The 72,089-nt window shown below is 36.8% G+C and overlaps 1 protein-coding gene across 2 annotated transcripts; it reads left to right on the top strand.

Annotated features, from left to right (window-relative positions):
- Positions 1 to 13,280: 13,280 nt before the first annotated feature.
- Positions 13,281 to 29,511, top strand: VCAM1 (vascular cell adhesion molecule 1). Of its 2 annotated transcripts, XM_039869583.1 has the most exons (9): positions 13,300 to 13,461; positions 13,997 to 14,272; positions 16,550 to 16,870; positions 17,991 to 18,257; positions 20,100 to 20,375; positions 22,278 to 22,598; positions 23,435 to 23,701; positions 24,813 to 25,079; positions 28,580 to 29,511. In XM_039869583.1, the coding sequence occupies exons 1-9, from the start codon at positions 13,398 to 13,400 to the stop codon at positions 28,738 to 28,740; spliced, it is 2,220 nt and encodes a 739-aa protein (XP_039725517.1). In that variant the 5' UTR covers positions 13,300 to 13,397; the 3' UTR covers positions 28,741 to 29,511. The 2 variants fall into 2 exon arrangements, with proteins under 2 accessions (XP_039725518.1, XP_039725517.1); XM_039869584.1 differs by lacking the exon at positions 23,435 to 23,701 and having other exon boundaries at positions 13,281 to 13,461.
- The last annotated feature ends 42,578 nt before the right edge of the window (positions 29,512 to 72,089 follow it).

The following is a 72,089-nucleotide window of genomic DNA, read 5'->3' on the forward strand; positions in this document are numbered from 1 at the left end:
GGGTGGGGGGGATCAAGAACATAAAATACTGTTTCCTTTCATCTTGAAACATTTTTTCCATGATTTAATCTTCTCTGGAGCAAAACTATTAACACATATAGAGGCTCTGTGCTAAGAGGCAGGTTAGACCACAAGAATGTGTTTCTGGCCCCTTTTGTTAGACAGCCTAGGAGAAAAAAGGGGATTTCCTTTGGAGAGCAGCGGTTTTCATACTTTAGCAGCATCAGAATCACACAGATTGCTTGGCTTCACCCTCAGAGTTGCTGATTCAGTAGATCTGGGGCGGGGTCTGAAAATGTGTATTTCTATTAAGTTTTCAGCTGGTGCTGATACTGCAAGTCTGAGGAGCGTGCTTGGAGAACCACTGTGACAGAACATTATCTGCCCAGTGTTGGGGCAGTAATCTGAATCTCTCCATGACAACCTCTCCCCCAGTTACAGTAATGTGATAAGCAGCCTTTGAGATGATGCCATGACCTTCTGTTTCGGATTCCAGAAGATTCTGTTTTCCAGTTATAATCAACACACACACACACACACACGCGCGCCGCTGCGCGCTGCGCCGACGCACACACCAGTAACACACCAGCAATACAGAAAATGGAGAATAGGGCAAACACATATAGTCACCCAATTTCCCTTCTTTTTTTCTGGCTTAAAACTGTAGACAGTCTACTCCATATAATTGACCTAAAATAATAAAAAATTGGCGTATTTTGGATGAAGCATCATCAGTTTTCAGCAGACTCCAATAAAGAAAGATCACAAATCAGACATGATCTTTCTTTCTCCATGGGTTAGCTGATATTTATTGAATATTTTCTGTTTACCATGTAATGTATTATTAACTCCATTTATATTACCTCACATAACCCTTGACACAATCCTATTAGATGAGTATTATTTTTATCTTCATTTAATAGTTAGGGAAACCAAGACCTAGAGAGGAAAAGTAACTTACCTGAGGATGTTAAAGAAAAAGTGGTGGAACTAGGATTTGCTGCACCATACTGCCTCCAACTGTATAATATTGCAAAACTCTTAATGTCCACCTTACTGTTTACATTCTGTAAAATGGCCCATGTACCAGGTATAATGTGGTAATGAATAAGATAGCAGATATTAAATGCCACAGAGAAAAAATGTATTGTGGCTACAAAATATTACTTTTTGAAATACTTTATATGTTCCTCTCTTTTTCTACAACAAATCAAATGCTGCATTGTATACATTAATTATCTGTTTTACTCTCTTTGCATATCTGATCCTTAAAGAATTATTTTTATGTTCTTTTCCTCAAAATGGTCATGCATTCCTTTTTACTGCTGATATTCAGTGGAACTACTCAAAAATTATTTATTTTTAATGTGTTCTGGTGTCACCAGTGATGAGTGGAAAAATGGCTCTCAGGATTGGAGTTCTGCCCCCAGTCCTGTGGCTGGTCACTGTGACCATGGTAGTCACTGAATCTTTATAAAATATTTTTAATCTCCATTAGGACAATGCAATAAGCAAGTTATAATTTCCTTTCCAAACGTTTTTATCAGTTAGTATTTACGTTATTTATCCTGGCACAAAGTCTTCTAGAACAGGATATTCTCCTTACGCCTTATTTTAGCTATAATGTGCCAAATCACAAGCAAGTTTTTCTAATTTTTTATATAGAAGTCTTGGAATTTCCACAGCTTATGTTCTGAGCCAATAAAAATATACAGAGATAGAAAGCAGGGAGTTTTTGAAATCAGTTGACTTACTTCACAACACACTTTTTACAAATATATTTGCTTGACAGGGTGGTAAATTTTAAGCGTGATTTGGAAAAAGAAAGTTAATTTTTGTGAAATCAAAAGGTAAAATGGTAAAAATAATTTGCCTCTGATGACATCACATCCTAGGAAAGGGTGATGCCTACGTTATCTCCAAGGCTTTCCTGGCAAGTTGCTGGTACAGGAAGACCAAAAGAGGCCTGGGTTTGAGCTGAATTAGGACTGTTTTGAAAGTAGGCAGTGTGCTAGAGCAGAAGGAACACCAAACATGGAACTGGGACATTTAACTTCTAGACCTAGTTTTCCTATTATCCAGCTGTGTAGCTGGTAGGTCAACCTCTCCGCCCCTAGCATAGCTTCCTCCGGCATCTGATGGAGATGACAATACTCACCCTGCATACTTCCTAGGAGTGTTAGAAGGCTCACACGAGATAAGATATCTTAAAGAATTTAAAAAATTATAAAGCATTTTAATGTGGTATACCTTTCTATCATGTTTTAACAATTCACTTAATCTTTTTAACTGGATGGGATGGCAAGATTACTTGGGACGTTTTAGTTGTTGAGGAAATGTTCTACGTATCATTAGTACTTGTTTATACCCTCAGAAGTCTATCTAAATATCTTTTTGGAGAAGGGTCAGCAAACATTAAAGATTCTACTGTAAGATTTAAGGGAAGCTGACTAAGCTCCTCTTATTTCTGTTAAGATCACCTTTCTCGATTCAGCTCTTCTTCCAAAATTCAAGAAGCTTTGGAAAGACTCCCCCTCCCTTGCCCATCATAGTCTTAACCACTAGAAATTGCCTATGAAGTGGCCCCAGAAGATGGTAATAATTAGGTCTGATTCTAGACCTTCATCCAAGAGACCATCCATGAAAATCCCACTTTTCCTTACACCTTTCTTGACAAGTTCAAATGTCTGAACTCATTTTCAATATCTCTCTGTACATTCCTTATTCTGAGCCAATTCTGGGTCTTTTAAGGCTTTCATTGTGCCCTCCAGAATTCAAGATCAGTCATCTGCAAAGTCTCTGATAGTATCTACCTTCATTAAGCCTTTCCTTCATCTTGTTACTCTAATGGAAGCCTGGGTTGGTTTGTTAACACCTTTCTACTGGAGCCCTGTCAAGTGGTGACGCCCAAATACCACTGAGCTGAAGATTAGATTATGGATCCTCTTTCTTCTCATTGCCAATTCCAAAGCATTTCTTTTCTCCACTACTGCCCAATGCTCATCTTCTTTAACCTCCTGATATCTTCTAGTGACCCTACATTATTCTTAATGATTTTGACACCTACTTCAATTTCCTTCCTCTCTATCACTCCTACCTTAATTCTTAGTAACTCGAATACCCTCATGGATGTGGCCTCTGAATTCCTTGACCTCCTTGTTTATAATAATCATTATCTCTACCCAACTTATTCATTTGTTCTCAGTCATTCTCTAAAACTTGTCATCACCCATGACTAAAATGTTTTTTTCCAAGCATAGTATATTCTTTAAATTTTTTTTTTTATTTTTCAATTATGGTTGATGTATATTGTATTAGTTTCAGGTGTATAGACTTACATAGACATTTATATAACTTATGAAGTGTTCACCCCAATAAATCCAGTACCCATCTGACACCATAGTTATTATACCACTAACTGTATTTCCCATGCTAATCTCTGTATCCCCGTGACTATTTTGTAACTACTAATTTGTACCTCTTAATTCTCTTCTCGCTTCACCCATTCTTTCACCTCCCAATGTGGCAACCATCAAAATGTTCTCTGTATCTATGAACTTGTTTCTGTTTGTTTGTTTGTTTGTTTGTTTGATGATTCTGTTCTTTTTTTTTCTATTTTACTTATAAGTACAATCACATGGCATTTGTCTTTCTCTGTCTGATTTACTCTGCTCAGCACAATACCCTCTAAGTCCATCCATGTTGTTGTAGATGGCAAGATTTCATTCATTTTTATGACTGAGTAATGTTCCACTGTATATGTACCATTTCTCTCTCTCTCTCTCTTTTTTTATCCATCTATCCAATGATAGAGATCCAGGTTGCTTCCATATCTTGGCTATTGTAAATAATGCTGCAATGAACATATGGATGCACGTGTTCCTTTGAAGTAGTGTTTTGGGTTCCTTCAGATAAATATCTAGAAGTGGGATTACTGGGTCTTCTTTGTCTCTTGTTACAATCTTTGTTTTAAAGTCTATTTTGCATGGTATAAATATGGCTACTTCAGATTTTTTTCATTTCCATTTTCATGAAATATCTTTTTCCAACCCTTTACTTTCTGTCTCTGTGTGTCTTTAGATCTTAAGTGAGTCTCTTTTAGGCAGCATATGTAAAGCTTTAAAAAAAAAAAACTCCATCAGTCACTCTTTGTCTTTTGATTGAAGCATTTAATCCATTTACATCGAATGTAATTGTTGATACATACTTATTACCATTTTATTACTCATATTTTTTATCTCCCCCTGCCCTTCTTCTTAAAGAAGTTTCTTTAATAGTTCTTGTAAAACTGGTAGTGAACTCATTAACCTTTTTCTAGTCTGGGAAGCTCTTTATCTTTCCTTAGATTCTAAAAATTAGCTTTGCTGGGTAGAGTAATCTTGGTTATAGATCCTTGCTTTTCATCACTTTGAATATTTTCTGCCAATCCCTTCTGGCTGGCAAAGTTTCTGTTGAGAAATCATTGGACAGTCTTGTGGGAGCTCCCTTGTAGGTAACTAACTGCTTTTCTCTCACCGCTTTTAAGATTCTCTCTGTCTTCGACCTTTCACATTCTAATTACATGTGTCTTGGTTTGGGTCTCTTTGGATTTATCTTGTTTGGGACTCTGAACTTCCTGGGCTTGTAATTCTATTTCCTTTGCCAGGTCAGGAAAATTTTTCATCATTACTTCTTCAAATAGGTTTTTAATTCCTTGCTCTCTCACTTCTTCTCTACCCCTATGATGTGAATGTTGGTACACTTAATGTTGTCCCAGAAGCCCCTTAAACTATTCTCATTTAAAAAAATTTTTGTTTTCTTGTTTCTGTTCTGAATGGTTGTTTTATGCTATCTTATCTTCCAAATCACTGATTTGATTCTTTGCTTCATCCAATCTACTGTCGGTTCCCTTTAATGCAGTCTTTATTTCAGTTATTGCATTCTTCATTTCTGACTTTTTAAAAACATTTTCTATGTCATGTTTCCTATCTCTTTGTTGAAGTTCTCACTGAGATAATTGAGTATTTTTATAACCAGTGTTTGGAACTCTGCATCTGGTAGATTGCTTGTCTCCATTTTGATTAGCTCTTTTTCTAGAGTTTTATTTTGTTCTTTCATTTGGGACATATTTCTTTGTCTCCCCATTTTGGCTGCCTCCTTGTGTTTGTTTCTATGTATTAGATAGAGCTGTTATTTTCCCGGTCTTAGTAGAGTGGCTTTACGTAGTAAGTGTTCTGAGAGGCCCAGTGGCACAGTCACCTGACCCAAGTGCTCCGGGTGTATCTCTTGTGTGGGTCGTGTGTGCTCTCCTGTTGTAGTTGAGCCTTGTTTGCTTTTTGCACATCAATGGGAGAGATTCACCCTCAGACTGATTGGTTGTAAGAACTGGCTGTGACTATAGTGGAGGTGCTGTTGTGTGAAGCTGACCCTACAGAGCAGAATTTGCTTTAGCAGGGCTCTGGTGCCTGCTGAATCTGCCCTTTGGGTATATCATTTGTAGAGGTGATTGGGTGATACTCTCGTGTGGTCTGAAGCTGACAATCAGGTGTATTGGTTCTGGAGCTTATTGGGAGGGGCTCTGTTGCAGGTCAAGTTCAGCCACTGACTTTGCCCTACCTGGGGCCTCTTGGTGTGTGCTACAAAGTGATCTGAAGATGGTTACCACTTGTGCTGGGCTTGAAAGGTCTGGGAGAGGCTAAGATGTGAACTGAGGCTGGCTGCCACTAGTGCTGGCCTTGGGGCTGCTTCACAAGAGGTATGAGGCACGCCGAGGCCAAATACTGCTTGTTTGGGGGGTTCTTCACCTTTGAGAGATTTTAAGAAAGTCCGCAGCATGAGCCAAAACAGGCTGTTTGTATGGAAAAGCCCCGTAACTGAAATCTTGATATCAAGATTCCTATTTTCTGACCAACACCTTCTTATTTTTTCAGTGCATTTCCTTGACTACAAGTCAAATTTGACAGTTCTTTGACAGCCTTATTGTTCCTATATACCATGTTCCCAACTCATCCTCACCTCCTGTGCCCCTCTTTTCCCTTTATTGTCCGCACCTGTCAAACTCATAGCCTTAGTTAATCCAACACCATTCAGAACCTGCACTGCTGTAGCTAAATCTAGCAGGAGAAAAACCAGTAAATTTTTTAGGTGTGTGACTTATTACAATATTTATTTCACACCATATTCTATATCTCAGGCCATTAACAATCTATTTTTAAAAAATAGACTGGAGAAAGGGTAACAGAGACTGGCAGCTTCTGAAAAAAAGCTCTGTTTAAACACTTTGTACTTCCACCTGGTGTTTGCTTTGCTTCTCTGTTCTTTTTGACTTCCCTTCACTCTGCTAGTCCATTTGATCTTTATGTTTCTTTGTTTAGTTTAGTTACATTTCACTAGAAGGTAAATTCCATGAAAACAGGGATATTATTTGCTTTGTCACCACTGTATTTCTGAGCACCTAGAACAGTGCTTGGCACATAGGAGGCGCTCAATAAATATTCTTTTTGTCACCAATCTTAACTCTGGAGAAGAAATAGATATGTCCATGTCCTGGAGCTCAAATAGAAACATTGGGACATACATAGTAAACCCAAGAGCCCTGAGTCTCAGCCAGCACCAGCGGAATGTTGTTCTAAAGCATAAACAAGCAATAGCAATGACCTAAAGATATGAAAAAGAATTTCCATGAACTTCAGCAGAGAAATATGTGTCTTGCAAGAAGATCTGTGTTGGCTTGCTTAGAGTTATAATGCCTGGAGAAGCAGACATTTGGCTGATTTGTCTATGGTTTTTTAACTACTCATTATTAGCCCAGATATCATAATGATGAAAGGGAAGGACCATCTATTCTATCCTTCTGTTTTGCAGGTGAAGAAACTGGGACTCTAGGTGTTAAGGCTCTTGCCCTAGATTACTCTTTTACTTACAGAATAAAGAACCCAGGTGTCCTTACTCCTGACTACTTTTTCTTCATAATATCCTGCAAATTTCAAAATGTCTTTTAAAACCATTTAACTGTGCAAAGCTGAGCTACACTTTTTGCAATGGCGCTAGGTTCCAAAAGAAAATCTTATGTATTGTTTATGAATATTGGAATGTTAATTTAGCACACAAATTTAAAAATCACCACATGTTAAAGGGATATTTCCAAGGTGTTATGCTTTAGGGGGAAAATGTCTGTGCTCTAGTCTACTGGCAGAAAAATACATTTTCTTATTTGTTTCCTATACAAAACTCTGATCACTGTAAATTGCAAGATCATTCCCAAGTTAAATAAGCAATTTACAAATTGATCTAACACATTTTGGTTTAGAGTGATGGTATTCACCTCTTTTTTTTCTTTCTCATGTATTTATTATTTGCCCCTATCTACCACAAGTTTATGAAATGTCCTCTCCAAATCTCTTCTCACAATGTAAACAGATGTTTTGCCAGCCCCTTGGAAAGGAAGGGACCTGGATATTTTCATTTCCTCAGTTCTTTAGTGTTTCTCATGTTGTTAATGAAGAATGGAGTTGGATTCATTTGGGGCCAGCCAGTATAGGGGGATGGTCTTATGGGCTGGCTTCCAAGGAAATCCCTCTTAGGGCTGACTGGAGGCAGATACAAGAACATGGGTAAAAAGTGTGTTTTGATGCTCAGGGGCTCCATTCAGTTTCCTTCTAAGCTCTGACAAGAGGCAAAGGGATTTTTTTTTTTTAGAATTAGAGTCTTAGGCTCCTAAGAGTGAATCTGGAAACAGCGTTCCCATACTGTCTGCTCAGCCCTCTCCTTCTTATACACTTGCAAAAGATTCTGAAAACTCAGGATAAGTTGTTCCAGCATTTAAACCTCAAAAATGGCCCTGAAGATGGTAATGGGAAGCTTATAGTCATCAACTTGAGGAGAAATGGGTGCAGTCTCCTGGATCATCTGTCATATTCACAGTGTCAGATTGGAGTGAGAGCTCATAGGCTTCTGGGTCCTCTAAGTGGCAATGTGAATGGAAGGTGCATCCCTCCAACAAACACGGAGACTGAGGCAACTTGGCATCGTGCACCAAGTAGTGAGGTGAGAGTGAGAAGAGCCAGGTTTAAGACCCAATTCGCTTCCGTGTGATCTTATTCAACTGAACTTCTCTGAACCTCAGTTTCCTGATCAACACTGCGAAGATGAAGACAAACCCCTTACAATTCTCTCAGGGTTGCTGTGAGGCTAACAGGCAGTAATCTTAAGGCACTTTGGAAAATGAGGTAAAGAGTTACACAAATATGAAGTATTATTAATAATAGAAAGAAATTTCCCGAATCGTTGTCTCAGTAATTATCTGTTGGTGTGATAGCACTCGACAGCTCAGGAAGCGTGCACTTGTTTATGCGTAGCACTGCACAGGCACTTGGAGCAGACAGAGCATAAGACAGGTAATATGTAAAAATGGGCAGCACTTCTAGACCCATAGAGTTAAAATCTATTAAGAAAGTCAAAGCCATGCTGGAGATAGTAAGTAATGGAGCAACTCAAGCAAGGTCGTTTTTAAGAAGGCCAGAGATGAGGATTAGCAGAGAGTAAGAGAAGGTTCTCCCAAACAGGAGCACCGGAATACAAAAGAGCACCTTTGCCCATATGAAATGATAACATTTTGATCACATTCTTAAAAAATTGGGGTAGTCAAAGAATAAATGACCAAATTCTGAACTCTGTTAAATAAATTTACAAAATGAAAAGGAGAAATAATTACATAGTGTCAATCTTCTTCCTATTATTATATGTAACAATCAGTGCCAGATTAAAAATTCAGTAAGTCACTTGTATCGGGTACATGTGTTTTATTAAATAGACATTTTTACTTTTAATGGTAACATTTTTCTCAAAATTCCAGAAAGTCACAATAAATCCATGGTGATGTAGGCTTTTAACCAATGATATTGCCTGTGGTTTGCTTTCCAGAAAATTTCTAACTTATATCAACGTGCTAAAATACATTTTATAATCTAATTGCAGAGAGTGATAAATACATGGCCCATTCTGAGTCACAAGTTGAACTATGTGAAAGTTCTTCACTGATACCGTGCAGTTCTTCATTCTAAGATAGAGGCTTAGTCCACGGCTTCATTTGTACATTCCCAGTGCTTGTATAGTGTCTGTACAGTAGTCACTCAATAAACATTTTGTGAATTGACTGAATTAGGAAACTATGACAGACACTGGTAATTGACTACTTATCGTTCATTCTTTCCTTTTTTTATGAACAGAATCTTGATTTATTTGAGGCAGCAATATATTCATTTAAAATAGTCAATCTCCTACTTTTTCAATGAGATGTAAGTCGAAGTCACCACCTGGAACTTCTCAGAAAGCTCTTTAAGAGGAGATAAACTTTACCCCCTTACCCTTCACTTTTTCTTCATTTTCCTGCCTGAAATACAGACATATTTAGCGGTGGAGCAGTTATCTTAGGATCACAAGGGTTAACCGCATGCTAAGGATGACCGGAAACTAGAGTCAGTCTTGGTCCTGATGTTTACCTCAAGTAGCTGATTCAGCCTTTACCAGCATGCCCTTGGACCTCGCATTAGTTGTGCTACTGTAAAACATTTCTGTTACATGGAGACAAATGGAGTCATAGACATAGACCCTTTGAATCTATCTAAAGTAGTGATTCTCAAGTGAAGAGGAATTGACATTGTAGAATATATGGAAGTGGTTTGTCACTTTCCCAGCACCGTTCTGATAGCTTTCCAAAAAAAGCATTGCTCTTCCTCTCACCTGAGTGAGAATCACTATCATAATGATCGTTATGATGTTACTATTGGGGATGTCACTTCCCTTAGATGCGTTAGGTTGCTCAAGAAAAAAAATGTAAAACTTCTGCTCCAGGGAGGCCCATGGAAAAGTGACTACTTGGAAGCTGTGAAAGAGTTGGAGTTTTTACATATTCAGTAGTTATTAAACAGGCTGAAAGAAGTATGCCCGAAGCATCTGAGTCCAACCAGAGAAACATCAGAAGATGCTTAGAATTTTCGTATCGACAATTAGGGGATTGACAAAGTTAGGCTAGAAGGGATGAATAGCGCTATCCAAAATAACAGAACCTTAACATTAAATGGTACCTTGGTGGCTATCCAGTTGGATATAGTATATAAGGCAAGATTTGACCTTGATCACATTGTTAGGAGATGTCATCCAACCTTGCTTGACCACTTTCAGAGACTAGGAGTTGATAAATTCACAAGACGACCCATTCCATTGTTGAAAAGATTTAATAACTGGAAAGTCCTTTACAATGAACTTAATGTGGTTGTATCTTAATATTATTACATGTCATTTATATAGCACTTTATATATTTATCACTTCTGACTTGATATAAAAATCATACAAATCGTTTGCAATGGTACTAATTATCCCTATTTGAGCATGTGTAAAAGAGTGCAGAGCAGCTACTTATACTTGTACAGGTTTTACAATTCCTAGGTGGAGTAGCTGGATTTGAACTCATGACTATTGAGCTCAAAGTCAAGCTCTATTTCAAGTTGTTATCATTTATTAATTCAATATTGATTTACCAAGCCCCTCTCGCTACTGGTCACTATGTTAAGTCCTAAAGCTCTAATAGTGAACAAGACATATTCCTGGCCCTCCTGAAGCTAATAACTAGTAATTGCTTACCAATGAGTCCTACTTTTAGCCTTTGGTATAACACAGAGCAAGTACCGTCCTTCGTCTGCATGCCAGTCGTTTAGTTATCACGTGGCTTTACAGGGGTCTCTTACCCAAACAAAACATCCTGTTTCTTCAACGGCTCCTACTAAGTCAGTGATTTTACCTCTGGACACCTTCTATTTTATCAATCTCTCTCATAAGGAATGGCACCCCAAATCAGACACCGCTGCTCCCAATATGGTCATGGCTCCAGGTGATTGGCAGGTTGAATGCTATGAGTGCACCTGGAACTTATTGCACCTATTTTGATTTCTCATGGGAATGTTGTCTCATGTTCACTTTATGGATCACTGAAGCCACCAAAGTGTCATATGCATGATAGTCAAGCCAACTCTTTTCCATACTGTACTCAGGTATTTGATGTTGTACATCTAAGAGCTAGACGTTAATGCATTTCCATTAAATTTCTCTTTATTATCTGGATCTTTATTACATCTGTTGAGCTCTTCCTTATCTTGAGTCTGTCATGTCTAAGGTTATCCATATTTCCCAATCTTGTGTTATGAATAAATTAAATAATCATATCTTCTAGGTTACCGACAAAAAAAATGTTGAACTGAATGATTTCAAAGACAAAACCCAGTAACCCTCAATGCAGGCAGATTAGTCCCAATCTGTTAACCTACACTTGCAACTCTATTAATTCATTCATTCCATAAATTTTATTAAATGCCTTATTCTGGGATAGATGCTAAGATGAAAAAATAAAACCACCAGAGTTTGTAAGTTAAGAAAGGTAGACATGTTAACATCCAGTGTGCAATAGTGTAGAGAGGCCACAGAGGAGAGTGCAATTAATTCAAACTGGGAGAAGCAGGTCGAACCTCAAATGGCATCTGACTCAAAGATACATTGATGGACTTTATCAAATATTTTGCTGAAACTACTATGAACTAATTCATTAGATTTGGTATTTCTCCAATGTCCCAAACTTGAACTCATATCCAAACTGAGAACAGAAATTACTTACCATGAGCGGGTTTTTGTGATCCCATTTTAGATCCTACTGGTCTCTTGTCTTTGTATCTCAGAGAAATGCATTAAAACACCATGATCTCCTTAGATCTCTTATGAAGTTAAACAGGCAACATAAATGGTTCTGATCATCTTCTCCCATAAACACCAACATTGTAAAAGACATCTAGGTTACTTGTTTACCAGCTAATTTTGCCTGAAGCCACTTTTCTGATCATGGGATATTTAGTAGGTGAAGTCACATTTACATATTATCCCAGCTCTCGTATTCACTTTCACTTCTTTTTTCCTCCTTGTCCTTCAGTGAGAGCCTCATTAGTTTCCAAGAAGAGGTCCAGAAGCTTCTCCGGCCATGGAGAGACAGGTGTAGATTCCAAACCTCAGTTGTGGCCCTCGTTACACAGCACAGTGCTGTTCATTGTACACATCCCCGTTAGTCTGTGAGGTGTGAGATTTTCTTGTAGACTTCAGCATTTTCTCATGCAGTATTTACATATTATTACCAGCATTTTTGAAGTTTCTTTTCCAAATTTTAATTTATAATATTGATTATCACAATTTTTTGGTATTCATTAAGTGTAAAACCATGCGTTAGATATTAGGAAGGTGGAGGTAGATAAGATTATGAACAAGAACTAGTTTCAGCCATGAAGGGAACTGATGGTCCAATAGGGAAGGTAGACCTGCACATGTGTAACACAAGGAAGTGGCTATTCCGGTTTCTTTTTGATGGGCAAGCATTTTGCATAGACTTGAGCTATGTACATGCAAGGCTAAACAGCCATTTTAAAACAGCTTTAAAAATGTCATTTCACTGAGGTGGGGGGAGAGCATAGAATTTGTTTTTATCCCCTCTCCTATGACAAAAACAAATTATCTTTCATGTTTTAACTATGTGGTAAAATCTCACAGTCCGCTTCAGATGAATTCCATATATTTGCATTTAAGTCTGCAAAAGACTTCCAATTACCCAGCAATTGAACCAAAGAGTTGCTAACTTTTCTGAAGTAAAAGAGAAAAATGATTTCTCTTGTTTTGGTAGCATTTCTTTACTTTCTACTAAAGAAAATTATTTCAGAAAGTTGATGTTGTCAAAAGAACTATCTTTATGAATAAAAAGTATAAGTTATGCTGTCTCTCGTTTTAAAAATAACTCACCAAAAGATAAGACCCTTTCCTATTTCTTGTAAGAGAAACTTAATCTCTGTTTTGGAATTAAAAATATATCTTCTTCATGGAGAAAAATCAGTTCACATAGTGGTTATTTAGCTACTTCAAAAATTAGAGTATAGTTAATTTACTTTTTCTCTTTCTACCTCTCTCTCTGTCTCTCCCTCTCTCTTCCCCTGTCACGGATTCAGACATTCTCCTTCTGCAGTGAGAATTACCTTATATCTTTCTTGCAAAAATATCTTTGTGGAATAAAATCAGGAAAAGCTTTAATTTTATAACCTTAGAAGTGTTTCATTTTTCTGGAGCAGAGAATAGCCTCAGGACTGAGAGCCACTGAAGGGGTTAATACTGGACTTGGCCAGGCGTCAGTTAAACCTTTTTTCTGGCTTTGCTCCGGGTTTCCCCTTGAAGGGATTTCCCTCCGCCTCTGCAACGAGACCCTTTATAAAGAGCAGACTTTCTATTTCGCTCCTCACTGTCTTTAGGAACTAAAGACTTTTTCCCAGGCACTGTCAAGTGGGACAGAAGGAAGGGTTTTGGAGCCATTATTTTCTCATCACAGCAGCAACTTAAAATGCCTGGGAAGATGGTCGTGATCTTTGGAGCCTTAAATGTACTTTGGATGGTGTTTGTGGCTTGTAAGTTCTCCTTGATCTGTTTCAAATGCTTGCATTCCATTTTAGCCTTGGTTTTGGCTTCAGTCAATTTTGCTATGGTAGTAAAGAAAGGCACTAGGATTTTTAAACAGTCAGAACACTTAACTTTTAATGTGCTATTGAGTATTGCTATATACCATTATAATGTCATAGCTGGAGCTGCAAATTGATGTTTTCTGTATATTTTTTCTCCAATGTCAAATGAGTAATCGGATTCTGTTTCTAGTAAGGTCTATCTCTCTAGTTTCTTGTACTTGATAATGAGATCTAACTTAAAAAATAACAAAACAAGTCTGATAAATGGGCATCAGATAAGAACTGGGAGTTCCCTAAGTGAAGATCACTTTAGCAACTTCTTTGGCAGTGACTCCAGTGAGTTTTGGCTGCCTACAGTTACTTCAAAGCAGTTTAGTAAAGGGATTGGTCAGATCGTATTTTGGACAGGATACTAGAACAGAGAAGAGCAGATTACTAAATGAACCGGTGTAAGTTAGCTTTTCTCTTTTTGCTTTCACAGCTCAAGCTTTTAAAATTGAGATCTTCCCTGAATCCAAAATTGTTGCTCAGATTGGTGCCTCCGTTTCACTGACTTGCAGCACAACAGGCTGCGAGTCCCCATCTTTCTCTTGGAGAACCCAGATAGACAGTCCGCTGAATGCGAAGGTGAGAAATGAGGGGACCACATCCACACTGACCATGGATCCTGTTAGCTTCGAGAATGAGCACTCTTACCTGTGCACAGCGACTTGCGGATCTGGGAAAGAAGAAAAAGGAATCGAGGTGCACATCTACTGTGAGTACTTCAGAGAATCTTGGATTTTCTCTCGTTTGCCCTAAATAAGTTTGTTTTTTTTTTTTAAATAATATTTTTAAAAGAAAAAATTGGCCATGTCTAGATTCCTGGCTAGAGCACATAATGCACCAAGAAAGTTAGAGACGGATGAGTCTCCCACTACCAGTCCAGGACCCCAAATCTCGGCTTCTCTTTCCATCTCTGCCACAGACATGATGACTGTAGGTAAAATTCAGCTGCTCCAGGGTTTGATTTTCTTAGCCATAAAATGAAGATCTCTAAGGTTTTTTAAATTTTATTTTCCTCAAATTTTTATTTGCTTATATCTTTACCTATTTACTTGGCCATGCATCTAAATTTTTTATGACTGCCATCCTTTGGGGGTTTTCCATTTATTTATTCGTCTGCAATTTGGTACTTAGAATCAGTTTAAGCAGGTGACATATAATTTAGTAATAGGCTTCCATACAGAAGTTTTCCCCTTAGATATGAGAAAAATGTCTGTATACAGTTCACTCATTTGATTTTAGTGTAAATAAATTTAAGAGATCCTTTTGGTTGTTATTGGTGGTGATGGTGGTGGCGGTGGTGTCATCAAGCCCTGATGCTCAACCGCTCAACCTCAGGGATATTCGTAAAATGAATTCGATTCACCTTGTGAATGTGAATAAATACCCCTAGTTTACCGTTTTACCAAAATACATCCCAATCTACTCTCAATCCAGCAAATAAAGTTAGCAAGAGGAGTAAAAAAACTAACCTGAAATAAATCACCTGCCTTTGCTTACTGATGACTGCTCTATCAAAATAAACAACAAACAAAAAACTGCAATTCCTTACAGTCATCTCCTCATGAAGACGTCATTTGAATATCTTGTAATTGTGTCGTTTCCCTGCAGCTGTAGTGGAGTTCAGCTTTGCCCAGTAACTCTAATTGATTCTTCAACAAACGCCATGTGTACCTAATGCTTTCTGAGGAAGTGCGCCTGGCTGGCTGCTTTCAATTACGCCAGTCCTCCACGCATACTTTAAGTCTGTGTAGCCTCCTGTGCTCCTCGAAAGACCCCCTTACATAAATACAGGGAAAAGTAGCAACTTCTTATGTTACTTGACAGCAAACTGTGGGGATTTCAGGCACATTTCTTATAGAATATGAGGGACAGAAATAATTGGTGGAAAAATGAAAAAGACTTTTTCTTCCCCACAACAAAACATTTCCGGTTCCTTTGCTTTTGCTCACAAGTACAAAATAGTTGGAGATTTTAAAAAGAGAAATGAAGACCCTTCTGGCTTTAATTAGCTTGCCTGAAGTTTTTCTTTAAGTATGTCTGTCTCTCATGTTTAGCAGTCCTGTCTGCATTCTACATTTGATTGTAATTAGAGTTGGAAACTTTGTGTTCTTATTACAAAGTCTCAAATCCAGTCGGTGTGTTACCATCGTGAAAATTTGTAATGAAAAGACGTCCCTTTCAGAGGCGGTGGTGGCTGACTGAAATAGTGTGTTCCCGTAGCTCTGAAAGGATCAAGTAGGGTATTGGTTAGACATGAGTTAGGTATTTCAGGAGGCAAATCCGCCTTCCAGAATTTAAAGATTGCACAGGTGTTCATTTCCGGTGGATCAGTTCCTGTCAGAGGCACCATTTGCAGAAGCCAATTCTTTAACGTTGCTTTTTTATTTATTTATTTTATTTTTTAGCATATCTTGCCCGATATTCTTTGCAATGACAAATTGAGCCTCTGGTTCCTTATCTGTAAAATGAAAATATATTTGCCCTGACTAAAAAAAGAGACTGTGATTTTACATAACATAAATCTGCAGTAGAAATCAGAAATATAGAATAATAGAAATCCTGAGTTTAAATCCCAGATTTACCATTTATTAGTTGTGTAACTTTGGGTAAGTTATACAGATCTGCTAAGTCTATGTTTATATGTATGTGAAATGTGGTCTGTTCCTCTAAGGGTTATTGTGAGGTTAAAATAAAATCATTTATGTGAAATGAATGGCACAATTATTAAGTATTTAATAAATTAATTTCTTCTCCCTTCTTTTACTCTAATAACATGCAGCCCTCAGTACATGCAGGATAAGAACAGAAGAACTCACTAAAAGGTGATTAACTGTGATTTGTAAACCAACCTGAACCATAAAAAACAATGAATCTTGACTGTATTAACAAAAACATTAGATTCAGTTTGCATTGCATTAAATCAGTGAGGGACCTTATACAACATGAGCAAAAAGCCCACTCATATGTGTTTGTTTGACCTTTTCAGCTTTCCCTAAGGACCCAGAGATTTACCTGAGTGGCCCTCTGGAGGCTGGAAAGCCGGTCACGGTCACGTGTTTGGTCCCCGATGTTTACCCATTTGACAGGCTGGAGATGGATTTGTTGAAGGACAACCAAAACTTGAAAAGTCAGAACTTTCTGGAGCCTACAGAGAAGAAGTCCCTGGAAACCAAGAGTCTGGAAGTAACCTTCATCCCTACCAATGAAGATACTGGAAAAGCTCTTGTTTGCCGAGCTAAATTACTCATTGATGAAATTGAGATTCAGTTCGAAGAAAAGGAGACCACCGAAAAACTGCAAGTTTACAGTAAGTGCTTGTGTGATGTGGACAAGTCTTTATGAGAATTTAGTCTTGGATGTATACAGCAATACACCTAGCAGCCAAAGTCAAGAAGAAATTTGTTTTACTCTATTTTTATTCACTGAGAACATAATATTTGTCAATAGCAATATTCAATGAAAAGAGCACTGCATTTGGGTTAAGAAAACTCCAGCTTAAGTTCTGGCTCCATTAACCGTGTGAATTTGGGTCACTTAATTTCTCTATTTCTCAGTCTATCAAAGGGAAATAATATACTCTTACAATATGCCTTGCAATATCAAGGCATAGAGATTTTACAAGGTGAGCACTTATTCGTGTGTGTGTGTGTGCTCACACGTATACAAGTGCATGGTGTGGGAGGGTGTGGATGAGGTTTGATTGTCTTATAGTCCCAGAACTGTGTAGGAGTGGACTCACTGTGTTCTGTTCTAGACAAAAATGCTGTGTTCTGCTCTGGACACCACAATGAAAAGGAGTACTGCCAACTACAGTATGTTTAGCTGAAAAAATAAGATAGAAAAAATTTACCAATATTTTTAAAAGAATAGACAACATAGGGGATATTTTTTCTAAAGAATACAAAACTTGGAAAAGAGAGCTATAATTTTTTCAAAAGCAATCATCTGGAAAGGGATTTAATTTATTCTGTAACAGCAGAGGACTGAACTATGACCAATTTGTAAAAGTTAGTTACCAAAAGGTAGATTTCAGCTCAATGGGGGAAATGTTCTAATAACTAGAGCTGCCCAAAAATCAAATGGACTGTGTTGTAGGGATTGATAGCCTCACACCATATTTGCTGAAACCAACTTAGGTGAATACTTGGCAAGGATGCTGAGATGAGATTCCTATCTTATCCAGGAAATTCTTCATTTTCGATTATCCATGGCCATCTGAAAACACCAAACATCAAAAAAGTAACTCAACCAAATTATTCAGCAATTGGATTGACTAATTTTTATGACTTTGCAATTCTTTATACTAATTCGACAGAGTAAGTTTGTCAGATTTGTGGAAGCACATAAATACAGTCTGAGAAATGCATTATCCCTGTTGGATCAAGATGATTCTTAGCAATTACTAATATTGTGCCCTGCCTTTTCAGTTGCACCCAGGGACACAATGATCTCTGTGAATCCTTCCACAAGGCTGCAAGAAGGTGGCTCTGTGACAATGACATGTTCCAGTGAAGGTCTACCAGCTCCACAGATTCTCTGGAGCAAGAAATTAGATAACAGGAATCTACAGCTCCTTTCTGAGAATGCAACTCTCACTTTAATTGCTATGAGGATGGAAGATTCTGGAATTTATGTGTGTGAAGGAGTTAATATGATTGGGAGAAACAGAAAAGAAGTGGAATTAATTGTTCAAGGTAAGTAGAATGGGAAAATATAATGATACAGTTGCTGTCATTGGGATTTGAGCAATATTGAAAGAGCATCGATGCCGAAATTGCTTCCTTAAGTTTTATTAATGACCCATCTGATTATTATGTAATTTAGCACAATTATATATTCATCTTACACATACTTGTAATATTTGAGTGCCTGTCACATAATAGGTGCTCAGAAAATATAAGATGAAAAAATTGTAAACATGGGCAACACAAATTTTTAAAATGTGAAAACATGGGGTTTAAACTTGGATGGTTAAAAAAACAAAATTCAAACTCACCATCAGTAGATGAACTCAGTTGGATGTTAGATTAGTATTTCAAGAGACTAGGAAAGATATTACACTAGTAAAAGCATGTAAAGCTAATCATCCATCCCATAATAAGCTGTATCCCATTTCAGTGAGAAGGAAATGCGTTCTGGGAAATGCCTTCTTGTTTTGCGCTTTGCATCACAGGATACTAAAAACCTTAAGTACTGAAGAGAGCACTGAACTTTCAAAGGACCTTTCAGTTACCTAATAGTTACTCCCGCAGGAGCCACAAATTCACATCGTAACATACGTAGCCAATGTAAAAAAAATGATCTGAGAATTGTTCACATGCAGGAAGTGGCTCTGTTTTTAAAGTTCCCCATTCTCACACTAACATATAAGGAATCTCGAAACTCTGGGCATTACTCTGAATGATCTGTCTCTTTCAGAATCTAATAGCATATCTGTTTATTGAGGTAATTTGAGCAACGCTTACTTTAGAAGATACTACAAAGTCACAATTAGACAAACCAAACTGAGAAAAAGACCCAGCACAGATGAGACCCCTGCACGACACGGTGTATTTGGATTATGCCTGACACACTGGAAACTCTTAAATTATTTGTACTGTTGTCCACTATTACAGGGATTTGTTAAACTATATTTGAGCACAGATTAAATTATTTTTATGAAAAGATGCCACTGTCTTGACAAATTTTTATCCCCATTCATTCTGTTAAATGAATGAATCAACAGACTATTGTGAGTTGATTCTTCTACTATATTTTTTTATTTTTCAATTGCAGTTGACATGCAATATTATATCAGTTTCAGGTATACAACACAGTGATTAGATATTTATATAACTTATGAAGTGATCACTCCAATAAATGCAGTACCCATCTGACACCATACATAGTTGTTAGCACACTACTGGCGCTATTCTCCATGCTATCCGCTACATCCCCATGACTATTTTGTAACTACAAATTTGTACCTTTTAATCCCCTCCCCCTTCATCCATCCCCTCAAGCACCCTCCCCACCCCCAGTTCTGCAACCATCAAAATGTTCTCTGTATCTATAAGCTTGTTTCTGTTTGTTTGTTTGTTTGATTATAGTTTTTTGGATTTCACATATAAATGCAATCATATGGCATTTGTCTCTGTCTGACTTACTCCGCTCAACATAATACCTTCTGGGTCCATCCATGTTGTTGCAAATAGCAAGATTTTATTCATTATTATGGCTGATTTATATTCTACTGTATATGTACCATCTCTTCTTTATCCATTCACCCATCGATGGACACCCAGGTGGCCTCCATATCTTGGCTATTGTAAATAGTGCTGCAGTGAACACATGAATGCACATGTTCCTTTGATGTAGTGTGAGTTCATCCTTAAAAAATATCTCATTCCCGATGGTCTCAAGGTGGAAAGGAATAATGTTTTCTTGGCACAGGTGTTAACTTAAAGGAAATCAGATTTTAAAAGACCATAAATTGGAATGTGGTGAAAGAAGAAAATAATCTTACCTTCTTTTTTTCTTGTTCTTTTTTCCCTCAGAAAAACCATTTACTGTTGAGATCTCCCCTGGACCCAAGATTGCTGCTCAGGTTGGTGACTCAGTCGTGTTGACATGTGGTGCCACAGGCTGCGAGTCTCCATCTTTCTCTTGGAGAACCCAGATCGACAGTCCTCTGAGCGGGAAGGTGAGCAGTGAGGGGACCACATCCACGCTGACCCTGAACCCTGTGAGTTTTGAGAATGAACATTCGTACCTGTGCACTGTGACCTGTGGGCATAAGAAACTGGAAAAGGGAATTAAAGTGGACCTCTACTGTAAGTAGTTTTCAAAATCGTTTACTGTTTTCTTCCCCCCATTGGAATAAAAATAATACAAATCTGTGGTATACCATGAGATCCATGTTTTTAGAAAGGGAATTTAGCATTGTGAATTGTTCCTAAATCTTCGAACCAGAATTTTTTATATAACTTAATTGGCCAAAATCCTAAGTATATATTACAGAAGCACACAGCAGCCACAATTCTTAGTTTGTGTCTCGTCAGGACTCTCATCATGCACTTGAACGCACTACATGCTCACTGTTTCCCATCCCCTCTCTGTGTAGATGGGGCGTTTCAAGGTAGTAGGGGGCAAGGAGTATGGGAGGGGTCAGTTTCCATTTGGATAACTGGATAGGGATGCCTGCTGCTCAGCTATTCCATTTGGGGTTGTGCCCTGAGCCTTCTGTTTAGAAAGCTAATTGACAGGATGGGAAGAATGAGGCAATGGGGAGCAGGAGAAAGCTAAAACTGGAGACGGCCTATAAGAGTGGTCACAAGGGATGATGTGTGGCAGCAGCTCAGGTGAAGAGCAGAACCAGAGATAACCCTAGATCTCAATATTGATTAAACTACATACATACACTACACATTTTCCTGCTATTCTTGTCACCTTAATAAAATCCTTTACAACCTTAAATCTCTATGAAATCGACATTGCTGGAGTTTCTCAGTTTATTACGAATAAGGAACAAAATGTGCAAAGTAACCACAAAGTTACTTTTTGAAAGGGTTACTCTGCCTTATCTTATTCAGCAGGATTCAAGAGAACATATTGTAGAGATTTTCTATCAGAAAACCTGCTCGAACTTCTGTTATCCCTCCGGATTTGTTCTGAATGAGTTAGAATATATCTGTAAAGGGATTTGAATCTCTCTCAAAAAAAGGGCAAATTTTATTGTGGTATCATATTACCCAGAGTCCAGGATCTGCTGAAGTAGGCAGATTTCCAACAGAAAAGAGAACCAGAGGTGAAGTCTTATTGCAATATGGAAATATTTGAGAATGTATGACTCTAGCATTTTACTTAAGGAAAAAGTTTTTTTACCATTGCTCTTGCTCTTGATAGCTATTATAGTCTCATTGTTATCGATTTGCATAAAGTGCATTATAAATATTATTTAGAATCTAAAACTTTTACAGTTTTTTTTCTGAACTACAAGTGATATCTGAAAAATATTAAAAATTTCTGCCTAAGGTTGGCCATTGGAAATTAAAATGTTGAAATTGAGAACTCTCTTGTGGATCTTATTTGATACCAAGAGGCTGTACGGTTCTGTGAAACCAAGTCTGGGCTCTCAGCTCAGAGAAATATGGATTCTGATCTCAACTCAGTGACTTACTAGATACGATGCCTAAAGAAAGCCTCTTAGCTTCTATAAGTTTTGTAAATTTTCCTAGCTATCAAATAAGTTCTCTGTAAGTTTTTTTAGTTGGAAAATAAGTTAAATCATATCCATTTTTATGAGGCTGTTTTGAAGACCGAGATAAGGAATATTATTAAGGGACTAGTAAATATCCAATACATTATGGCAAATATTTAAAACATTTAAAATATATAGTTATTAGATAAGAGGGTGGCAGCCCATGTGTTTTTTGAAAAGATCAGTCCATGGCTGTCAGCAGGACTAAGAAGAAAAAAATAAGAAGTATATTTATTACTTGATTACTTCATGTACTATTTTTTGCTTCCAGCATTATTTATATTTTATATCATAAATATTTTTCATTTTAAAATAAATGACATAAAATGTTTAATGTCATTATATCTATATTCGTGATTATCCAATCCCAGGTAAGTTAAAACTGTCATTTTGAGACTTTGGCATTTAATAGAGATTAATTCCATTTTTCCATTGAATGTCACATATAAACATCATTTTCCCTTGATATTTGCAGCATTCCCTAGAGATCCAGAAATTGAGACTAGTGGTCTACTAGTGGATGGAAACCCCGTCACTATAAGCTGCAAAGTTCCTCATGTGTATCCATTAGACCGGCTGGAGATTGAATTACTTAAGGGGGAGAGTGTTATGAAGAGTAAAAATTTTTTGGAGGACATGCATAAAAAATCCCTAGAGACCAAGAGTTTGGAAATGACCTTCATCCCCACCACTGAAGATACTGGAAAAGTGCTTGTTTGTCAAGCCAAGTTGAATATTGATGAAATGGAATTTGAACCCAAACAAAGGCAGAGTACACAGACATTTTATGTTAATGGTAAGTGCATGAGTGATGTAGCCACAATTTCTTTTTCATGTTTGCCAGACAATAGTTAACACGAGATTAATAGTTAAAATACTGAAAATAAACTAAAAATAAATGTCAAAATAATGATTATTATAAAAAATCACCCTGACACTGAAAACATCATTTATTAGCCTGTAATTCTATGAGCTGGCAGTTTTGGAAGTGGTCGCATGGACAGTTCATCTGCTCAGTGTGGTATCAGATAGACTCACTCACGCATTTACAATCAGTTGGCAAGTAAGCAGGGGATGGCTGGTCCCAGATGGCCTCACTCACATGTCTGAGGCTTGTTCTGGGATGTCTGGGCCTCCCTTTCTCCACGTGTTGTCTCACCCTCAAGGAATGTGGCCTAGGTTTAGTCACCAGAACTCAGTGTTTCAAGAGAGTAATAATGAAAGCAACCTCTTAAGGCTTCGGCTTAAGAGTGTCACTTCTTCTCTGTTCCATAGGTCACAAGACCAGCTTAGATTCAAGGGGTGGAAAGTAGACTCCACCTTTTCACAGGAGATTCAAATAATTTGTGGTCATGTTTAATGCACCATAAATGTCAATACATACTATTATTGATCATCTATTCTTTGATAGCAAGAGAGTTTCTACAGAACTTATTTCCTTTAGAAAATACCCATTACGTATCTATATTCTACTTTCTATCACTCTGTATCTGCTAAAGTAAATGGTGGTTATAAAGGTTTATAAAACTGTTTTAATCCATAGAATTCATAGACCAGTTTTACAACATTATTAAAACTCTGCAGAACTCAGGGCACAAGAGGTCAAGCTAACAAGTGTCCCTACCTTTTCAGTTGCCCCCAGGAATACAACCATCTTGGTTAGCCCTTCCTTCACCGTCAAGGAAGGTAGTTCTGTGAATATCACATGTTCTAGCAATGGCCTTCCAGCTCCGAAAATCCTGTTGAGCAGGCAGCTAAATAATGGAGATCTGCAGCCTCTTTCTGAGAATACAACTCTCACCTTAATTTCTACAAAAATGGAAGATTCTGGTATTTATGTGTGTGAAGGGATTAACCAGGCTGGAGTAAGCAGAAAAGAAGTTGAATTAGTTATCCAAGGTGAGCAGAGTGTGATTAATGACTTATTACTGCTGTTATTATTTTGGTTGTGTTACTGGTTTTGAACAAAATCCTCTTTAAAAAGAAAATTTTTACTAAAAATTATATTGAGGGTTTTGATGTTTCTTATGCATGGAAAGCACCAGAAATAGTACTTTCTCATGAACCATTCCAAGTCAATTATCCTAATTCTTTTAAACTCAGGTGGAATGCTGGCTCTAGGAACTGCGCCAGGAGTTTCAGTGACACTTCAGAGGCAATGATTGCTGTGTTGAAAAAAGGATAGAGAGAGGTTTACATGTATTTGAAGATTGCTTAGGATTAAAACCACCATATCTGGCTTATTAGACTCTCAGTGGTAATATCACAAGGTGCCTGCTAGTATTTGCTTGGAAGCATAAGAAGGCACTTAAACCTTTTGTAAATTCTGAGGTTAAGAGTAGCAGTGACTGTGCCCTCTGATTCAGCAGTTTGATGGCACAGAACCATTAGAGTGGATTAAGTTCTCAGATCCAGACCCTCTTTCCAGCATGGAGAGCCAAGACTGAGAACAAAACAATTCCTAGTTGACAGGTTGAAGCCATAGGCAGTTTTGGGCAAAATCACGAAGAGACCAATTTAGATTTTCTCTCATACTTTCCTTTTTGGTGTTCAATGCCCTTTCTTTGTGGAGGTTTTCATTTTTTCTCTCACTCCTTAGTATTATTTCCACTAAGGTATTAGAGACTTTCTTGTTACCTCATCTCAGTGGTAATTTGTATTTTAAAGGATGAACCTTGAAAGGGCAATGCACAATCTTAAAGAAAGCCCTTAGGATGGATGTCATAGTATTGTCACTCTGCCTGAGGAAAGAATCTCAACTCAAGTTAGAAAAATAGATCAACTTAAAGGGAATCCCACTCATAAGATGGTGATAGCGTACCTCCTTCCATGGGTTGTACATTAATAGACATGTTGCACATCAAGTACTTAGTTCAGTGCCTAGCATTTAGTAAATGGTAGTTGTAGTTGTTCAGGAAGGTTAAGAAAGCCACCTCTGCACAGCTTAATTTCTTGATCTTGATCATTTATATTTCACTTAATCAGAGTGCCTTTTAAATTCTCTTTACAGTTGCTCCAAAAGACATAAAACTTATAGCTTTTCCTTCAGAGAGTGTCAAGGAAGGAGAGACGGTCATTATCTCCTGTACATGTGGAAATGTTCCAAAAACTTGGATAATCCTGAAGAAGAAAGAAGAGACAGGAGACACAGTGCTCAAGTCTACAGATGGCGCATATACCATCCACAAGGCCCAGTTAGAGGATGCAGGAGTGTATGAATGTGAATCTAAAAACGAGGTTGGCTTGCAATTAAGAAGCATAACACTCGATGTTAAAGGTTAGTTAATTTTTTGGTTTTGTTTGTTTTTCATTATCTTAAATAATAGGTCAGAAGTTTGGTGGACTGTAAAGAATTTCTAGGATTAGATGAATGAGTTGGGAAAATGAAACTGAGTTCCATGTTGATTGTGGTTATTTCTTAATGTTTCCTAAAATAATGATGCACAGCTGCTCTATCCTGTGGAATTTAACCAGGAAGTTGTCATTAATCATTGGTGAGTGTAGGATTTTTATCTGTTTTTTCAAAGTTGACAAGTCATTATTGGCCTCTGAGGTCTTGTATATCCTAAGTGTTCAAACATATTTTAAAAACCATTCCCTGGGGGTTATAAGGAAACTAAAGAAAGAGGATTGGCAACGTAAAAAGGAGGGCTCCGTCCAGACTCTTTTCCTTCCTACCAGAAAAGAATGCTATTCTCCGAATTTACAGTAACTGCATGTTTTCTGGATTCACTCTTTTCAGGCTTATAATCAAGAGTCACCATCTCGATGCACAACAACATCAAAGAATCTCTAGACTGCTTCCTTAGAAACTCAAGCCCCTTTTCCCTTCTACCCTGATATGATAGAGAAAGAGAAGGAGGGGGACATGGTCTCACCAGAGAAACTTCTGGGACCCCTCAATCTTCTAACCACCCCTCTTGTGAATGCACAGTAAGACCTGTTGCTCTTATTGGTGTAAGCAGAATATGTCAGCCTTTTCTAATTGGTCTCCCACTCTATGGGTGCTAACGAGCTTCCACTGTGGATTAGAAGCCATAGCTGGAGTGAAGCTACCACAAAGAAATGCAACTCCCTTCTGTACTTCATTATCAGAGTTAGCAATCATTTGTCAACGTAACGAGAATTCGAACGTAGGTCAGAAAATGGGTAAAATTCTACTCATCTGGCCAAATTTTTCAAAATTGCAAGACTTACTATATGTTTTCTGTCTACACAGTACCTCCTCGAAACACGACAATATCAATACACCCTTCTAGAAATGTTAAAGAAGGAGAAAATATCACAACTACATGTAAAACTTTTAGTCATCCTCCTGCAGTGATTATCCTGAAAAGAGTAGATATGGCCAATGAAGTTACTATGTATTCAAAGAATGAGACATGTACCTTGTATCATATCACTCAAAATGATACGGGGTGTATGTAATCGGTGCTTCCAAAGAGGTTGGGGATGATTCTGGATGGATTGAGATCTCAGTTATGAGTAGGATGAAATTCATTCATTCTTATTTCCTTTAACCCTTGATGCATCCAGGCCACCCTTAATTAAGCCTAGTCCCAGGAAATCAGACTCACGACATCTTTGTAATTTTGTTTGTAGTTAATGAATCTCTAAAAATATATCAAAGCTTCTCCACTTCTTAACTCTCTTGCTCTCACATTGTCTTTTCTAATTTCTTTATTAAACTAGTTATATTCGTCATTTTTCACTTATTACTTAAAAGAACAAGCAAACTATGTTAAGTACTCAGCTAGAAATTCAGGGCCCCAAATTAAATGTCGTTTAAAATGACTACAAATAAATGGAGAAAAGAATCTGATATTTTTCCTGGGTATTTTAAACTACTTTTCCTTTGTATTTAGCTGAGTTTTAAAGTTATTTTTGTTTTGATTTCTGTTGGCTTGAATGTATCCCAATGATAGAACTAGTGGGGTGTCTTTAGGGTTTTCAGTGTTTACACAGCTAATAGAAAATTGCATTTGAAGGTAGCTTCGTAACCGACTCAGCAGCAATTTGTGTTTTACTGCAAATGCCTGAGAGGAAAACTGAAAGCAAAAGATAATATTTATTAAATTGTAAAGAAATCAATAAGAGTGGAAATACCATTGTCTAACATGTCAACACTGACACCTAATTATGATAATGGACATCACATTAAAACATTACTCATTTATTTTGATTAGTTCTGCTCTAGCAAAGGAAACTAGAAAAACAAGGCAATTATCATTATGTTTAGGATGAAGTGTTTTTAACTTTAATAATTTGAAAAAATTGACTTCCCATCGTCTACTCCAGTAAGTGTTTTCTACTTGGTTGACCGCCAGTGATTAAAAACCTCTAGAGCAGGGGTCCTCAACTCCCGGGCCGTGGACTGGTACCAGTCCCTGGCCTGTTAGGAACCAGGCTGCACAGCAGGAGGTGAGCGAGTGAAGCTTCCTCTGTATTTGCAGCCACTCCCCAGTGCTAGTATCACTGTCTCAGCTCCATCTCAGATCATCAAGCATTAGATTCTCATAGGAGCATCAGTCTCTGATGCCTGAAAGGTTGGGGACTGCTGCTCTAGAGGGAATGTAGTGATCACCAAAGTCAGATCACTCATTTATTCCAGGACTGAGACAACATATATGCCTCCTGAAGAAACTCGTGTGGTCATATGATGCTGTACAAACATAAGTACAAATAGAGATGAATCTCCAGTAAATGTCATGCTATTTTCTTCAGATGTTATTGTAAGGTTAAGATGTTAAATAGTATTTCAGCTGTCAGATGATTCTTAGTAAATTAGATAGAGTACTAATTTTAGTTTTTATATGCTATTACCATCTGTAACCAATTTACAACTAAATGACAAAATGATAGAATGTAAAAAGAAAAAAATATGTTACTATTCAAAAAATATATATTGGGTGTCAACTACTCAAAGCAGTGGGCTAGGTACTTGCTACTCAGTGGTGGACCAAAGAGAAAACAGGTGCAAGCCCTCATGTAACTTACAGTCTGCAGGAGGAAACCAAATTTAACAGATCCTCATACAAACAGATGTTTAATTACAAACCGTCAAAGTATAGTGGGTTATAAAAGTACATTAGGCTTCTGAATTTAGGCTGGGGAGATGTGGGTCAGAGAATGCCTCTTTGAGTAAGTAATATTAACACTAAACCATGATACTATCCAAAAAACTTCTGTTTATCAAGAGATGATATAAATGCTAAAGAGAAGTAGCATATATTAAGATACCCTACTTCAGTGATACAAAATGTAGTGTTTTCTGTATATCTCTGAAGAAGCCACTGGCGATTATTTCTCTTACTATCTTATATATATTGTTTGACTACACGGTTATACTCCAGTTGTTACAGGGATTTTCTCAGAGAACTGGTTAGTAATTTCAATTCGTAGTGATCAGAGTCCTAGTTCTTTAGTAGATATTTACATTTCTCAAAACAAACACCCTTCTCCAATGTTTGTTCTTGTAAATGAGCCCTAAAAGTTACACCTTTTATTTCATTCTATAATCGAACCTGAATCTATTTGAATTCAAGTTTGTGGAAGGTAATTACTGTCATTATGACCCATCATGACCATAGCAACTACTAACTGATTATTTTCATAATTCAGAAGAATATGCATTTGAAGTCCTATGGGCCCTTATCACTGCTTTGATTCACTTGTCTTTAGAGAATGAGTTGACTGTTAAAATAAAACATGTAAATATTATTATTACAGTTTCTTTTTGTACTAGACACTAATCACTTCCATTTTGTTATTTTCCAGGGAGAGAAAGTAACAAGGACTATTTTTCTCCTGAACTTCTCATGCTCTATTGTGCATCTTCCTTAATAATACCTGCCATTGGAATGATCATTTACTTTGCCAGAAAAGCCAACATGAAGGGGTCATACAGTCTTGTAGAAGCACAGAAATCAAAAGTGTAGCTAATGTTTGAAATGTTTGACCAGAGACACTATTTATCAGTCTAAATCTTTAATACTGCTCATCATTCCACAAGGAAAACAACAAGCTGAGAGTCCAGACTTCTAATGTAGTGAACTCCTGGAAAGAAATGGCTGTCCATGTTTCCTGCTGTGAGCAAGAAGCCAAAGGAAAACTTTCTGCCTAAAATATAGGCACTACCATAGAGATGTGATGATTGGAGTAGTTCCTTGATGTGTATATACAATAACGTGATCTGTATATATGTAAAATAAAAGTATGCCGTAGCGAGATTCCTTGAGATAACAATACCCTCTAGTCAGATCTCGAAAATAATTAAACGATATGGCCCGAACACATTGTTATAAATTAATGCATCTTTAAAAAATTTTAACATTAATATCGACTGGCAGCTGACCTATGTCATCTTTTTGTATTTAATTTCCTTTAACATAATGTTATTCCTATAAAAGTCACTGACAACAACTTCATGTTTGTAAAGATGCCAGGATTTTATATTGTTATAGGCAAGTGATAAACTAAGAGGGCACTGAGTTGACTTTCAGGTACTAAACACTTCAGCCTGTGGTATAATGGTTGACTGGATTTCTCTGAATGGTACTGACATGGTACGGAGATGTTTTATGATGTTGTTTGTTCATTGGACTCTTGCATAGTTTTCCCAGTGTAATCTAAAAATGCAACTTCTTTTGATCTTTTTTTGTAAATATTTAGTCTTTTTGTATAGTAAAGTATGATTTCTGGAATGGTAAGAGTTGTACGTTTATTTATTATAAACTACCTCCTTTAATCACATTGTAGCTTTTTTTGAAATCTCAAGTTCCAAGGATGAAGAGTTTAAACCTATAGAAATAATAAGTAGCACTCAAAGTGTTCTTCAGAATGCTTTTATCAGAATCACCATGGGAACTTAATAAAAATCCAGATTTCTCGGTGCCTTCTTAACCTATTGAATTGAATTGAAATATCTAGTTTTATGTCCTTGGAATCTGCAATTTAAATAATTAAAAATATAGCATACAGGAAGCAGTGAATGCAGGTAAATGCACATGTGTTAAAGGGCAACAAATGAACGCCATGTGCATACCACTAAGACCAAGAGCTAGAGCATTCCTATTCTTCAGAGCCTCTTAGAAACCTCTCACTGAGCAGTAACCAGTATTTTGAATTATACATCAACCGTTCTCTTGCTTTCTTTGAAGGTTTAATACCTATATAGGTGGCCCTAAGTAGAACATATTTACTTTTGCCAGGTTTTGAATTTTATATCAATATAATCAAATGGTATATTTGCTCGTGACTTTATTCTTTCACTCAAAGTTGTGTTTTTGCATAATTGATCTATGTTGTTGTATATAACTATAGATCATTCACTTTTATTACTCTATAGTAGTTACTTCGCTACATTACAGCATAGTATTACAACATTTTGCCACAATTTATCTATTGTTGATGGATATTTGTTTTTTTCTGTTTTATTTCATATTATGAACAAAGCTTCTCTAAAGACAATTTTACATGATCCTAACTAACACTGAGTTAAGGAATCCATTACAAAAGAGTACACGCTACATGGTTTTATTTATAAATAGTTTAAAAGTATGCAAAATTATCGTGTGGTGTTAAAATCAGGATATTAGTTACTCCTTAGGTGATACTGACTGGAAAGGAACAAGATGAAACTTCAGGGCTTCTGTTTTTGTTCTGTTGCTTGATCGCGGTGGTGATAATTTTAATAAAATACACATTTAAAAAAAGCAGATTCATGAAAATCAAAGCCTTAGAGGGAAGAAATAGGGTTTATGCATTGGGAAGAGAACAAAGAGAAAGGGATGAACTTGCCCATCCCCTCTCTACACATTTCATCTGTCCTAGGGTAATAAAGAGAGGAATGTGATAAGACCCTATAGGAAATGGTTTATAACCTGTGCTGAACAGGATAATCTGGCTTGAGGAGGCCGCCAATGAAGGAGATAGCTCAGCATGGAGCGACTAGGAAGCCAAAGTCTAAGGAGAGATCACTGTTGCTATTCACTAGAGCTCATCACATCACTTTTGCAGAGAAGTCAGGTCAGCTGTCCTCATCACTGCCTAGAGAAAGCCTTCTAATAAACGGCTGCCTGTAAACTTTGTTCATTTTCCAGAAAGATGCCTGTTCATGACCTGAGACTTTGCTGACTCCCAGCCCTTGACAACAGCTCAGGGCATTTATAAAGTCCTTTTCAGTGATGGTGTGAGAGAAAAAATAATGGATCATTCTCTCCTAGAGACCAAAGAGGTCCCCACTTTCTCTTGCTGATCTGGGTTACAAGAACCTTTAAAGGGGAGTAGCAGAAATGAGATTAAAGATGAGCAAAGGAAGACTTGTGTCTTATACTTCCACTGAGATTGCCAGATCTTTAGGTAGAGGGGAATTTTTGTCTGACTCTCCTGGCCTCTGAAGTGGGTGTGATTTGTATTGGCCAACACTGTCTACTTTTCCTGGCTGACTGGTGTTACGGTGAAGGCACCCATCAGGGCTTTCCCTCTCAAGTAGATATCCCTCATATTGTCTGTAAATCCGAACATGAAATTAACTCATTCATTTGCTTAATACTCTAGTGGGAAAGAAAGAAATGGTTGATTGAGAGAGGTACATAGAAAGCACTTTCAGGATATTAGTGAACTTTCATTTCCCTCATAATATGTTTCCTAGTCTGATTTTCTTAAAAATGAGTTCAGATCTTGCTATAGATTTTTGATACTATTGGTTCTCAGCTGCTGGGACATTTTTTTTAAATGTATGAGACTGGCAAATTTGCCATCTACTACTCTGATACTGTGATCGTCAAACCAAGACTAAAAAACAGGTTGAAAAAAATTCATGACAGTCCACTTCTTATAACCATTACCATCACTTTTCCTGCTCTGGGTAAATGATATAAAAAAAAATATCAAATAGAATTCAAGATTGTTTATAAATAAAGGAAAGCTGAACAGGCCCACAAAAACCTCTTGATGAATGCAGATTCGAATAATGGTCTAACACAGCAAATTCTTCTTGTGCCTAAGATGGAGAGTTTCTATCCATAAACTTTAAGACCTCTTCCAACTCTCAAGCACAGTGGTTCTTTAACAATTCACACATGCATCGGGGAACTTTTTTTCACCTATTTTAGTGAATCTCTTTTTGTATTTAGCCAAAGGCCTAGGGACCTTCTTTTTATTCCTGGCTCAATCAACTTTAAGACAGTTCAAAGGGAAAAATTAAACATTTAAATTAATGCCAATATTAAAAAGTAGTTTCTGTGAGGATTTCATAATTGCCACTCTTCTCTGCAAAGAAGAAAGGGGCATTCGTATTGTCTTCCCAAATGCCTTTTACTTTAGCCATAATGATAGCTAAAATTTCACTTCTCAAAAAAAAGTGTGCAGTGGCTTTTCAGATTTTGTTGCTGTTGAAGAACGTGGTTTCTCTCAAAAGAGACTAATCCGTAAAGCCTGTTTGAGAAGAGTAAAACAAATTGAATGGAATCAAACAGGGTTTTTTATTTATTTTTATTTTTTTTTAGTGAGGACAAGGCTATTCAGAGACAGTACTTCATTGTTTTTAGTTATTTCTTCATTGGCAGGGACTCTTGGGGATATTGTGAAAAAAAAAAAAAAAAAGAGTTCATTCAGTGATTGAAAAAAGCCATGATTCAGTCTTGAAAAGAAAAAGACTAAGGAGATGACAATGACTTTGTGGAGTAAAGGGAGCACGACAAATCGCTCCTAAATTAAACCGTGTTCTAAAGAACTTCAACACACTTTCTCAAATGAAGGTTTCGGTCTTTAAAAAAAGGATGTGTAAAATCATAATTTTTAATTAAGGATGTTATTACTATCTTTCTTTTATCCACCGTGCGTGCAATTAAAATTCATTCGATTACCAGGACATTGGATGCTATTATGCTGAAAACACAGGAAGTAATATTAAGCATAGAACATTAAATGCATGATGAAAATGAACATTATTACTTTGACTTGAGGTTATATTCAGTATTTAGAAATTTATCACATGAAGCCTACTTAAAAAGCAGCAGACTCAAGGAGTTAGTTGCTTTTTATTGGAGTTTCTGTCATTGCCTTGCCAAGATTTGTGAACGTTTTTTTCACATTACCATGAAAATCACTTTATGCTCCCAGGCAGAAAACTGAACAAACAAGTTCATTTCCCTGATGACGGTCTCATAAGATTTTGCTTCTCCTTATTCGTTTGAGTTCCTCTTATTTAAGTGTTCTCATCATTTTAGAGTTAACCCTTAATGTCCTTGCATATCCTCTGGCCATTTAGCAGTGTCCTGCCAATATTTCCCAAACTTGCTTCATCATGAGAATTACATGGGGTATTAAAAATACAGAGTCTTGCACCCAATCCCAGACTACTGACTTAGAATCTTTATGTAAGGCCTGGAAATCCGAAATTTTAAAAAATATTCCTGAGGATTCTGATGTCTGTATTTGGGATACAATATTCTAATAAAACTAAGTGTTTAGCTCTTCAATGCATTTTCGCTTCTAGAAAGCATTGACAGAGCCTTGTTAGAAGGATTTCTCTGGTCTGCAACCATCTCTTCTCACCTTTTCTGGAACCTTGGTCTGTCATTCAAACACTTTTCTCTGTCTTCAACCTCAAATCTCTACTATCTCTTATAGGAGTTTAAACTCTTTCATCTTTAAAAAAAATCTGACAAAATTTTCTCAATCATGCACTCCTACTAGTTACATCCCTATGACACCTTCATTTTCACAGCGAGATTTTAGAAGAGATAACCACTACTTCTCAATCACTGTGCAATAAACTCTTATCTAGCTTCTGAATCTGCTCAAAGTCAGTAATAATCTCTTCTTAATTGATATAATAGGAATAATTAATACGAATCCAGTGTATTTTAATTTCTGATAATCTCTAATTCCTATTGCCCCAAGGCTTCCCCACTCACTCATTCATTGCTTTATGGAGGAAGAGGGAACCCAGGTGATAAAGAATCACTACTCTGTTTTCAATTTCGAGCCAGATTTATTTGAATCCATAGGAAGACCATGGTTTTAGAAGGCAGACTATATAGAGAAAGTAAAGCACTTTTCTACATTCCAAAAATTCCCCTAACATAATAAGAGATTAGAGATCTAATATAACAAGCTCTAGTGAGGAGAAGACAGAGGATGTATGGTAAGCCCCTGACACACGGATGGGGAAAAAGCTGTCCTAGGGCTGAGAAGGAGTCAAGAAAGGGAAAGGAACAGCAAGATGTTAGACACGAATACCCTTGCTATTCTCTGCTTTGGGGTCAAATGTTATTGGAAGAGCACTGCGGCAGAATCATTAAAATAAGTTAAGGGGAACCAGTGAAGCTCCATGAATGAGGTACTATTAGAGCTGTGTCATGAATCAGTAAGATGTAGACAAGTCGCTGTGAGGAAAAGCAGGGACATTCGAAGGGAAGAGGAAAGAATGAGCACAGCTATGGAGGAAACAAAAACCTTAGACTTCTCTGTAGAGAAGAGTAAATCAGTCCACTTGGCAGAAACACGGGGGAATGTGAAAGAGTACAGTAAGAACTAAGATTGGAAAAGTAAGTTGTAACAAAGTGTGGGAGGCCTTGACTACTAGCCTGAGGAGCTTGGGCTTGATTCACGAGTAAGAGTCAGTGAAAGGGTCTAAGAGGATCAGGGCAGTGCTGAAGGATGTTGACACTTAATGTTTGTCTGATATTTTCTGTCTATACCTCTATCTTCTGACTATTCCCAGAGATTGTCTTTCCACCTTCCTGCCTTCAGTGGGAATCACCTTTTTTAAAAACTTAGTTCCAGTGCTGCCACATTAGTGAGAAATAGGAGAACTACTTTTCTTATGCTATGCACAGATAAATCAGAATATTATTTAGCTATTAAAATAACATTTTCCAAAAATATTATTTAGCTAGTAAAATAACATTTTCAAAACACATTTATTGGCATGAGGAAGCGCTTATGTTCTAATAATAAAATAATAGATTAATAAAATCAGGATAAAAATTATATGTAAAATTTGAAAGCATCATAAAAATTTGATTATTATATGTCTATATGCATGCAAATATATAGAGAGAGATGAAAAGAAATCAAAGTGTTAACATTAATAATGGTATTATGGGTATTCTTATTTTCTTATTTGTACCATTCTCCATCTTCCATATTTGAATGTAATACAATTATAGTCAGAAAAGTTATTTTCTAGTGTGTTAACCATAGCAAGTAAGTCTTCAAACAGCAACCAGGTAAAAATAGCATCCTACCTGAATTTGATACTTGGAATTCTCAAAGACCTATAAATATTCAGGGCTTTGAGATTCAGACATGGAAAGCAGCTTTGGCTTCCTGAGTATTTGAATGTTTTCTCTGATGAGAATAAAAAGGAGAGGAAAGTACTTGAACAACCTTTCACCTCTAAGCCACTTCTGGAATTTCCAAATAAGGTCTCGGAGGGACAGAGGTGACATGTAGAGCCTGCACACCATCACTCCACACTCTCACGGGGCTTGGGGTCATGAAGGACCTGGTCATAACTGCTTGGTAAAAATGCCACACCAAATTGAAATACTGAGCTTTAAACCTCCAACCAAGTACAGTTGTGATTTCATCCTCTAACCAGTCTAGCACTTGCGCCTCATGCAGATTTCAACTTCATGCCTCAAGAATCGTTAGTTCACTCTTTTTCAATCTTGCATAGTTTACTGTGGGAATCTGATAATACTTAAGCAGATTAAGAAGGATTGAAGGAAATCCTGGGAAAAGAGACAAACTGCCATGTCATTAAATTATTGAGCGACTAGATTGATTCATTTGACTTGATCAGAAATTTTTAGCTGAGCAGCTCCAGAATTTTGTTTATGTCTTTGACATAATTAAATTATCCTACTATGTGTCTCTTCCGGGTTCACTCTTGCTAACCGAAGTCCGCTTCTTGGCTCTTTTGTTTTTGCCATGCGAAGGAACGTGGGCTCCTCTAGGACTGGTCTGAATAAATGGAGTCTTACTTTATCAAACTCTCCAAAAAAGGTAGACTTTAGGAGCCTTTAAAAAGTAGTTTTATAGCTTTACCAGGAAGAGAAAGGAGAAACATGACTAATAGTAACAGAAATTCTAGAGGACTAGACCTTTCTTTTCCCTGTTTCCTTTTGAAGAAATGAATCCTCGGATCTTAGAATAGTGACAGCACAAACCAGTGTGTTTCTTTTTAATCAATAAAAGAAGCTGAGGCCAATGCTAATGAAAAGCGTAGGGAGACTAAAGGCCTTTAGAAGTTTTCTGTCAGCAGTGGTGTTATTGCTTCAGGGTATCTGTTTTTCAGGCTGACCAAAGCTGGGGGACAAATCTGTTTGATGTGTCTGGCGTGTTTTTAATAGGGCCTAATAAAAAGAACTGATAGTTAATATTTATTGAGAATTTATTGCATGTCTGTCCTGGATTAAGTGCTTTGCATGAATTGTTTTATTTAATACAACAATCCAGCTAAGCACTGTTATCTAATTATAGGAAAACTAAATTAGAACACTTAAGTAATTTTCCCAGGGTCAGTAATAGATGGACCTGTGGTTTACCATGGTTTGCCTGTTTTTAGAACCTGTACTGTTATTCTCTACACTTTGCTGTCTTTAATTCATGCACATGAAATAGACTTCCACAGGCTCAGACATCTTCGAAAGAAAGATGGTAAGTAATCTTTAAGAAATTTGCCTTTGGTCCTCAGCTTGTTATGGGAAGGAAGAAGGGCTGATAATGTTGTCCAGATAAGTTTTTGCTGTGTGTTTGTCTGGAGAACATAAGAATCCCAGATTACTTATGCTAAATATCCAGGATTTTTCACTGGGCACTTATCTGCTTTCGGTTGAATTTAAAAGAAACATATGGGTTACTATGTTTAAACGGCCATCTGCCGCATGAGCAAATTCTTGAGGAAATTGCTTTGGACCTAAAGTACAGCACATGTTTGATCTTTATGTACATTTGTACTTTTTGAATTTGGAAACTTTGAAATAAAGAGGAAAATATGCGACAAGATGGAAAAGCAAAAAAAAAAAAATCATTTTAAAAAGGAAAATAAGTGATTTGTGGTATTTTGCGCTTCTGAGAGTAAGATAGAAAGAATGGAAGCTGCCCAAACAGACTCAGCCTCACACCAAACGGGTGTTATGGCACCAAACAAATAGAAATGGCAATAAGATACAGATAATAAAGAAAATCTAGTTCATGTAGATTTAGCTGAAACTGATCATTTTGGAAAAGAGAAATTTAGCACAAATTTCTGTGTGGTAGGTTGAGTTATGACTGCCCCCGCCGCCACCCCAAAGATGTCCATGTCTTAATTCCTGGAATCTGTGACTATGTTACTTTACATGGTAAAAGATATGATTAAGGATCTTAAAATGGGAAGATTATACTGGATTACTGGATTACTGAAGGGTTCTTATAAGAGGGAGATGGGAGGGACAGAGTCAGGAAAGGAGATGTGACAGCAGAAACAGAGTTTGGAGTGGCACCCTTAGAAGATGGAGGAAGGGGCCGCAAGTCAAGGAATACAGGTGGCTTCTGGAAGCTGGAAAAGGCAAAGAAATGGATTCTCCCCTGAGTCCCAGAAGCAATGCAGCCCTGAAGACACCTTGATTTCAGCCCTGTAAGACTCATTTTGTACTTCTTACCTCCAGACCTATAAGATAATAAATTTCTGTCATTTTAAGCCACATAGTTTATAATAATTTACTGTAGTAACAATAGAAAACTAAAATATATCACTCAGAGAATTCTAAAAATTCAATGGGGAAAAGAAAAATCATGAACTCCTTTAGTCATCTTATCTCTCACCCCTACTACCTAGTCCACCACCAAAACCCTTCTACTTTTCCTCACTTACTGAGCAACTTTCCTGCCCATTCTGTCCCTGCTGGCCCTCGTTCTTCACATTCGAATGGCTGCAGACAGTGGTCTCCTGATTATCGCCCCCACTCCCTCCAGAGTAAGGGGAGTGTGTCCCTCCACCCACCGCCAGGTTAATGTTTATAAATGTCTCTGCCCTAAACTCTGTTGTATTGATGTCTGATAATGGGAATAGGGGAAATAAATGTGAACATTAATGAAAAAAGTAAAATGAAGTAGAACATCTAATTAAAAGGGGAGAAAATAAGAAAAAGGGAACAGAAATATCTCTGTAAAATAAATAAAATACTAGGACTTTTTAATTAAAATTATAGAGTAAGCAGGCATACACACTGCCACCATCGTTAGTTAACATTGTCTTAGACGTTCTAGATAATACAAAACGAGAACATGAAATAACAGGTTTGAAAAAGATAAAATCAAGTTATCTGCTTTTGCTGATGGTACGATTGAAACTCTAGAACACTCAACAAATTTGAGTAACAACTATAATGGCAAGCAGTTGAATACAGGATAAATACAGGATAAATATTCAAATATCAGTAACCTTTCCTTATTTTAGTAATAAGGACCTAGAAATAGAAACGAAAATAATTTATTCCCAATATTGATAAACACTACAAAATAATTGGGGATAAATTTGCTAATATAGTTTATAAAGAAAACTATACAATCTTACTGAAAGCTATAAAATAAAATATGAAGAATTGAGAAATATACAATAAACAAAATCAACAGATAAATGACATATTCAGAAAGAGTTTGTTGCAGTGCTAAGGTCAGCCAGAGACTAAATATCAATAATACACAAAGAGCTTATAAACTGATAAGAAGAGACAAGCAACTCAACAGGGAAATAGGCAAATTCTCAAACAGGAGAATTCACATGAAGAACAAGCTCACAGAAGTGAAAATCAAAAAAGATAGAAAAATACACAACAATATGTGCAAACTCATAGAAAGGATAATGCAAATGTGTAATAATGAAGCACCACTTTAAATTTATAAGCCCATCAGAGATTAAAATGAGAAACAAAATACCTATGGCCAGAAGAGATGTGAGAAAAGCAATATTCCCATACCTGGCTGAGAGAAATGTGTATCACAGCCTTTGAGAAAAAGAATCTAGCAACATCTATTATTTAAAATAATAATAGTTGTATTAACCAACATTACGTCAATAAACTTAATTTAATAAAATAAAATAATAAAATAATAATAGTCACTCTTGGAACTCTCTACCACAGAAATAAAGGCATCAGAGAGAGCATATATGTTAGGATATTTGTTGCAGCAGTACTCATGGTGGAGAAAGCTTAAAAATAAAGTTAATGTGTATGCATTCATCCCTTCAGAAAGTATGTCTTTACTGAACTGCTGGGTGCTTTGTTCTGCTCTAGACACTAAAGAATAAGAAAGGATTCTCACTTTCAGAAGACTCTGGTTGTGGCTGAGGAGCCAGGTGCAAAAGCACAGTTACAGAACAGCACCAAACAGGATAATGCAGACAGAGGACCCTATAAGCAAAGATGAAGGGTGGGGGTGGTGAGCAGAAAGGACAGAGTGTGTTCTAGTGATGGGAAGTGGCGGGCTACCAGAGATGAGAATCATGGGGCTCTAGATGGGGACCTGGTTAATATTCTTGACACTTTACAATAAAAATGAAGCAGTAATAACCGGAATTTGAAAGGGGAAGAAAGTTATGTCAAACTAAATTTGTTTTCATTTTTTTCATGAAGCTTCTAAATAAGAGGAATGTGTAAGATATGATGAAATCAGAACTTTGGCAAGGGTCTGATAAAATTTCTTTAGTCTTTTGAGGCAGATGTGGAACAGTTAGAAAAATTGATTAAATGATGACACAATGTCTACTGGATGAATGAGTCAGTAACCTACAAGAATATACAGGGGACTCTCATCTGTGATAGACATACTGATATGTCTCAGTTGTGCGTGAAAAGAAATTTGTTACTAATACTGAAAAGGCAATTGACATGGATTCGAGGTTTTCCCTCTAATAATGTCTCTCGCATTGGCATTCAGACGGTTTAAGTGAATGGGAGAGGCTTGGGAGTTACAATTAGTAAGAGAGAATTGTGTATAACCGGCAAAAACTAACATCTCTGGATCGCTCATGGCGATATGTTGTATATCTGTACACTGCTGCAGAGAAACTAGTGGAAGGTGCTGCCCTGGTGGTAAGAAGCTCTCTGATCTCACCTTTCTGATTTTCATCCAAGATGAGGTTGAAGCTAAAGCAGGAAGTAGCTGATATGTTCATTCCGGAATGAACACTTTAAAAGATTCCAGTCTGTGTCATGGAAAAAGCTAGGTAACAATTAATAACAAATAATACAAAAGTCTATTCTAGTTCAAAATGGTCAGACCATAATTGGAACATTGTTTTAAAATTCTGTCCACTGTCCATTGTGAAAAGAGGCAGTTATTAAATAAAACTAATTAAGAGGAAATCGATTAGGCTGGAGACAGTGACGAAAGGAACTAAGCTGTTTAGATTAGAAAGAGAAGATTTAGGGATATGAAATCTGCCATCAATTACCTGAAATACTATTGTAAAGAATGGAAAAACAATAGAAAAAATATAGGGCTTTTAACTCAGATGGGGGTAGTACTGTTAAAGACTTTAGGATTCCTTTTAAACCTGAGATTCTAGGAAATCCGCAGTATGATTTTATACTAAATAAGGTTCGGAATGCCCAGGGTCCATCCTGGTATAAATCCAAAGAACGGGGTAGAGCTCAAGTTGCTGGGGCCAGTGCCAGCAGAATTTCCTGTAGTGGTAATTCTAAGGAGGGCATCCAGAGGACAAGCCAAATGGTTAGTTAACAAACAGGAAAGTTGGACAAATATCATGATGATGAGAAGACAGACCTCAAAAAAAAAAAAAATGTCAATGGCAGCTGGAGAATCCCAAAATTCAGGATGTTATAATCAGGGGAACTAGAGTAGAAGGGAAATAAAATAATGGAGATAATGGTTAGAGTGGGATGACAGAGCGAGAGTCAGGGTAGGACAAGGATTACTTCAGGTCAAATTTTGTGACCATCATGTTAAGGATGATTTGTGCTTGGCACAGAGTAAACACTCAATAAACATGATGTATTATTTGAAACTTTGCCCTGATCAGCTGTGTTGGAATCAAATATTCGAAACCACCAAGACATGCTACATCAGGACCAGATCATAGAGGGCCTTGAATGTCACCCTAAGGAGTGTGGATGCTATTTTTCAGGCAAAAAGAAACAGAAAATTATTTGAACTGGGATGAGCTTTAGGAGCATTACTCATTCAGTGTTGTGAAGAGTAGATGGGTATTATAAGAGAGGAGGCAGAGCCATTAGGTAAGGCTTCTTGCAAAAAATAAAAAGAAAGTGTTGATGGCCTCAACTGGGGGTGTTGGGTTGGAAGTGGGTGACATAAAACAACCTAGAGAGGGGATTTAAGGATGCATTGTCCATCAAACACTATAGCTGATCTGAAGTCAAGGGAGAATCTTTTTAATGACTGATGTTTCAAGCACTTGAAACACAAGGTTTTGATTCTTTTCATGGCACTTTCTTCACTCAAGTACATTCAAGAAGAAAGTTAAATTTAAAATTCTGCTCGAATCTGAGACAATCAGGGTTCATCCACTAGAGAGATAAGAAAAAAAGAAGGAAATACATTCTCACAGAAGCTAAAGGAAGAAGAAAGTTCAAGGATGGAATGATCCAGATTCAGATGCTATAGAGTAGTCACCTGAGACCTGAAAAATGACCAAGTATTTTTAAAATTTATTTTATTAAAATATTGTTGATATACAATATTATATTAGTTTCAGGTGTATAACATAGTGATTCAACACTTATATACCTTACGATCTGTTACCATACAAAGTGATTATATTATTGGCTATAATCCCTATGCTGTGCATTACATCCCTATAACTTATTTATTTTATAACTGAAAGTTTGTACCTCTTATTCTCCTTTACCTTTTTCACCTATCCCTTATACCCTTTTCCTCCAGCAACAATGTTTGTCCTCTGTATCTGTGACTGTTTCTGTTTAAATTTAGGTTATCAGTTTCTCCACAAAACAAAAAAGCCTGCTTAGAATTTAAATGGGTTGCCTTGGATCTATACATCAATTTGGGGAGGACTGACATCTTAGCAATACTGAGTCTTCCAATCCATGTGCCAATCAGATCCAGCAACATGTAAACACAAATCTGTTTATCTTTTCTCTCTTTAGGTCTGTCAATTTTTGCTTCATGTATTTTGAAATTTTGTTATTAGGAACATACAAATTCAGGGTCACTAAATCTTCTTGTTGAATTGACTTTATGAAATAACTTTCTCTCTGATGATATTCTTGCCTGGAAGACTCCTTTCTTTGATGTTAACAGCAGATTGGTGTGACTAGATTATGCTTACTGTTTTTATTATATATTTTTCCATCTTTTTATTTTAACCAGCCCGTGTCTTTATATTTAAGGTGCATCCCTTTAAATTGCGTATAAACCATATGATTTCACTCATATACAGGATATAAAACTGAAAGCAACAACAAAAAAAAAACAACACAAATAAAAACTCATAGACTCAGACACCAGTTTAGTGGTTACCAGAGGGAAAGTGGAGAAAAAGCGGAGTAGATAAAGGTAAAAGGGTCAAACACACAGTGGTGGAAGGAGATTTGACTTTGGATGGTGAACACACAGTGCAATATACAGATGATGTATTATTGAATTGTACACTTGAAACTTATATAATTTTATTAACCAATGTCACCCCAATAATTTAATAGAAATAAAATAAACAGTGTATAGTTGGATCTTGCTGTTTTAAAAAAAATCTAGTCTCCAGACTCTGCTTTTAAACTATATTAGTTCATTTACAGTTGATGTAATTACTGATATAATTTGGTTTAAACCTATCACCTTGGTTTTTGTTTTCTATTTGTCTGCTTTGTTTTATGGGCTTTTTTACCTTCTCTTCAGCTGAGCATTGTTTAGAATTTCATTCTATCTTCTCTACATATGTTTTTGATGACCTCTTTGTATTATATTTAGAGCTTTCTCTAGATTTATAATATACATCCTTAACTTGTTATAACCTATCTAGAATTAGTATTATTAGACATATAATGTAAACTTACAACAGCACAATTTCACTTATATTCCTTCTTGCCTCTCATGCTATTATCATACGTTTTATTTCTGCATATATTTTAAACCCAAAATACATTTTTATTATTTTTGTTTTAGTTAATGAACTTTTAAAGAAATTAAGAAAAGAAGACAGACCTTTATATTAGCCTATGTATTTACAGTTTCCAATTCTTTTCCTTCCTTCCTTTCAATCAAAATTTACATTTTATATCATTTCCTTTCAGGTTGAAACACTTCCTTTGACATTCCTTGTAAGGCAAAACTGCTGACAACATATTTACTCTTTTTGATTATCTAAAAATGTCTTTATTTGCTTTTAGTTTATAATATATATTTTTTAATTTTATTGAGGTAAAACATATATAACACAAAATTTGCCATTATAACCATCCTAAATGCATAGTTTAATGGTATTAATTACATTCATAATGTGGAACCATCACAAGCATCTATTTCTAAAGCATTTTCATCACTCCAAAAAACTCTGTAGCCAATGATTATACAATAACTTCCCATTCACTCTTCTCCTAGACCTGAGTAACCTTTAATCTATTTTCTGTCCCTATGAATTTACCTATTATAAATATTTCATGTAAATGGCACCATATAATAGTTATCCTTTTTGTCTGATATATTTTACTGAACATAATATTTTCAAGGTTCATTCATATTATAGCATATATCAGACTTTCATTCCTTTTTATGGCTGAATAATATTCCATTGTATGTTTACAATCACACGTGGTGTATCTATTCATCTATTGATAGACACAGGTTGTTCTCACCTTTTGGCTATTATGAATAATGTTATAATTAATATTGGTGTAAAAATATCTATTTGAGTCCCTGTTTTCAATTCTTTGAGGTATATATGTGAGAGTGTAATTGTTGGATCAAGTCTATATTTAGCTTTCTGAGGAAAGGCCAAACTATTTGCCAAAGCAGCTGCACCATTTTACATTTCCACCACAATGTACAAGGGTTCCAGTTTCTCCATGTTCTCAATTAAACTTATTTTCCTTTTTTAAAAAACTTATAGTCATCCTAGTAGATGTGGCATGCTATCTCACTGTGGTTTTGATTTGTATTTTTCTAATGACTAATGATGTTGAGCATCTTTTTACGTGCTTACTGGCTGTTTGTGTACCACCTTTGCATATGTTTTTTCAAGTCCTTTGCCCATTTTAGAATTGGATTGTTGGCCTTTTTTGGTTGAGGTGTAGGGTTTTTTAAAAATATATTCTGGATATTAAACCCTTGACAAATACATGATTTGAAAATATTTTCCCCCATTCTGTAGTTGTCTTTTCACTTTCTTGGTCATGTTCTTTGATATACATAAGTTTTTTATTTTGATGAAGTACAATTTATCTAGTTCTTTTGTTACTCATGTCTTTTAGTGTCATAGGTAAGAATCCATTGCCAAATTAAGTTTATGAAGATTTACTTCTCTGTTTTCTTCTAGAAGTTTTATAGTTTTAGCTCTTAACTTGGGTCATTGATCTACTTTGAGTTAATTTTTGTGTGTGGTGTGGGGCAGGGGTTCAACTTCATTCTTTAGCGTATGGTAACTCAGTTGTTCCAGCACCATTTGTTGAAGAGACTATTGTTTGTCTATTGAATGGACTTGGCAGCCTTGTCAAAAATCAGCTGGCCATAGGTATACTGGTATTTTTCTTGACTCTCCATTCTATTCTATTGGTCTATACTTATGCCAGTAAAATCTGCTTTGATTACTGTAACTCTATAGTAAGTTTTGAAATTGGAAAATGCAAAGTATCCAAATTTAGTCTTTTTTTTTTAAAGACTATTTTGGTTATTCAGAGCCCCCTGCAATTCCACATGAATTTACAATCAACTTTTCCATTTCTGCAAAAAACGCTATTGAAATTTTGATAGAAAATTGTGTTGAATTTGTTTTCATTTTTTAATATTCAGAATAATTCCCTGAATATAGAATTCTTAAGTTGACTTTTTTTCCTTTTAACACTTTAAAGATGTCATTCAATTACCTTCTAGCCTTCAATGTCTCAATTTACTTATTGTTGTTCACATATATTTAATATATATTTTATTATTCTGGCTACTTTTAAGTTTATTTTGTTTTTAATCTCTAGTTTTCAGCAGTTTGGCCATGACATGCTTAGATGTAGTTTTCTTTGTTTTTATTCTGCTTGGAGTTTGCAGAGATTCTTGAATGTGCAGGTTACTCTGAGCAAATTTGGAAAATTTCCAGCTAATTTTTTTTATGCTTTGTCTGCCCTACACTCTCTCTTCAATCCTTCTGGATCTCTCATAGTATGTTTTTTTAATTACTTATTTCTTTCAACAAGTCATTTGGTATCTTTTCTCTTTTTATTTCTTTTTGTTTTCATTTTTGGATTTTTTGTTGTTATTCATTTTATTTATTTTTTTGTTTTTTTGTTCTCTTTATTTCAAGTTTGTTTTCTCTGTGTGCTTCAGCTTACATGATTGCTATTGTCCTGTCTTCAAATTCACTGATCTTTCTTCTGTTGTATTCAGTCTATTTTAAATACCTCCCAAAATTTCTGTTTTATATGTTAGGTTTTTTTGTTTCTAGGATTTCTATTGTGCTCTTTTTAAATCTGTCCTGAAATTACCCATATTTTCACTCACTATATTCATCTTTTTCTAAATATTTTAGAGTCTAAAATATTTCTAAATATTTCTAAATATTTCTAAATATTTTTAAACAGCTTTTCTATTAATTCCAACATCTGATTTATTTCTATTAATGCTATTATTTCTATTAATTTCTATTAATTTTTCTCTTTATTGATTTTTTGAGTATGTGTATTAATTTTGCTTGTTTATTGGACATTGTGAATAATATGATGTAGAAATACCAGGTTCTACCATTTCCCTCTGAAGAGTTTTTTGTTTATTCTACCAGGCATTTAATTGCTTGAGCTCATAGAGGAGTGATTGTACATTCGGGGTGGGGGGGGGAAGGGGTGGGGTGGAGAGAATCTATTTCACTTTTGCCTTTAGTCTTAGAACTAATCCCTTTGTTCTAAAATGTAGTTTTATTCCTAAAGCATGGCCCTTGTGAGGTTTCAATGGAGAGCCCAAAATGGTTACCAAGATCTTTTTAATTTGGTGGGACTTGACCTCCAAATGCTGTTTAGAAGAACAATTAAAATCTCTCTTCAGCTCTCTCAGACTTCTTATTAGAGTATTGCCTATGCATATACAGTCAGAATTTAGCCAATATTTTGAGTTGACTTATTTTTTGGCTTCCCGTAGGGGAACTGAACTCTGGTCTCCCGCATGACAGGCAGGGATACTCACCACCACACAAACAAGGATTGAGTTGACTTTAGAAGTAGATTTTGAGCCTCTCCCCACCTATATCTCCTTTTTTTCTGGCATTTCCCCTCAATTATTTTATTTTTATTTTTCAGCTTTATTGAGGTATAATTGACAAATTAAAACTGTATATGTTTAAGGTATATAACATGTTTTAGTGTACACATATATTGTGAAACGATTATCACAATCAAGCTAATTAACATATCCATCACTTCACATAGTTACCTTTTGTGTGAGCACGTGTGTTAAGAATAGATCTACTCTTTTAGCAAATTTTAAGTATACAATATATTATTATTAAAACTTTACATTCTCAACTGCTAAATAGTATTGGGAAACATTTTAAAGAACCAAACCAGATAGCCTACAGAATAACTATGTGAATTCTTTTTTGTTTTCTGTAGAGACTGTTAAACTCAAGTAGAACTTCCATGAGCTTCTTATTTGGCTCTTTGCCCTTCAAATGAAAGAGGATATAGAAATATTTTTTGTTTCCTCAGTTCGCATTGAACTTCTTGTTTTCAGAAATGCTGAATTCATCCCGAAGTCTGCCTACTGAGCATTACTAAGTTAACTGCCTAACCAGTGGATTTATTATAGGACTTTTATTAACTAGGGCTTATCCAATTCACTCAGTGGGAAAGCTTTCTGTAGAAATCTGTAATTGATTAATCTAAATCTAAATCATTATACGTTCTTAAAGGACGTATTTTACTTTACTTAACATAGTTTTGAATTCAATTTATAATTTAAAAACTTTCTCAGAGTATGAATTACTTCTTGTCTACGTACTTGTTAATACACACATCAGTGTTAATTAACATTATAAAGGTAAGCGCTAGATTTTTTATATAGGATGAGATTGTTCTAAATATAAGTGCCTAATTCAGTATAATTTTGCAGGTAATAATATTATTTTTTAAGTAAATTAAAGTAATATGGATGGATACATTTTTTTTAAGGTAGGTATTGGACTTACAAATTATCACCCCAAGATTTTTCAATAGGTCTACAGGTTAAACTTAACATGGTTTACTTTAAGACTTTATAAGATTTCAAATTATGGTGCCTATGTATGGAAAAGATCCTGACTTTGGAGGCAGAAAGCTCTGAGATTAGACACTACTTCTACTTTTTTCTTTCCATCATTGATATTTCATCTATACCTAGAATATTAACTCTGTTCATAATTTTTAAATAGAAAGGGTTTTATTTCTAATAAGAGTAATATATGCTATTGTGGAAAATTTTGGAAAAAATAACAGTGGATGAAGAATGTATTAAATCTTTAACCCCTAAATAACTACAATTAGCCATTGCTTATTCAATAACAACCAATTCATCTTTATGTGATGTTAAAATAATTTTCTATCATGAATTTTCATTAAACATACAAGTCTTTTACTGTTAGTAAAAAGAAGTTCTGTAAACATTTTAAGGGTTAAATAGTATTCTATGGCATGTATGCACCATAATATACCTATATTATCCCCTAATATTTGATACTTAGATTGTTTCTAAATTTTAGATAGTCCAATTAATATTGAAATAAATATTTTATGCATAAAATATTTTGTCAATATTTCTTATTATTTATTTAGAAGAGATTTATATATTAGAAATACTAGGAGAAAGTATCCTGATCCATATCGCCAAACTCTTTTTCAATTATCTCTACTATATTATAATTCTACTGAGATAAAATGAGAGGGCTCATATCATTAAATTGTCATCAGGACTATCATTTAAAATTTTTTTTGTAAATGTTATGGACTATGATGTCTCATTGTTGCTTTATTTTGATGTATAAATTTATGAGTAAACATATTTTTTATTTTATTATTTATTTATTTTTGTAAATGGTATTGGTCTTTTGCCCATTTAACTATTACAAATATCTTTCTTATGGATTTTATAAGCATTTTTTTAAATTAAAGATATAAACCCCTCTCTATACTTTTTAAGTTTATTGGGGTAACATTGCTTAATGTAATTATATAATTTTCAGGTGTACGTTGTAATTTGACATCTCTATATTCTATTGTGTGTTTACCACCCAGAGTCCAGTTTCTTTCAGCTATCGTATATTTGATCCCCTTTACCCACTTCACCCTCCCCCTACCTCCCTATATTTGACCCCTTTTACCCCATTTACCTCCTCCCTCCTACCCTACCCCTTACTCTCTGGTAACCACTAGTCCATTGTCCATGTCCCTGAGTCTGTTTGTCCTCTTTATTTTTTGCTATTAGGTTGATATCCGACATATAAGTGATATCATGTGATTTTCAACTTTTTCTGTCTGGCTTATTTTGCTTAGCATGATTTTCTCAAGGTGATTTTGCTTAGCATGATTTCATCTATGTTGTTACAAATGGCAGTATTTCATCTCTTCTTATAGCTAAGTAATATTCCATTGTATATACAAACCACAGCTTCTTTAGCCAGTCCTCTATTGTAGGACACTTCATTTGCTTCCATGTCCTGGCCACTGAATAATTCTACTATGAACATCGGTGTGCAAATATCTTTTTGGATATGAGTTTTCAGGTCTTTGGTGTAAATACCCAGTAGTAGGATTTCTGGATCATATGGTAGATCAATTTTTAGTTTTTTGAGGAACCTCCATACTGTTTTCCATAGTGGCTGCACCAATTTGCAGTCCCACCAGCAGTGTATGAGGGTTCCTCTTTCTCCACATCCTCCAACATTTGTTATTACTTGTCCTGTTGATTATAGCTATTCTAACAGGTGTGCGATAGTACCTCATTCTGGTTTTGATTTGCTTTTCTCTAATAGCTAGTGATGTTGAGCATCTTTTCATATATTTGTTGGCCATTTGCATGTCCTCTAAGGAGAAGTGGCTGTTCGGTCCTCTGCCCATTTTCTGATTGGATCATTTGTTTTTTTGTTGTTATTAAGTCGTATTAAGTTCTTTGTATATTTTGGATATTAGGCCCTTATCGGAGGCATTGCTTGCAAATATATTTTCCCATTTGGATGGTTGTCTCTTTACCTTGTCGATAGTTTCTTTTGCTGAGCAGAAGCTTTTTAGTTTGATGTAGTTCCATTCATTTATTTTTGCTTTTACTTCTCTTGCTTTTGAGGTCAAATTAATAAAATCCTCTTTAAGTCCAAGGTTCTTGAGTTTCATTCCTGTGTTTTCTTCTATGTATTTTATTATTTCAGGTCTTTTATTCAGGTCCTTAATTCATTTTGAGTTAATTTTTAACCCCTCTATATTTTTTACAAATATATTTCCCCCCCAAATTTTTAGAATGTGTACAGTATTACTCTCTTTAGAAAAATAGAAACTATATGCCAGTGGATGTAGTTGTTACTAGAAAAATAAAATTAGTCTTTTTACTACTTTCAAATAAAAAGTTCTTAATTAAGAATTTAACTGAGTTATAAACCAGATTAATTTTAAATAGGTTAGCTAAAGGTATAGACCATAAAAAGGACATTAGTTTTCTATGAATCCCTTTATTTTCCCACATAGGTATGAAGAAGTCCAGTTTGAAAGAGTTTGAGAATGAGGACGTGGTTCCATAGTGTAGCAGATAGCATGCCTGCTTTACACACAGAAGATGCTGGGTTCGTGCCCTAGTGGAGCCACAGTCCATGGTCTAGGGTCATGCGACCTTGAACAAGCCTGATGTCTGATCTCAGAGGCTAAGCAGGGTCAGGCCTGGTTAGTACTTGAATGGGAGACCACCTAGGAAGACCATGGCTGTAGGCATAAATAATAATAATAATAATAAATAAGAATAATAGTTTTAGAATGAAAGAAAGCAACTGACTATTCTGCAAAATAATGTGAAATACTAAATTCAAAGTGAAATACACACCTCACAAATCTGAAGCAGCCAAGACTATATTTCTATAGTATCAAAGTCCCACATACAGTTTCTCAGAATTAGTATTAGTAAATTAATCTTTGGCGTGTGTATTGTGTGTGTTGTTAAGTGTGTGCGTGTAGTCGTGGAGTGTGTGTGTGTGTGTTTGGCCGAATACTTACTATACATTCATGAGAATAAACAAGTTCCTGAGTCACACTGGTAAGGAGAATCTTGAAGGGGGCTGAGTTTGGAGTGCCCACTTATTCTTATTCCACCTAGCTTGTTGCGTGGAACTTTATGTGTCAAGAGCTATCATTGATTGTCCTGCTAAGGTCTCTTAGGAATAACTCAATTATAAGATTATCTTTATGATAACAGTTTATGTTTTCCTTTTTAAAAAAAATGTCATGGTGGAGGTCTGAAGAAGGTATTTTCAAGAGAGCTAAAATATGAAGCCAAGGGGGACTGAGTCTTGCTAGCGATGGAGTCCCTCTGAAGGTTTCAACTCCTTGGTTTTTGTTTTCCCTGACCTTGGGGAAAGTCAAATTTAGCATACAGCATTCTGCATTCCCTTCGATTTCACCATTTCAGTAAAATCTACAACCTCGTGGTGGTACTGAGAGGAACAAGACGATGGGATAGTAAAGGGAAATGCAGCCTACCCAACATTAGAGCTTTTGTGGCTCATGTATGGAGAGCAAACAGCATCCTTTTGAAAGTTATATAAGTTCTCTGGAGGGTAAATAATAATAATAATAGCAATATGATTATGGTCCAAGGAAGAGCACAGACAGTATGATACTCTGCTGATTATATACTTCCCTAGGAAACCCTTCATTAAAGAAAATCTCCTCTTCCCCTGCATATACCAGTGGAAGAGGTGGGAGAGGAGTGCAGGGCTGGTGGAGGTACTTGAGGTGTGCATGTGTATATGTGCATAGAAAAAGCCTTTATACATGCACAGAACTGTTAACAAATTGTTAACAGTGCATAGTTGGTTGTGGTGGAGGAGGGGGAGTCACATTCACTTTTCCATATGTATCTCTGGAGAAGAGAGAGAGCAAAGAGTTGAAAACTTATCTAAAGAAATAATAACTGAAAACTTCCCTAACCTGATGAAAGAAATAGACATACATTTAAGCCCAGGAAGTGCAGAGAGTCCCAAACAAGATGAACCCAAAGAGGCCCACACCAAGACATATCATCAACAAAATGCCAAAGGTTAAATACAAAGTGAAAATCTTAAAAGCAGTAAGAGAAAAGCAATTAATTACCCACAAAGGAGCACCCATGAGACGTCAGCTGATTTCTCAACAGAAAATTTACAGGCCAGAAGGACTTGGCATAAAATTTTCAAAGTGAGGAAAAGCCAAGACCTACAACTAAGATTTCTCTACCCAGTAAAACTATCATTTAGAATTGGGGGACAAATAAAAAGCTTCCCAGACATGGAAAAGCTAAAGGAGTCATCAACACTAAGCCAGTATTACAGGAAATGCTGGAAGGACTTCTTAAAGAAGGGAAAAAAAAGTATCAAAAATAGGAATGAAGAATGGCAATAACTACATATCTATCAACGAGTACTTCAAATGAAAAAGAATTAAATGCTTTAATCAAAAGATAGGGTGACTGAATGGATAAGAAAATAAGACCCTTACATAGGCTGCCTACAAGAGACTCATTTCAGATTAAAAGACACACACAGACTAGAAAAAGATATTTCATGATGGACCTAGAGGGTATTGTGCTAAGCGTAGTAAGTCAGTTAGAGAAAGACAAATCCATATGATTTCATGTACATGTGGAATCTAAAGAAGAAAACAAACAAACAAACAACAAAAAAAATAGAAACAAACTCATAGATACAGAGAACATTTTGAGGATTACCAGATGGGAAGGAGGTTGAGGAGGTAAGTGAAAAAGGGAGAAGGGATTAAAAAGTACAAACTGGTAGTTACAAAATGTCATGGAGTTATAAAGTACAGCATAAAGAATATAGTCAATAATATTGCAATAACTATGTATGATGTCAAATGGGTACTAAATTTATTGGGATGGTCACTTCATGAGATATATAGATGTCTAATTACTATGTTGTACACCTGAAACTAATATAATATTGTATGCCAACTATAATTGAAAAATTAAAAATATTATTAGAAAAAATAAAAAGAAAAGCCTTATCAGCAGATAGGATAAAATGAGAAGGATTTTAAGAAATGGACATTTTTGCTTAAATTTGATGGTTGTGGGTTGTGCTCCAGTGACCATAAATCCTGTGAGGAGCCGTTGTTCTCCCAATGAAAGGCATTGTTTTAAGGGCAGTCTCAGAAAGTCTTCTGCCACATGAACTGGGATCCTCCTTAAGGAAAGCCCTCTTATTCACCGAAGCTACACTTGGAAAATTGGAACTTAAGGCACTCAAACCTACTGGTAATTGCCTCTTAGTCTGCCATCAACTCCAACAGCTTATTATCTAGAGCAGAAATCAAAGTAAAGGAGGCAGCTGAACGCAGAAATCAGCATCAGAACATGAGGAAAACAACTCTGTTCCAACTATACAATCAGCAGAGTGACATCCTATTTCTCCAACGGCATGCCTCATTGCAAAATTTCTGAGACTTCTCAGATCTGGAGTCAAGCATTTTTCTGTTATAACCCTTCCTATCCTGATTCCCCTGTGTTTTATGTTCATTTTCCATAGTTTCCTTTCCACTTTTCTTTTCTTTTTTTAATTTGGTATTCTCTTTGTCCTCTCCCTTCTGACTCTCTATCCCTAGGTTGTTCTTCCCTTTCTTATTTTCTCTTTTTGCCTTTTTAAAATTCTGGTTCTTACCCACTGAGTCCCCATCACCATCATCCGCACTCTTTTGATAAAAATCCCTTCCTCCAATATTCAAATTCTATTCTCAATGTTTATATTATTGAGGTATCGCTGATGTCAAATTTCCTTGGTTATTGTTGGACTGTAAGTTTGGCTACATCAAGCACTTTTCATCATCAAATAAAAGCATTTCTAGTCATCTGTTAACTAGAGAGCAGCCTCAGGATCCACTCTCATAAGCAGAGCTGAATTTTTTCCATTAATTAGCTGAAAGATCCGATTTATTTTTAAAACTATGAAAACTTCTGGTTTTGAGAAGTAGACATAAACATCCCATGGGAATCAACAGCCCTAGAAGATTAATTTTGTGCTGTCCTATAATACACAAAGGAGAACTGTGTTTAACATTTATCAAATAGGTAACTTGTGCCTAAATGTACAGATCACTAATGAATCAAAACACTCATTGGTTAAAAAAAAAAAAGGGCAAAGTTTTTTATTTAACGATTTCATTATTTGACTAGTTTTTCCATGCGAGCTATTCTAATCTGTGTGCATAAACATCAAAGTCAATGCAGTTCCTACCCTCTTTGCCTTATCAATTTCAAGAGCTTCCACAGATTGTCTCTAATGAATCTGATCCTTATCTCATGGAGTTCTTTTTACCCTAAAGATAGTAGTTATAGGCTTTCTAAAGAAGGGATCCCTTTATTTCCACCTATCCTCCCTTCTTCCTCAACACGCCATTTTGTCTTACGTTATTCATGAAATCCAAATAAAACTCTGCCTTCTTACTCTTCCCTTTAATTTCATGTGGCCACAATCAGCTAGAGCTGAGTAGAGGTTGCCACCTTATGTGGGTCTCATGCTCACCAGTTCTCCAAAGTTCCCATCTCTATCCTTTGACTGGAAAACTTCACTCATGTCACTTGTCTTGCTCCTGTTGGCATAGCTTGACCCCTGATTTAAATCCATTAAGGAGGTACACTAGGTGCTCCTGAGAAACACATTAGGAAAAGATCATTACGTGCACAGGCAGAGACTGTTGTGAGGAAACATCACATTTTCAACAAATACTCAACAAGTATGCACCTCTTATGTGCCAGTCAGTTTTTTTGTGCTGAAGATAAAAACAATAAGATAGAAACATTTCCTTCTCTTACAGAGTTTATAATCTAGTAGAGGGTAGAAAAGGATAAGCAAACACATTAACGAGATAATTTCAAGTAGTGACCAGTATATGAAAGAAATAAAGCAAAGTAATGGAATAGAGTGCAGTGATGGGAAGATGCAGTGGATAATGGGGCAGAGGTATTTTAATGCAGATCAGATATTGAGGGAAGGTGTCTGAGTGATGATAAACTGGGAGCTGAATATAATGTCTGAGGTAGTACCAGCTTTGTGAAGAGCTCGAAAAGCAATATTCTAAGCAGAGGAAACAGCAAGTACAAAAACCATGAGGTGGGCGTGAGTTTGACATATTCAAGGCATTTGAGGCTAGTGTGGGTGGGGTTAGGGAGCAGGAGACAATGGATAGGAGAAGTTGGAGAGGTGGGTGGACAGCAGACCTTGTAAAGCCTTGGGGTCCATAGTGAGGAATTTAGATCTGATTCTGATTGCATTGGGAAATTATTTGGGGACTATAGAATATTGTGTTACTATATGTAAGTAGCATAATCTGATTTTCTTTCGAAGAATAATGTCCTACAGTTTGTAGCTGTTGTTGATTTTTTTAACCTTTTCGATTGTGGATTATAACACATATAGAAAAAACTATGTAAAACAGATGTAAAGATTTTAGTAAGTAATTATAAAGCGAAGATCACATAACCACCACTCGTTTAAGAAAAAGAACACTGCCAGCTCCCAGAAGCACCCCTGGCATGTGGTCCTTCCAGAGCACAGGAGTAAGCACCATCCTGACAGTTGGACGGTTCACTTCCCTGGTTTTGTTTATAGTTTTACCTCTTAGCAACACATGCCTATACAATATAGTTAATGTGGCCTGTTATTAAATTTTATATAAACATCATTTAACTTTTACATTAAGATGGTGAATAGAAACTTCCTTGCGGAATTTCTCTTTTTCAATATACAATGAGAAAAATAGTTTTGAAAATAGCAATTGTTTTTCACCCACAAAAATCAAATAGCTTAACATAATACGTTTCAAAAAAAAAATGACAACAAAGAGAAGAAAGATAAAATTCTTGAGCAAAATAACAAAGCATAGCAAGTCTCCATTTCTAATGTCACTGCCACCTCTAGAAGTCTTTCAGTTGGTAGAAAATCTTCTCCTTACTAATATCTCCAAATATGTAGAGAAATCAACAGGATTGGATATCTTTATTTTTTTCCTCTTTTAATTAAGAAATAGTAGACACAGCTGCTGGGTATAAATAGGTGAAAAGGGTTAATGAACATTAAGCTTCATGGCTCTTCCCCAGCCCCGGAGGATGAAGGTGGACTATCATAAGCCATTGTGTTCATTTTATTCCCCTTGCCAGTGGTATGCTTAAGCAGGGACATGTGCTATCATCCTGGCCACTAAGACACAAGAGAGGAAATTTAAGGAGGAATTATTTATACAAGTGATGGAAGAGCCAAGAAGCCACATAGGATGGTGAGACATCCCAGAGGTTAGGAACTGCAGGAAGCCACTCTCACCTTTATGCCGGGGGGATGAGGGGAGGAAGTATAGTTGACCCTTGAACAACATGAATTTGAACTGCACAAGTCCATTTATACATGGATTTTTTTTTCCAATAAATACATGTAGTACTGTAAATGGAGTTTCTCTTCCTCGTGATTTTTAAATAACGTTTTCTTTTCTCTACCTTACTTGATTGTAATACAGTATATAATACATATAACAATCAAAATATGTGTTAATCAACTTTATGTTATTGGTAAGTTTTCCAGTCAATGGTAAACTATTAGTAGTTAAGTTTTGGGGAGGCAAATGTCATACATGGTTTTTGACTGCACAGGAGTTGGCTTCCTTAATCCCCATGTTGTTCAAAGGTCAACTGTAATATTCTCATAGCCCACAAGCCAGGGCCTTCCAGCAGAAACAGGGATGTGGAGGGCCTGCTCATCGGGAGGCTGGGAGGCTCACTCACAGCAGGATGCGGAGGGGGAACTACCCTGGCTTCTTTCTTTTTCCTGCCCTCCAGTCTGCTGCCAGTGCCTCTGAGGTAAACCCAGCTGACAGCTGGCCGAGATGGGACTCTGGGAAGTACAGCCTGCAGGACTCAGTCCCTTTGTTGCACAAAACAGAGCAGGACCAGGTAATGATTGGGTTTGAGGGTCAACGGGTGTAAGAGTTGGCATAAGGAAGGTGAGGGAAAGAGGGGAATCGAGGATGACGTCTCTGTTTTGGGCTTCTGAATGTGAGGCAGTGACACTTTCTGAAATGGAGAACATTGAAGAAGTAGCAGTTTGAGAAACTAAACTCAGAAGCCTTGATATGTGAGTGAAGTTTGAGATGTCTGTTGACTATCTGAGCAAAGATGTCAGTGGATTCTCACCTGTTCAACACACCAGAAAATTCCCTGAACTGGGGAGAAAAGACAGAGAAAAGGCATAAGAGTCTCAAGAGAATGAGAGGGAACAGGAGAAAGAGAGGAAAGAAGAGAGGGAGAGAGCCCAAGGGAGAGAATTTTGTGTCCCCAGGTGGGATGACCTAAGGCCTGATTTCCAGCAGTGCTACCGGATGGTGACAAGCCCCGCAGAGGGAAATGGAAGCCCAGGCAGCTTACAACACATTATTTCCCTGAACCGAGGCACAGAGTCTGGGGATTTCTGAAGGGACCGCACTGTAAAGGATGGTGGATTCTCAGCAATCACTGCAGTGGACAAACGACCAGACGCCAAATTAGCTCTTCTCTGGATGTGGTGGGACTTCACAAATCTGACATTACAAGGTTCGTAAGGAAGGGGACACAGAAAGAACGAAGGTTGTCTGTCATCCAAACCATATGAAGACTCAGAGACAGAAATTTAGTTCATCGCCATACGTCTCTTTCCCCCACGAGGCAATTTGTGGGATATAAAATCCCCCATCATGCAATTTCAAAAGATTGATTTATTCAGTGCAGCTTAACCTGTTGGTGGAGCTTTAATGAGATGAGTCAGAGGGGCTTTGGCTCTGAGAGTGAGAGCTTCTTCGAAATCTTCCATCAGAGTGAGAGATCCAGAATGGAACAAGTCATATTGGGCATCCAGTTTAAGCGAATGAATCAAATACACACGCAGGCGAAAACGCTTCCCAAAGACACACATTTATCCTTGGAAACAGTGTGACCTAGTTCCATATATTGAAGAAGAAACATTTTCCCCACATGCAACTGAATCTGTGCAGACCCCTGCCTACGAAGGAACCGCCCCTTATGGTATGAACAAAAGTGTTAGTCCCACCCACTTTCTCCGCATTTTGTTCATCGTCTGGTTTATAGGCTGTGCCCAGGGACAAAAGAAAAAAAAAAAAGTGAGTGCCCGTTTGAAATCCGCCTACCTATCAAAGACCTGTCAGAAACTGCGAAGTTACTATTTTTCACCACTTTAGGCTAAATAGCATTTCTAGGCAGGGCATATTCACACTCTGTGAGTTGAAGGGAGAGAATATGCATTTATGAACTCTGTACATGCAACACCCCAAGAATAAGTTGGGGGGAATTGTGTTCTTCCAGTCAGATGTTTATGCATATGATTTTACCAGCTTTCATGGGATTCGATGGCAAAATGAAGAAGAAGAAGAGGAAGAAGTGGAAGAGGAAGGAGGGGGAGGAGGAGGGAGAAGAGGAAGAAGAAGATAAACAGCATTTTAGGTTCAATCCCCTCATTTTAAAGCTAGAAAAATGGAAATCTGGAAAGCTAAAGGTTCCAAAATCTCATAATCTAGCCTCCCAGGACCTATAACATAGGCATGCTGACTCCTAGTCAGCTACTATTTTACTTTTAGTATCAAATTGTTTTAGCAATGGCAGCTTTGATCATTCAAACTATATAGTAAGATCTCATATGAAATTTTATTGGACAACAAGACGCTAATCATGCCTTTCACTTTTTTTTTACTATATATACACATTATATATATATATATATATATATATATATATATATCTCTTAAAAGTGCAAAATCTCATCTTCTGATTTTGCTTAGCGAGGAATGCGAGCTGCGATTGTATGCATTTATATTTTGTAACATTAAAATGCTGATGAGTCAGCATAGTTTGGGGGGAAAGTTTTATACAATAAACTGATTAAGTTACCTCCAAATCATGCTTGCTATCTAAAACTTCGAGTATAGGAATGAAGAGCCATAAACATAAAATAAACCGTAATAGCTGTTGGGATTGTGATAATACTTTGTTCCCAAATATTTTGGCCATGTGTGCAGAGAATATAATCAGCTATCTAATTTTAAGGTTTATTAGCTAAGTTAAGTCAAACTGTTGATTTTGAACGTTTACAGCAGAATGAGTCAACCCATATGTTCTCTGTTGCTGGAATATGAACGTATAAACAGACTCGTCTACAAGGGGGGAAAATTGCAGATGACTGATAAATGAATTATAGCAGTGACACATTATCATAATTGGCAATTACTAGGGGAAATAGTGACAGTGGTAAGTTTTCAACCCCTGGAAAGAGCAACTCAAAGTCTATCTTATACTGCAACTGTGGTTGAGCAGTGGAAGAAGATTCCTGGACCAGACATACTTTAACTATGCCTTTATGGGTGGCAAAAAAGGATAATAAATGGAAGCGAAATTTTCTAGAACCATGTCCAAAGTAAATGACTGTAAATGTGTGGTTTTCTCATTCTTGCTACGTATTTTTTTAGAGCAGAGATTGTGTGTGTGAGGGTTGATACTAATAAATATTCATGCATCATGGGAGAAAAGTGTTGTTAACCTAGAGCTATGAAGCTTATCTACCAAAATCCTTCAGGAGGACTGTGCTATCTGTCTTGATTTGTCCTGAGTCAGGACATTTTACACAGTACGGAGGGATCGTTCCAAGGGCTGTGGGTGACAGGAAGACAAACAGCAGTGGCAGCTCACAAAGCTTAAATCATCGGTGCCAGCACAGAGCACATTTTACAATTGCTCTGGAGACAAGTAGGGGATGACAGGATGCCCAAAATAGCGGTGCTGCTTTCCTAGATATTGGTGTCAAAATCCTGCTTTCGTTTCAGTGGCACACTTGCTAAAATTCAGTTATCAGAGGCTCAAGTTATTGTGATGAGACCACTGTGTCTGTCTTTAAAACTGAATTATCATTTCGGACTGCCAATTTATATACTAAGAGAAAAAACTTTTTTTTTTAGCAAATGTTTTTGAGTATCTGCTTTGTGCCAAGCGCTATACAAATCACAGGAAATACAACGATGCGTAAGGTATTATAGGTCCTGCTCCCAATTTAGTAGAAAAGAGAGACATATGAACTGATAAGTGCTAGCACAATTATGTTGATGCTATAAATGGGAACAAAGTGTTTTGCTAGTCCCATGAAGAGACTAATAAACTTTTCAAGGGGCAGCTGGGAAAGGCTAAAAGAAAGAGCTGACATATGAAGTGATTTTGAAAAATAAGTATGAGTTCATTAAACAGGAGAGTTAAAGGGAAGGCGTTCCAGCCAGGTTCCAAGTCACAAAGACCTGAAAAGTCATGAGATGCTCTGGGAAGACAGGTGTCCTATGATTAACCTGCCAGGTGGCAAGGCGAGCTGGGAATGGGGGAAGGAAAGAGATTTGGAATGAAGCATCAGGAAAGGAGGATCAAAGAGTGAGCTGAGACTGGATTTCAGTGTCTTGCATGTCAGGCTACAATGCTTATAGTTAGTAGGAAGCCAATAAATATTTTTAAGGATGAAAGAAACATGATTAAATTTATCTTTTAGGATGCAAAGCCAGGCTATGATGCAGAGGAGGAATCAGTGTGGAGAGATACCAATGGCATGGAGACTCGAGGGCTGAAACTAAGCCAATGGTGTTGAGAAAACACCAGCCAAGAAAGAGTTGGTGGAGGTAGTTACAGAATAATGTATTTACAGGAAGAGACATATTCGAGAAACACACTACTGAAAACCCAGCTAGAAGTACTGAGCATAAATGAAAGGAAAAGGTTTTACGCATTGGAAGGGATGCACTCTTCTGCCTTTACGGCCCCGGCATTTCTCGAATCTATATTCTAAATTCAGTTTCAGGGTGTCTGAGCTTCTCCAGTCGCCTGCTTACATCTTATGGGTCCAATTAAGTTAGGAGATATAATCATCTGTAGGTAAAGATGATGCGATGCTTTTAACAACTATTTTAGTCAGAAAATATGTTTCAAAGAACATATTAACTTTTTTCTTCCTTTTGATATGTCTGCTCGATCAGTGTTAAACTGCTATGGCTAAAGCGTTACAGAACTAAACAGCAGTGTCTTTGTACACATCTTCTCTATGACTGCAAATCTTCATTCACTTTCATAAATGTATTATTTTGACTGTTATATCATTTTTGTTTAATAAATATTTTGTGGTTAAAAAAAGATGAAGTGATGCTCTTCCTGTAAAACTAAACGATACTTTCATATGACCACATTCTCAGTCTTAGGTACAAACTAAAGGAGGGAAAGGTTGAAAGATGCTGAGAGAGAATCATGGGTGGATGCAAGAGCAGCTGAGATATAATGCATAAGAGAAGGGGTGAAAATATCGGTCCTTTAGTTAAAGTGTAATAATTGCTTATTAAATAAAGCTAATAGCTACCCATATCACTGAATAGATAGTATGGTTAGGACAGATGGACAATGGAGAAAGCAACCTACTGCCTATGTTTACTTAGCTTTGCCAGAGGTTTTCTCAGTTTCATATCAGGGAATGTTGTGTTCGTCATCTTCCCAAATGCTAAATTCCTAACGAGAGTGATCCTTTCACAGCACCCATCATAATGCGGAGCAATCTAGTCTTTGAAATTACTCCTGGGTACGAATCCTGTATCTGTTAATTACTAGTGTGTGTCTTTGGAAAACTTTCTTAAACTCTCTGAGTCTCAGCTTCCTCTTCATGGACTTGCTATGGTAAATGAATAAGTCAAGGTACAGAAAGCACCTACCAGAATGCCTTGCACATAAAAACAATAAATTGTCAATATCTCCAGTTCATGAAGATTGCAACATTTGTCCCATAAGGTTTTAAAGATTCATTGAGAAAATGTATTTAAGTTCATAGCACAATATACTTAGAAAAATAATTTTTTTCCCACCAAACTAGCTTGAGATCTTAAGTATAAAGATGTACCTCACATGATGTTTGTCTCCACCATTGTAATGAATGGAATTAAATTTAGAAATTGCAGACACGTATTTTAACAACATTATTTTTAGGCCTTTCTATGTTATCTTGTGCATAGCATACTGGGAAGCTATCTGAGAAGCACGTCATTAGCGGCAAACTTAGTGCCGACGTATGCCAGTGTTAAAGGAATCTTAATGCAAGTTTGAACAAAGTAAAGATTGTGAAATTGAAAGCAAGATGTCCAACAATCTCTGTGGTCAGATATGCACTGCCTCTGAGGTATTTTCTTCTTTCTGTTACATCCAACTAGTAAATTATAACTTCACTTCTCCACGACTATAGACACCAGTAAAGGTAGGTTAGAATGACCCAAAGTAAAAATCAACCCCAAAGCTCAGTGGCTTAAAACAACAAAACTATATTCCATGCTGACTTTTCATACCCATTTGAGGGTGGTGGGATCAGGGTGGGGAGATTCGGTCTAGTCACTCAGGGACCCAAGTTGATGGAACAGCCATTATCTTTATCTTAAAATTGTCATTCGCCTCACAGAAAAAGAGAAAGAAACTGAGTTTTCTAACCCAGAAGTGACACATATCATTTTATTCATAACTAAGTGAGCAAAACTGGCCACATGTTTACCTTCTTAGCAATAAAGGAGAGTGGAAATGTAAGCCTGCCATAAACTCAGAATGGGGCCGAAACAGGAATATTTGGCAAACAGCACTGCCTTTATCATTGAGCCTGAAATAGGATTAATTGCCTTGAAACAATGAAAAACTAAGTTTGCCCACCTGTGAAACTCTATCTCTTAAACTAGTTTGTATGCTTTTATATGTTCCTTACATCGATTAAGTAAACGGACTTTTGAAAGACTTTGAATGTAAGACAGAGAAATGAGACCCACCTGAGATGAGCAGATAAGTAATTGTTTAGCCATGCTCTCCCAGCGCTCCATTAATGGTGACATATTGCAGAGAACTGACAATATCTCCATGAAGAATAATTCTGCTGCTAACGAGCCTGAAAATAAAATACTGTCTGCTGTGCATTCACTGAATATGATGTATAATGAAAAATCTCTGACTACTCTAAATATTTCCATCACCACCAACACCTAGTTATTGATAGTTTCCACAGCTTTTTGTATTCCTAAATATTAAACCTATGAATTCCAAGACTCTTCTAAATAGATCTTCTTAAAACTACCAAACGGCAACAGGAGCAGAGAACACATGCTGGTATCAGAAGTATGAGAGAATAAGCAGTACCATAGAGGCAACCTGGCATTTATTTAGGAAGGGGAAGGCTGTCTTTATACCAAGCCCTGGAAAATGAGGGCGTGAAGAAGTTGAGACTTTGGTATTTGCAGCTCAGATATGTAAGGACGGCTAAGCTGGTTTATATTTCCCCATTTCTCATTCCAGACTAGAAAAAGAATATTTGCTATTACAATGGCTCTTAGCTATAGTCACTTGAGAGTTTTATCGAATTCTGTTGAAACGGCAATTTGTAAAGAGAATTGGTGGCTCTAGGGACATAGTGATTCACAATAAGCAATTCAGACTAATTTCCTGAATTCTCAATGTAGTATCAAAGAGGATGAGCCCATCTCAGCTGCCCAACATCTATGTTCCTTTTAGTAGTTCAGTCCCAATGAAAGTGTATCCAGTAAAGACATATCAGATCAAAGTCATTGTCATTAGAGTGTAGTACTTGATTACTGGGTATCTGGTGACTTTCTTTTCAGACAATTTGATACCGCTGACATGTTATATTTGTATGAGAACATCTTTCCCAGAGTGTCTCAGACTTTTATTACTGTAAAGGAATTATGACAATATTTTCATTACTTTTATTATTTTAATGATTTAGTAAAGTGACCAAATCTGATATAGACTTTTGGGGATATGTGTGTAAAGTTTTTACCAAACTGTTAATATTTGTGAATGGAATGCCTTTCAATTCCATTGTCTTTTGAGAGGGGAAAAGAGTTCAGGCTTATCACTGTGGTATTTGTTAATTTTTTAATCATAAGTATCATACTGCATGATTTGATGGGGTGAAACAAGTATAAGTTGGGTGTGGGTGAAGAATCTGTGATCAGGTATACGGAGAGAATAGAGAAAAATGTGCAGCTAAGTTATATATAATCTCGTTTTTGAATTATCAGATATTCAGGAATATTTTTAGCACATTTTGCTTTAAAAAAATGTGCCTTAATTCAGTCATGTAACTCTAAAACATTCCTCTTTTTTATTGTTATTTTTAGTGTGTATTCTGACCCCAAACTACATAATAATATGATACAGTCTGTCATAATAGATGTTTTGTTCCAATAACAGATTCATTAGTTAACCAAAGATGGTTCAGTTGCTACAGCTGTGTGATTAAAAGGCATTTTAATGACACCAAATTTCCGTGGCCCAGACAGCTGAAGCTTGTCATTTGTTTTCTCTTTCAGGTTGCAACAACTTTGCACTTAATCATTTCACAAGGTCATTTGGGGGCCTTGTTCTTTGATACTTTGCTTTATTAATAAAGGAATTTATAGAAAAAAATTTTATAAGTATCGAAGATTTTATTCAATTAAATTAATTTGTGAAGGACCCAGTAAAATGTTACAACTGGTTCAAAGAAGAATTCAGAGTATACATGAATAAAGGTAATCAAGACTGCTGAACAAGTTTGTTAAACTGATGCAAAATTGGTCAACACCCAGAGTCAGTCATCAACAATCATCCCATGTACTAATTCTGGATTAGTACATATCTGCAAACTGATAAGTGCCGATTGCAATGCAAAACAAATTTTATAAATACTACAAACCTGGCAACATAAATGTCCTTTTTATAAGCATATGTTGCCTCAGTATGCAAAAATAGAGTCTACAGTGGAATAAGTCTTGATTTTCCTGTGAGGCCATTCTGATCTAGCCCCACCTCCTTACCCGATTCATGGAGTACTAAAGGCCTAGATATATAAGAGGCCAAGGTCCGAGGTACAACGTAAATATAGAGCAGAAGGAAAATTGCAAGGGCTTTAAGAGAAGTAAGGAGCTAATCCACAAGCACAACTTCACAAATATTGTACTTTAACCAATAGATTTAAAGTAGACAGAGAGTGATGATGATCACAAATATGCCATAAGTATTTTAGAAAGTAGTATATCTTAGAAATAGCAGAAGAAATATTAATAAAGATAGACCCCACTAATCTGCTCACCCACATTCCAAATCAATGAAATCTATGAGAAAGTGTTTAGAGCAATCATTAAACTCTATATCACAAATGCTGCCTTTATCTCTCTCTTTGTTCTTCATTCCTATATCATTCCTTATCTCTCCTCAGCTCTCACTTCCCTTCCTCTGTCCTCTTTCACCCCTTGTCCTAGTCTCCTATCTCCCTCCTTCTTCTCTTTTTCTGGAGCACAAATGCTTTCCCCCATTTGGTTTTAAGAATGTTGCATAGTGTCTCTGTCAGAGGTGACAAGTAGCAGGTGGTCTGTTAACCCCACTCATGTCACAGTCTCATGATCCACTCCTGGGGATGCAGTACTTTCTTGCCCAGAAGGTGGGCCCAGATGTCAGCAGCTCTTACAAGCACGTCTTCGTCAAGTCTGAAGTCCTACTACTCCCAGCTTCTTCAGTCATAATATATGCTCTATCCTTATTTCTGGTGTACAGATGGTACTTACCAAATTAACAGAATGCATTTGAAAACATGCAACTTCATAAGATACACAGTCAGCTTAAAAGAGTATTTCTTTTCAGCATTGTCTGCACCTGAATTCTTACCACTATCCTTGCCTTTTCTTGTTTAACCTGCTTATTTTCTCTCTGCCTATGATGAAGCCATTTTCTGCCTGTTTTCTTAATTCTACTAGTGCAGTTGGAATAGCCACTTCCACTTAGAGGTAGCACAGTGTAGTGGTTGACAGTATGGACTCTGGGGTCAAAGCACCAGGGTCCCAGTTCCAGCACTTATCACTGTGTGAGCTCGGGCAAATTATCTTGATGGTACCTACTTCATATAACTGTGACGGGATTAAATGAGTTAATATGTGTAAAGCTTTAAACAATACTTGGCATATACTAAGAAAGCTTATGCACTAGGAAAAAATTGTTCAAATGTAACCCCATATAAAGAGTCATTCTCAAGGTCAGGAATGGAGACAGAACTAGCCTCAGATCAGTAGATGGGGAAAAAAAATCAACAACATTAAGATCAGCAAGAGACCCAATTTCATTATCGTTATGGTCTCTTCCAATGAATTAATGCAATTAATTCATTCAGCATGGGTGAGAATCAGGCACTGGGAATACTGCCGTGAAGACAGGCATTGCCCCTGCCTCCCCAAAGCCTATGATCTAATGGGAGAGAGAGACTGTGCTCTTTGTAGAACACAGCCTGTGACATTGGGTGGGGCTGGGGTGGGAGAAGGAGACTGCCAGAGTCCAAGGAATTCTCTGAGGAAATAACTTTTAAGCTAATGACAACGCATTTAGAACAATGAAATGGCTCTAGGTAAAAAGAGCAACAAATAATAAGGCCTCTTTATGGAAGGTGCTCGAGGCATTCTAAGAACTGAAAGACAGCTAGCAAAAAAGGGAGCACAGTGAGAACGAGGAGGAATGGAAAGTGGTGAGGCTGGGAAGGCTTCCAGAGCTAACTCACATAAACAGGAAAAGCAGTGTGTTTGCTGCATAATAGAAGCTTCTAGAGAAGTCTCCTGGCCTCACTTTCTAGATTGTTGCCCCTAATCAAACTCTGAAAGTATTTTGGTCTTTATCCTAAGAGCAATAAACAGACTTTAAACTCAACACCACTTAAGTGTTTTAAGCAGGAGTATGAAGTGATTAGACTTTCACTTTAATATCATGTAACTTCCCTGTAGAGGATACATTGGAGGAGACATAAGACCAATTAGCAGCACTGCAAGCTGTAGACGACAGCGGTATGGACTAGGGTGGCGACCGTGGAACGAGAAAGTAGTAGATGGATTAAACATATTCAGGGATAGAGATGATTTTTAAATATTTTCTGAAGCTTCAACAAAATAAAGGCTTACATTTTATGAAATTATTCATTCATATTAATTCATTCAACGAACACCTTTTGAGCGCTCAATATGTCGAAAGCATGGTTCTGTCACCACCCACAGGTATTACATTAGCTAAATTTAAGAGTAATAGCCATTGACCTAGCTTGAGTTCGACATCAGAAATGTGAATCACCGAGGAATAACCCAGGGTTGGAAAGAGAAGGAAGGACAAAAGCAATTCTACCTCCTCTACCAATTTAACTGAGGATTAGAGTGACAGGCAGATGGATGGCCTCTACCAGATGGGCTCTGATACCCAGATATTCTAAAAATAATATATGCCTTCTTAAAATAAGAATTTTTTTAGAGATCAGTGACTTCAACTTTGGTCTTATTAATACCCAGATCTGACCAAAATGAGTTGGTCATGCCAAGGGCTGATTGATGACTGATTTCAATTTGGGACAGTTTCCATTTTAGTGAGCAAGACTCAGTAATATTTTATTTGGTGAAGACCAATAGGCTTAAAATTAATTTTTAATAGGGAAAATTAAAATAAATGTCTCTAACATCTGACTAGCAAAACTTCAAAATATAAATCCAGCATAACAGCTTGGTTCTGTGATGGGTTTCGAAAGGAGACTGTGATCTTCCAATTGATCCTGTTGCTCCCTAATGGCTTATTGGTCTCTTCAAGGCATGAGGCTGTATGTGGGGCTCGGTCGCTGGCAGGTGAACATTTAACAGCAGCATAGCTAGATGAGCCGTGGTGAATGGAAGCCCACACAAGCCCTGTACGTAAGTCTTCATCTCTATCAACATGCCTACTTGATTCATGAGTCCATTGTGCTAACACAGGAGTGGCTGATGACAGAGGCTGGATGACGTCAACTGGCTGAGTCATTCTGTCTCTTTGGTTGTTTAGTGCCTCTTCTATGATAGATGATCTCTGTTGGGTGTTAATATGTGATACAAAGATCTTCACATTTTATGTTCACTTTCTTAGGTCATCCACATGGCTCTTTTTCACACTCTCTTACCTTGGATCTTTAAGAATTTCTTTTTCCAGGCCCTTAAATATGCAGTCGAACTATTCACTATTACCCATTATTAGTTCATGTATTTTCTTATTTGGGGCCACTTTTTCTACACAAAGTATGCATTCCACAAAGTTCTGCCCATTACAAGAATCTCTCCTTACTGCTGAATTAGGGCCACCCTTCAATAGAACTATAGTGCAGTTCAATAGAACTATAGTAGCAGTCCACTTTTGGCTTGTACCCCTACATTAAGCCAACCCATTAATAAACCAAGCTTGATCTTTTTTCTTCTCCACCAGGGACATCCCATGGCTGTAGGTGTAAGGTAATAATGAGGCCCCATGCAATCGTGTTTGGTGATACGTGGGTGTGGGACACTTACTCATGTAGTTTACTTGTGTCTTCTGGCACACTCTCATGCCTGCTTCCAGATATTCCATTTCCATCTTACAGTGAATTGTCGCTTGGCCAACTTGATCTTAGGATTTAGTGGGTCTGACAAAATTCACCGTATGATGAACAGCTCTGACCACATGGTTACTTATTGCCTCATGGTCAGATGCCGTCTCTACCTGTGTACCTGGTAACATGCCAGGAGCTGTTTTCTGAATGGTATGTAATTCTCACCTCCCTGCTCATGGCATGATCTTGCTCTAGCCTGGGGCTCTACATTAAGATTCTCCTAGTGTTAGTGGAACAACCTATGAGAAGACCCATGAGGGATATTTTACAAAAATCTCTTTCAAACCAAAAGATGCACATAAGTGGTGAGCCTTTTTATTAGATGGGTAAAACACAGACCTCATATGTCATACTTGCATAGGAGCTGATCCCTTTACAGTTGGTAGTATTTCAAAGGCTGGATATTGTCTGTTGACATTACATTTTAACTTTTGCACATTTAAACTCATTTTACATAGGTGTCTGATATTATGTTCTTCTCTTACCTCTTCCCATCTTCCCTTTCCCATCCCATCACCTACCACCATGCCCCTACCATCACTGTTATACATATTTGCTAAAAGAGATCTGAAAGTATGGTTTTATCTTCGTTTTATGCTTTAGCAGTTAGAAATTGGTTTGTCTTTTTGTATTTAACATAGCACTTATCATGACAATTTGATGTTACTGGTTAGGTGGTATTCTTTTCTTTGCATATGTCTATGGTATAATGGTTGCTATAACAACAGAACCATGGATTTTTAACAGATTGCTGACGCTTATGAAAAGCACTTATGGGGCAAACTTTCAGAAAAGAGTTCATAGGTTTAATTATTTAAATTGTTGGGTATTTGTAGGAATATAGGCTGTTACTCTATTCCAGAAATATGAAGGCAGTAATCAGGCTGTCACCAAGAGTTGAGCACCCATGGCTCTATTCTAGGCTTATAATTTCCAAGTTATTTTGTACAGTTTAATGGAATCCCAGTGATTCAGTGCTGATTGGTCCCTGGTTCATGCGGGGTAGTCAGGGTCTCTCAAAGCTCTCTTTGAGGATTCTAACAGAATAAAATTGAGAAAAGGAATTTTGTTGTAAGTAGACTTCGAAAAAAGACGATTGTTCTAGGAAAGTAGAAACACAAAAGTTTAAAAATTGTAGCATGAAAAGGAGTTTCTTGTTTTATGATGACTCAGATTCTATTCTGTGCTGATTTTCCCATGGATAGGTTAGAGCACGAAAAGATTTATAGAATTCGAATATTTGAAGAAAATATGATCTCTTGGAGGAAATAAATGGATGTTGAGCACTAATGTATCAGCAAGATCTCTCATTTATAAAAAGGGCTACATGATTTCTCAAGAAACTGCTTTATGTCCTTTTCATGTCACTTAGATTTCACAGTCATTTCTTCTTTTTTTATCAGTTACTGAAAATAGAAGTATAGATTTACTAGATATTGTAAAGTGTATTAGGTAATTATATATCTTATTTGGGTCAGTAATATCATGGTTCTTAAAATAATTTCATTAGGTAATCAAGCGTCTCTGGGAAATATTCCAAGGACATCAAAGTTCTGTCACTGACTTCCTGTAGAAAAACTATAAAATCTTTATCTTCTCTGTTCAATAGTGGTTGGCACAGAAGGAAGAGAAGGTGAAGAAGAAAAATAAAAAGTTGAATGTTAAAATTTGTGAGCTTTATTAATATGATATTTAAATTACTGCAAAAGTTATTTTAGCACCTCGTAGCTCTTCATTACTGACTGCAGAAGATCAGGCTTGCAATCTGGTGGTGAATATGGGTATAGTTTATGAAGAACAAAGTAAGTAGATACTCCTTAATTTTTATATCATATTCTAACATAGCAGGGCATATAACAGATGCTCAAGAGGTACTTTTAAAAAAATTGGTCGATAAAGTAATTCACCAAATAATTAACAATGTTTCAAAATTTCTCAGTTCTAGTCTTTTTCTTAGAACTTTGAGCATTGGAAAAGGCACCTTTAATCTCTTTAGAATCTCCAAAAATCTGTTCAGCAAGTGAATGCTATCCATTTTGAGAGCACTTAAATTTTAAGCAGATGAATGGCATGATCAGATATATATTTGTGAAGAGAATGTAGAGAATGGATTGGAGAGGAAGCCAGAGGCAGAGCAACCCAATAACAGCCTATCCAGGATGAAAGAAGACCTCAGCTAAAGGGTAGCAGTAATATTGCAGAGGAGCAAATGGATGTAGGGAATATAAGAGGATTAAAAAAAAAAAAGACAAGGTATCCATGAAAACTGCCAGAAAAATGAAATCTAGCTTAGGCACCAGGATCATTGACCAAGATGGAGAAAACAAAGGAAGATGTTTCAGGAAATACAAGTTGGAGACATTTATGAGTTGAATACAAGAACAGAGATGGCGGGGGGCGGGGGGTGGGGTGAGGGGACCAACAAAGGCTAGATTTGCCAAGCGCCATTAGACAATGTGCAAGGAAGGGGGCAGGAAGTGAACAGAGAGAATTTCTAAAGATAAAGCTTTAAATTTAACAATAGGATGTGGAAATGTTACCAGCGCAGGGGTCCTTGCCTCTCTCTGGATAGAAATCAAGAGAGTGGGTGAAAGAGTTTTGCCAGAGAAAGGTTTATTAAAATGAAAGCTTGAGGCACCAAGGGAGCACACTCCAAAAGAGAATGGCTGTGGCTCTCTCGGGTTTACAGGTGCAGCACATTTAAGGGCATTCTGAGAGTAGGGCGATCTCTCATCTTCCTCAGGTCCCTCCCCAACACTTGTAGAGGTGGTTTCTTTTTAGCGCATGCGCAGTGCGCCGTGCGCCTACATACTACTTAATGCATTGCATGTTTCATTAGCATCTTAAATTTCCACCCCTGGGTGTAATTTAAATTAAATCACCTTAGGGACACTCTTGGGCCTTACTGTGCATGCGTAGTGATAGGGAAAGTCCCTTGTTGCTGGTATGCCTCCCAAGGCTCCTTGATGCCCATCAGTGGTACCCTAGGGCGTCTGTTCCTGTGAAACTTATCAGGAGCCGGCAGCTGACATTTCTAACTCAACAGCAGGAAGTTGTCATTCTGTCTCAGAAAAGGTTTTTCCCATGTTAGGTAAAAGGCTCAGCACTAACTTGCTATGATTTCTCATATTAAAAATGTGATTCACTGCCACTTATGATAGGTATTTGTTAAGAATAACTAATAACTAAACTAAAAAACACACTAACAACAGAAACTGAGCATAACATGACACAGCAAATTTCCCGAGTTAAGACTTTTGTTTTGTTGTGTTTGAGTGGGCTGGCTGATGATTCAAAGAAAGGTACACTCATACAGGACTGACTGTGGATGGCTGTAGGTCAGATGTCAGATTCCCTGGGAAGAATTTTTAAGTATAGTTGTTTGGGTCCCAACTCCAATTAAATCAGAATCACTGTGGGTGGGGCCCATTTGGCAATATTTATTGACGACTCCTCAGGTGATTCTAAAAAGTAGCCAGAGTGAAGACCTTGGTAGACCCTCTGTATCAATTTTAGATTTAAATGCAGTCATTTTGATGGTCTCTCCGATTGGAGCCAGTTGTTTACCTTTTAGGGAAACTGGTGAAAGGTAAATCTAACACTCCTTGTTTTCACAATTTGAAGACAGATTACTGTGGGCCATCTTACAAATAATAGTTTAGAGCCCATATGGGGAAATCTATTTGCAAATTAAGTTTAATCTACATGAGACAGGTCTCAAATGCTATCTGCAAATAGGCTAGATTTTGCAGAGTAGAAGTAACCTGCATATTAGTTGATATCCAAACAGCTATGCTGGCTTTCTCTAGCTTTCTCTTCCCTGCTCTGATTCTATTTACTTCCTAATAAATAATTACCATGGGATCTGTTTCCTATAATTTTTATAACATGTTTTCCCTTACACTTAGGAAAAATAAATGTCCTCAACCTTTACTCATTATTTATGAACTATTTCCTTTAAACACTTAAGTAGTGTAGTTTACAGCCTCTAATTGATGACACTGACAATAGGTCTAATTGAAGTGCCTCCGTTACTAATTAAGGAGAGGCATTGTGATGCAAAGAGCATCAGAATGAGAGTTGTGTGATTTGGTTTCAAATTTCGAGTCCGCTGTTTGCCAGTTCTGTGACCTGAGGCAAATGCTTAACCTTTCTGGTTGCAATTGTTTGAGTGAATGGAAATAGTTCTCGAGTTGAAGGCAAAAGATCAGGCTGAGCTCAGGCCATATTTCTTTTTGCAGCCTTGTGACTTAGATCAAGTTATGTAACCTGTCTGAGCCTGTGGAGGATGTTACCAATCTTACCTCACTGGGTTGTTGTGAAAAGGCTAAATAAGATAATAATGAATGGAGTAGGAACTCAGTAAATGTTTGAGGTTGTTTTAAAGCA

The sequence above is a fragment of the Pteropus medius genome, unplaced genomic scaffold, assembly GCF_902729225.1.
Source record: "Pteropus medius unplaced genomic scaffold, Ma_sr-lr_union100, whole genome shotgun sequence".
NCBI lineage: Eukaryota > Metazoa > Chordata > Mammalia > Chiroptera > Pteropodidae > Pteropus > Pteropus medius.

Coding starts and splice junctions, on each gene's coding strand:
- VCAM1 (XM_039869583.1), top strand. CDS start 13,398: ATGCCTGGGAAGATGGTCGTGATCTTTGGAGCCTTAAATGTACTTTGG. Junction 20,376..22,277: donor AATTAAAGTGGACCTCTACT/GTAAGTAGTTTT, acceptor TGATATTTGCAG/CATTCCCTAGAGATCCAGAA. Junction 22,599..23,434: donor ACAGACATTTTATGTTAATG/GTAAGTGCATGA, acceptor CTACCTTTTCAG/TTGCCCCCAGGAATACAACC.